At 35.0% G+C, this 72,089-nt stretch overlaps 5 protein-coding genes across 5 annotated transcripts; 3 read left to right on the top strand and 2 right to left on the bottom strand.

Annotated features, from left to right (window-relative positions):
- Positions 1–12,823: 12,823 nt before the first annotated feature.
- Positions 12,824–14,772, top strand: LOC114194875. Its single transcript, XM_028085280.1, has 2 exons — positions 12,824–13,112; positions 13,296–14,772. Exon 2 carries the CDS (start codon positions 13,306–13,308, stop codon positions 14,770–14,772), a length of 1,467 nt encoding a protein of 488 aa, XP_027941081.1. The 5' UTR covers positions 12,824–13,112; positions 13,296–13,305.
- Positions 14,773–15,481: 709 nt separating this feature from the next.
- On the top strand, positions 15,482–18,997 carry LOC114194874. The gene is made up of 8 exons (XM_028085279.1): positions 15,482–15,749; positions 16,891–17,016; positions 17,232–17,324; positions 17,410–17,637; positions 17,746–17,987; positions 18,073–18,279; positions 18,515–18,616; positions 18,697–18,997. The coding sequence occupies exons 1-8, from the start codon at positions 15,482–15,484 to the stop codon at positions 18,946–18,948; spliced, it is 1,518 nt and encodes a 505-aa protein (XP_027941080.1). The 3' UTR covers positions 18,949–18,997.
- Positions 18,998–22,713: 3,716 nt separating this feature from the next.
- Positions 22,714–23,604, bottom strand: LOC114195422 (E3 ubiquitin ligase BIG BROTHER-related-like). Its single transcript, XM_028085895.1, has one exon. It carries the CDS (start codon positions 23,510–23,512, stop codon positions 22,892–22,894), a length of 621 nt encoding a protein of 206 aa, XP_027941696.1. The 5' UTR covers positions 23,513–23,604; the 3' UTR covers positions 22,714–22,891.
- Positions 23,605–34,710: 11,106 nt separating this feature from the next.
- Positions 34,711–39,829, bottom strand: LOC114193151 (proteasome subunit beta type-3-A-like). The gene is made up of 6 exons (XM_028082857.1): positions 39,525–39,829; positions 39,312–39,419; positions 37,434–37,523; positions 36,870–36,954; positions 35,780–35,874; positions 34,711–35,024 (listed from the first exon to the last, which is right to left on the bottom strand). The coding sequence occupies exons 1-6, from the start codon at positions 39,710–39,712 to the stop codon at positions 34,976–34,978; spliced, it is 615 nt and encodes a 204-aa protein (XP_027938658.1). The 5' UTR covers positions 39,713–39,829; the 3' UTR covers positions 34,711–34,975.
- Positions 39,830–65,021: 25,192 nt separating this feature from the next.
- On the top strand, positions 65,022–70,709 carry LOC114194176 (SWI/SNF complex subunit SWI3C-like). The gene is made up of 9 exons (XM_028084267.1): positions 65,022–65,292; positions 65,456–65,932; positions 66,441–66,976; positions 68,267–68,630; positions 68,710–68,783; positions 69,127–69,254; positions 69,459–69,532; positions 69,653–69,837; positions 70,064–70,709. Exons 1-9 carry the CDS (start codon positions 65,265–65,267, stop codon positions 70,529–70,531), a joined length of 2,334 nt encoding a protein of 777 aa, XP_027940068.1. The 5' UTR covers positions 65,022–65,264; the 3' UTR covers positions 70,532–70,709.
- Positions 70,710–72,089: the final 1,380 nt, after the last annotated feature.

Below are 72,089 nucleotides of genomic sequence, written 5' to 3'. Positions count from 1 at the left end.
AAAAATGTTCAAGAAGTCAAGCAAGAGCAATTCTCAGCATAAAGACACACAAGAACATAAGAACGAATGTGTGGCTAAGTTTGGAAAACGCAATAACCAAAGGCTATTGTTAACTCTGATGGAGAAAAGGAATGGAAATTTGCTAAGGAGTGCTGGAAGGGTGAGAGTGCAAAGAAAAACCCAAGAACCAAGCTCATTTGGCACAAGAAAACACATTTGATTCTGAAGTAGTGATGTTGATGGCAAGAACGAGTGAAGATGAGTCAGAGGATGTATCGTAGTATCTAGACTCTAGATGTTCGACCATATGACTGGGAAGAAAGAGTGGTTCGTAAAGATGGAGGATGTGGTTAATGGGAAGATCAAGTTTGTTGATGATAGGAGTTTAGTGGTAGAAGGGTATGGTAGAGTTGTTCTTCGAGACACAGATAGTAGAGAAGTTGTAACGTCCCATTTAATTATTAAACGAAATTAAAGGAAGCGTCACGCAAAAATAGTATAACAACGCAGTCCTGGAGTTCATAACACCACCCCTACAAAACTAGGCACACCATGATGCCAACCAAAAACAGAAAATAACGGTTCGACTAAAAGTTTACAAATCCAAGAACAACGAAATACAGGGGCCATAGCCCTAAGAAAAGTCCAAAGGAATCTATAGTCCAATCCACGCGGACTAAGCAGCAGAATCTCCATTTCCTTGCTGACCATGAGAACCTCGCCCATCTGCTCCCATCAATTACATTGATGATCATCGCAAGAAAGAAGAGCCACATACAAGACAACCATACAATAAGCAGGGTAAGCTAGAGCCAACAACATTTTCATCATACAGTTAAACATTGTTTCACCATCCAATGTCCATATAACAACCAAGCATGTTATGACTCTTCAACCAATATACTACGACTCGACTCGACTCATCCGGATACGTATAACTTAGTCGGATTCAGCGGATGCTTGCACTTGTGGTGGATACCTCTGCTCACCCCCGAGCTGCTCGACACTAAGCTATGTGTTACAAGTGTTACGATAAATCAAATCTCCCTCAACACAAGGTTAGCCCTTAATGAATTTCAGGCCTCCTGCTACTCTCACCATAGGAGTCAGTCTGCTCTAAGTGAGACTGACGAACTCCTTAGAGTGTCAGGATGCAACCTTAACTTGAATCCTTACCTAGTTATACAGATGGGGCACCACCATGGACACCCACTAACAGGGGCCATGGAATTACGTCCCGACCACTGAAGCGCGACCCCCAAGGTCTCACCTAGAGGCCCCAAGGAATTTACACGCTGACGTAGACCAACATTCATAAATCCGCAAAAGAGAGCATTAAATCATATTTAAATTTCCATACCAACCCCTGAGATTAATTCCTCATACGCATCACATTCCGGATCCATACCTCGGATCATCATCACCCCGTGAGTCTAGGGCCTCATCTCATATCAATATCATGTTCCTTTAGTTCCAAACCACTCATTCATCTCACATGCCAAGTTCATACCAAACCCGTGACACGCAATTCACGAATCATGCCAAGCATACCTAACATTCCATTATATACATGGTTCTCATCATACCATTCATTTCCAAACCAGTATTAACCATCCAAGAACAACCAAGCATCCAAACAGCACATGGTCTCGCCCAGCCCCTCGCTCAGGGCTGAAGGGTCTCGATCAGGCGAGACGTGCTCACTCAGGCGAGTCCCTCTTCGCCTAGGCGAGAGCTCAAGAAAGGGGCAGGAGCACACGCGGGATCTCGCTTAGGCGAGACCCCTCTCGCTTGGACGAGGTACTCACTCGCTCAAAAGTTGAGCTGGTCGCCTGGGCGACCTTTCGCGCAAAAATGTTCCAGGTGAGTCTCTGTTCATCTCGCCTAGGCGAGACTGACTCGCTTGGGCGAGAGTAACAGGCTTCGCCACTGTTCTCCTGCAACAGTCGTACTCACCACACCAAAACAACATACCCAACGCATTTTAAGCACACTTAGCCTCAAAATAGTCAAAGATCCTCAGTACTGCAGTGAAACAGCAGTAAAAAAAATGAAATACACGAGTGGGTTCTAGCTTCCCTACCTGGAACGAGCTAGTTTAAAGTGTCCCGACACCGAATAGCGGAGTACCACCGCTCTAGGAGGAGATCACAAAGGTGGGTCAAGAACGGAGTCAAGCGGAATGTGAACGGAAGGTGCGCTCTGGAACCATAGCAGAGCTTTAGTGCGGAAGGGGGGAAAAGTGACGACTGTTGAGTTTCTGCAAGAGTGAAAGTGAGTGTGGAATTAGGGCAACATGAAGGCTTTTATCCTATGGGCTGGCCTTTAGGCCCATTACTGTAGGACAGCCCTTAAAAGGAAGCAGAAATAAAAAGGGGGCCTTACAGAAGTAGTGATTGAAGAAGTGTTATACGTGCCAGGACTAAAAACCAATTTACTAAGCTTGGGTCAGCTTTTGCAAAAGGGTTTGTGATGAAGATGGAAGACAATAGCCTTAGCATATTTGACCAAAGTAAAGGATTGGTTATTGATAACGTTGTCGTTGAGGCGTTCAAATTAATACTACTAAACTATAACAACTTCAGTATTGTTAAGAAAGTAGTCAACAAAATAGAAAGGGTAAAGTAACCCAAAGTCGTCTCCCAACAAACACGGAATTGATTTTTAACAAATTAGTTCTTATAAAAACTATACAAAACGGTTAGTCAAATAAAATAATAAAAATATGGGAGGATTAAGATAAACAAGAATGAAATAGAAAAGATAAAAAGAGATAAAAACAATAGTAAAGAAAATAGATTGATTCCATTGCTTTTTCAAAATAGATTTATCATCGGTTATCTGAAGATTATTGTTCAATTAATTATTGTTGTAGATTTACAAATTAATCAATGTAAAGTCTCAATTAATTTGTTGGCGTTTTCACTTTTAACCAAAGTACAGTCTCAATTAAAAATGAGAACTTTTAGATTATCTACAGTAAATTCAACCAAAGTACAGTCTCAATCAAATTTACTATGCCTAATCATGTCTATTCTTTTATCTCCTCACCAAATAAAAAGCTTAATTAATTAAAGTAAAGTCTCAATTAATTTTAGTTAGAGTAAATACCTTTAGTCAAAGTAAAGTCTCAATTATTAGTAAAAACTCATTCAATCACATGAAAGTTTCTAAATAAAATCAAAGTAAAGTCTCAATTAAATTTAAAAACCTTTGAACTCATATGATCAACATGCATATAGATTTAAAATCTTTACTTTTTACATGATTCAAAGATAAAAGACATAGATAAATGAAAACCTCAACAATAATAAAAAGAACAAAGAAATTATTTAATTCTAAACTCAGAATCCATAATGAAATTACAATGGAATCAACCTTAGACATTTAGAACTCCATGAATTAGAACTCCATGAATGCAAAATAAAAACAGAAGAATGGAGAGAAAGAGAAAGGAAACGAAATTAGGCCCCCCTAAGGGTACCAAAACTCCGAAGTCCCGAACTTGTTCCTTTCTGCTTCTCCCTTGGTCTCTTTATATAGCAATTGGACTGGGCTTTTGGCTTTATGTGTCGGTTGCTAAAATCTTTTATTTTTATTTAATTAATTAGCAACTTAATTTCTGTCAAATTTCTAATTCTGCCACTATTGTTTAACCATTTTTACAATATTGACCAGAATTTGATCAGAGTTTGACCAGTTGACCAGCTTTGACCCGTTGACTACCTATTAGATGTTGACACGTGGCAATGCATTTTCTCTCTCTAGAATTAGGGTTTTCGCAATGGAGGAATGAGTGAGGCTGTCTCTTTGACGGCTCTTGCTGCCGTTTTCCGGTGAGATTGGCAGTGGCGCGCTTGCTGGCTCACAGCGCAAATGCAGTGTTGTGTGGAGGGTTGAAGGCGCGAAGCCAGAGGTTCAAACTGCTTCTACATGTTGCTGCAATGGAGGTGTTGCGGTGAACGAACTATTGTTGTGGAGCTGCCATGGTTTGTGCTCGCGTTAATGGTGGTGGCAGTGTGAAGATGCGTGAAGGAGGTGGTCCGTAGGTGCAGGCGTTGTCGTTGATGAACATGGTGGCCACGCCGCTTCTGGGTCACGTTGTAGAGAAGATGAAGAGTGTTGTTGGTGTAGTTCGCGTTTTAGGTTACTGCCATCGAGGGGTGCTGACGGAACTATGGTATGGACGACGAACGGTGCGCGTCATTGGTGCGGTCTTCTTCTTCTTCCATCTGGTGCACGTGCTTTCTGCATCTAGTTCGTTCTCGCTCGCGGAGAAGATGATGGTGGCGCTACTGCGTTTCTGTTGGCAATGGTGGCACTACTGCGTTTCTGTTGGTGATGGTGGCGCTACTGCGTTTGCATCGTGCTCGCGACGTGAACGAAGGTTGAAGATGGTGTAGGTTCTGGGTTGTTTCGCTGCTGAATGCGTGGAGATGCACTGGTTTCGTTGCAGGTGGTGATGGCGGAACTGTGCTTCCATGGTGGTGCAAGTGCGAACTGATGGAGGTGTTGGTCCATGGTCATGCTACTGCTGTCAGTGCTGTTGGTTCACGTTTTCCGACGACTGCCATGGTGATGCCATGGTGATGGAAGGAGAGGAGAAAATTAGGGTTAGGGTTTCATGTGAGAGATGGAGGAGATGATGATGTGGCAATGTCTAATTGGTGCATATGTGTTTGTAAGGATTAATGCCACATGTCAACATATAGTTGGCCTGATTTGAAAGGTGGGGATTGCCACATGGCAGCATCTGGTTGAATGGAGTTTAAGTGGTAGGAAGGGGTGAAAATAGACAAAGGCAGGGGTGTAGAAGTAGATTTTCTGTAGCCTATTTTGGAAAAGGGGAGTGTATAAGTAATGTATGGAGTACAAAAGTGATTTTTCCAGAACTTGCTGATTTTAGCCTTATTTAAAGGTGTTTTGTAATTTCAATCAATTTATTTTTCCACCTTTAAATAAGCTTAATCTTAATTTCAGCTGCATCAACAAACGTTAAAATATTCAAGAAATAATTTATGCAACTAAAAATCACTTTTTAAGATATTTTTATCACACAAGCTCAAACAGCCTAATTATTATAATTATCAATTAAATTACTCTTTAAGCACATAAATTCAATTAAATACTCATAATTAAACACTGAATGAGGGTAAAAATATGCACTCATCATTTACAAGGCCAAAGTAAATCCATAAGGTGAGATTGTTATATATAAGGCCAGGCTTGTTGCAAAAGACTGGAGTGGATTATGGTGAGGTATATGCACTCATGGCCAGGATGGAACTGTGAGACTTGTAGTGGCTTTAGTAACTCAGCTTGGTTGGACACTACATCAATTAGATGTAAAGTCAACTTTTCTCAACATAAGGCTAGAAAAAGATGTTTATATGGTGTTTCCCCCAGGTTTTGAAGTCAGAATGCAACACGGTATGGTATACAGGTTGAGGAAAGCCCTATATGGGTTAAAATAGGCCCCGACAATCTAGAACCAAAGAATTGATCAATTCATGAGTAGCATTAGCTTTGAGAAGTTTGCTTCAAAGCATGGTGTCTATGTTCAGTGTAGTCAAAGAAGAGGAAGACCTGGGAAGTTGATAGTATGTTTGTATATAGATGACTTGTTGGTCACAAGAAGTAGTGAAGCCTTGATACGTAAATTCAAGGTGCACATGCTTAGTGAGTTTGAGATGAGCGACTTAGGCAAGTTGGGTTACTTTCTTGGCATAGAATTTACTGAAACTGAGGGAGGAATTGTAATGCATTAGTCACGATATGCAAAAGAGATATGCAAATACAGAGGAAAAAGTCGTTGATGCTATAGCCTATCGTAGTATGGTAGGGAGTTTGAGATATTTGTGTAACACAGCCAGATGAGAGTTACATGTTGGTGTTGTGAGTAGGTATATGCAGAATCCAAGAGTTTCCCATATGAATACAGCAAAACACATTCTTAGGTATGTGCAAGGAACACACAATTGTAGTATTCTGTTTCCAAGAAGAAAGGGAGGAATAAAGTTGAGAATCACTGCATACTCTAATGCAGATTGGTGTTGAGACAAGTGTGATAGGAAGAGTGCAATAAGGTATTTGTTTTTCCTTAGAGACTCGGAACGAAGGAATAAATTGTTGCTTTGAATTCTTGTGAAGCTGAGTATATAGCGGCGTGTGAAGCAACCTATCAGGCTACATGGTTGAGTTTTGTGATTGAAGGTTTAAAGGTGGTACTAGCAGGGAAGATCTAGCTCCTTGTGGACAACAAGTTTATGATTGATCTTGCTAAACATTTGGCTTCTCATGGGAGAAGTAAGCACATTGAGACAAAATTCCACTACATTCGTGACCAAGTGAAGAACGAAAAGTTAGAGTTTTGCCACTGTAAGGCGTGTTAGAGTTACTAATGTAAAAGAAATTTTGGCTTAGGGAGGTGGTTGGTATATTTTGTAGTTATGCCATAAGCAGAAACTGCTATGTGACAGATATTGGCTCTGTTTCGTTTCTTTTTTTATTAGCATGATTACTCTTTTTAGCCCTTATATAAAGGGTTGTATTGCCTTTATAATAATACAGTCAACACAACGTTGCTTGTGCATTCATTCTCTCTCAAAACCCTTTACTAAAAAAGCAACAACCAATGTCAACATCAAGATTTTTAAAAATGATCCAGCACCACCATTTTGATCATAATATCAACATCTAGATTTTTAAAAAGCAATCCTGGGATTATACTAGTATGAGGTTGACGCAGCACACACTGGGATAAAATGACATGTTTTGGTGTCCTGAAACTCGTACCAACAGATCGCACATTGAAACGGAATTTAAGGTTGAAACGAAATAGGATTTACGGTTTATCAAAATAGAACAAAACTTTTGTGCAAAAATGGAGTCAAGGATTGCGGATAATACCTTGTAATTTCAGTGCCCTCAACGATGATAGGCTAGAGGCAAACAGTGCATACGACACTGATGATGACGCAGACAATGTTGATGACACAGATGACAATATATACGTCGGTGATGACGCGAACAAGATGTGAGTAGGAGTAAAGCTTGGAGTGAAATTTGGAACTATTCGTCAAAGTGAATTTCAAATAGGGGTGAGAGTTGAGAAAGATATTTTATGGAGGAAAAGGCAACGTGGGCCCAAAATTTTTCTGCGAAAATTTTGAACATAAAATAGACAGCGTAGTGTGACATAGTTATCACTGATACCAACCTTTATATGATCAATCAAGTCATAGCTTATCTCAATAATTAATTTTCACATCAAGGGCCTCAGTGAACTAAAGTATTTTTTGGTATTTGAAGTTGCTAGATCCTAGCATGGTTTGGTTCTAAATCAACAAAATTTTTCCTCAAATTCTTTCTGAATTTGAACTTATTCATGTTCCTTCTAAACATCAACTTACTTATGTGTTTACTAAGTCTTTGTATCCGATACCCTTTCAAGAAAATGTGTCTAAGTTGGAATTAAGTGATATTCACAATCTATCTTGACAGGGGTATTAAAGATAGTTTTATTAGTTCAGATTGTATCTTTTTCTGTTGAAGGTTCTAGTTTTGTTAGAGGTAGTTATCCTCTGGTTCTTTATTACTTTGCTCTAAATTACTTTGCTCTAAATATAGCTAATTCTGAGTTGATTAATTGAAACAATTAAAATGTTTTCTATATCTTTGTTTCTTTATCTTTGAAATTGTTAGTGGAAAATGACAAGTAAGTTGGTCACACATAATTAGTAATAAATATCATTATCTCTACAAAGACTTCACTACAAAAATATTTAATTTTAGAAGAGGTTAATTAGTTGAGGTTATAATAACCTCCAGTAAAATACAATATACCAGAGCTTTTAAATACTCCAGTAAAGTACCAGAGGTTTTTTTAAGAACCCTGTAAAGTTTAAATTTTAATTAATTTTTTCATTTTCATTTTTTTTGTAAGTTTTAATGTTTTAGAAACACTGTCTCAGGAGGTGTCTGTCGTGTGGTCGTGTTCTTCAACGAAGAAGATATGTCGCGTGGTCGTGTTCTTCAATAGAGAAGATCGTTTAAAGGTCTCAGGAACCGTTTCTTTTTGCATCCTTCTCCACCGTTCTTTCATGAAACTTCTACAGGTAACGAAGATTGCTCTCCCTCGCTTCCAATTTCGTTTTCATACTTCATCTCCCTATTTCGTCTTTCGATTTTTCTTTTTCGATCTCCCGATTTCATCTTCCAGCATCTCAATCTTTGTTTCGTTTTCATTTCATTTGCTATTGCGTTCGATTTTTTCTTTCGATTTTGCCCTAATTTTGTTTCTCTTTTCGATTTTGTCACTGGCGTGCGATTTTGCCACCACCAAGTAATCGTACCATAGCCATTGCAATTGGAGTGTGTTCGATTTTGCCACTGCCAAGTAATTGCGCCATTGCTACTTTCGTGCTCGTCTTTTCATGTCAAGTTTTCTGCTCTTTCAGTATTTTCTGTTTCTGCTATTTGCATATTTCATTGTGCGTGGTAATGTTAATGAGAAAAACAAATATCTCTTATCAGCTTAAATAATTGGTGTATTTGATGTGGGGTGAAATGGTCATTGGGGGTGATTGATGAGAAAAACAAATAGGTGTATCTTAGTTAAGGATCTAAAGAACTAGGCAGTTGTTGAATATATGATTTTATTACATTAAATAGAGGAGTATGACTTGATTACTGCAAATAAGGAAACATCTTAGCAAATATTTCCTAGTATTAGTTATTATTTTGTTTATTTTTACCATACCTCCTTTTCATTATAAATAAGAGTACTCATTTGTGTACCAGATACACAGTTACAAGTAAATTTCTCAATAGCAATCAGGGTTAAAACTATGGATTGGAGACTTCTGATAGGTCATGAAAACTACAGCTGATAGAAGACCCTTATTTGGCCTGGAACAAGTATAATAAAGTAATACGTGGAAATACTATATTAGTGTGTTTGAACAATCTTATAGGAGTGATTGCACAATGGTTTATTGTTTCTTTGGTTGACTTATTCTTCTATAATATTGGATATGTGATTTTCTTTTCTTGAAATACATGAATATAATCTACCTAGTTAACTCCAATAAAAAGGATATTATAGATTTTAGGAATTTTCATTATTTTTTTTTCTTGTAAGAGTTCAATGTTCATTTCACACAATACACATGGCGGTAATAGGACTTAGGTATTGGCCACACATGCTACTGAGACAAGGTTGTATGTTTAGTGTTAAAGTTAATAGTGTCTTTGTCAAACTCGGAAGGAAAGGAAATAAGCTGAAGTTTGTTGGGATTATTGCATCCCCATGACTTGGAAATTGTATAATTCATCAGTAAGTGTAATAAAATACTGAAACCTTATGATGTTGGACATGACCTGAACCCTGTACATTAGAATGAGTAACAAAAATTTATATGACTCAGTTTCACTCTTGTCCTATCTAAGGAAGCCTGAATGTGCTCTCTAGTTGACATGATTCATACCTTAAGCACTGTAAATTGCATTGCCCAAAACTTATGTCTTCTATGACAATACTTCGTCACTTCTAATAATTAAGGGTGATAATATCAGAGCATCAGTTACTCTTGATGGTCCTATTCTTAGTTACATCCATCTAGAATGCTTTCTAAATTATCCTGAGTAATTGTTGTTATTTATTTATTTTTTAGTGAGGAAATATATCATCATGAACCATTCTGAAATGTTGTTCTTGGTCATAGCTTGAACTTGGAATTGGCCAGTTTTATGATGTGTCCAGTTGAAGTCAAATTAAAACATTTATTTCTGTTTGATGTATAATATATTGATGGATACATTGGCGTACAATCTTAGATAAAATTTAGAAAGCAACAACTAAGGCATATGAGAGTTTGATTTTGTGAGAGGCTTTTTCAAAGTTCATCTTTGGGAGATGAGAAAGATCCTATTGGATTATCAGAGGAATTTTTGATTGGGTATGAAGGCATCATGGCTATGCCACGAAGTCCCTCCTTTTTAGATATGTTCCTTTGCGTACTGATGTAACCATGCTAGAATGATAACAATAAGAAGGGTGAAGATGATTGGGAAGAGCAATTTCAATGCTACGCTTAACTTCACTAGTATGAGAATTGGTTTGGAGGGAGCTAAAGCACAATGCAAAATCTGGTGGGTTGTTACTGATCAGTGAATGTCTTGGAAAATAACAATAATCCGATGAGTGTAACTTGAAGTCAGGATCTTGTGAAAAGTTAAAAGAATTGTATGAAAGTTTTATATTTGATAGATGGGCAAGTTCCCTGGGAGGTTTACCAATGAGATAATTATAACTAAGATCCAACTTATCTAGTATTGATCTCACTCCCAATAGAGATGGAATCTCACCAACAAAAAAGTTATGACTAAGATCAAGGTCATTGACACAAGCAATTTGAGAAGTTAGGTTTCCATTTAATCTATTGTGGCTTAAACCAATTACTGAAATGGAGGGACATTTCACAGTCTCCCATGGAATTTGATGAGATATACAAAGTGAGCATTTTGTCCATTTGAAAAAGTTTTGGAGGTATTAAACCAAAGAGTTTATTTTGAGAAAGACGTAGAGCAACCAAACTGGATAAATTCTATAGCTGAACAGGTATGTGACCTTGCAATTGGTTAGAATCTAAATAGAGATCTTTCAAACTCTTGAGTAGACCTAATGTAGGAGGGATTGAACCAGAGAGAAAATTGTTTGAGGTGTAATTGGGTTAGATTTGTCAAATTGCCTACATCTAATGGAATAATGTCCGTAAAAAGGTTTGAATCAAGGTTGAGATAAACCAAGTTCTTCAATTCACCCAATGACAAGGGGAATGAAACCACTAAGAGAATTTCTAGAAAAATCAAGACGAAGAAGTTGAGTGAGATTTGAAAGGGCTTTAAGTGGTAGCTTACCTTGGAGGCTATTGTGAGACAAATCAAGATGGGTAAGCTTTGTAAGTGTGCCAATTTTTGCAGGGATGCTTCCCCTCAGACCCATTCCATTTAAATCAAGAAACTGCAAATTGGGAAAGACAGTCACATTCAAGTTTTGCAGTTCTTGCATTGGAGGAATTGTGAAAGGGAGAATATTAGATAAGCCAATGTAAGTAACACTTTCGGCTTCATCACAACGAACACTATCCCAATCACAATGGTTTGAAATATTTCTGTAATCATTCCACCAACCACTCTTGACCAAGGCCTGTCTTTCTTCATCGAAGGATGAGGAGTTAGAAAGTGGGAACAAGGCAAAATAGGAACTAACAAAGATTAAAGTGCAGTCAGATCTTCTTCTCATAGTTATTTGGTGGGGAGGAATTGAGTTTGGGTGAGATTGACGACTTGGAGAGGCTTCTGGGTGTATGTGGTGATGAAGACGGTCTTTGGTGTGATGCTACCTTGTCCTCTTTCGTTACTTGGGAACCACCCGTGAAGGAATTGGAATACTCGATGTCGTTGAGTGAAAACGATGCCCATTTATTACCCATCACTTCTGCTTCTTCTACCGTGCATTCAATGAGTGACACTTGCTGGAGCACTTGGAGTTCCTTAGATCTTTCAGCCATGGAAGTGTTCTCATCAACTCCTTGATCAATTCAATCTGATGATTTTACATGAACTTCATAAGATCTGATCTTCTTCTTATTATTTGAAAAGAAGAGAAGAAGCAGAGAGAGTTAATTAACTACGCTACGTACCTCACATGTGTTCCTATATTATAAAAAGGTAGAATCTTATAGAAATTGTTTGTGTTTAGTGGATGTAGAATAAAGTTGTATTTGCGGTCATGGAAATGCAGTTGAGAAAGCTATGTATACCCTCAGATCTAAAACTCGGTTCACGCAGCCCATTTGTACCTTTTGGAATATATACATACTAATCATATAGATACTATAAACTTGAATTTTCTATGCAATCTCTTCACTCTTCATATCTTACATTAATTCTTGTAGCCGTTGATTTCAGTCAAAGTTTTATAGTTACATCTCAAATCTAATATGTATTCAACACGAAAATATATTAATTCGTATTACAAATATAAAAAAAAAGTATATTTATCATATTTAAGAATTGTATATTATTGACGAACGACGACAGTTTTAGTCGTTTCTAGATGGATGGCATTTGTTGTAGTCGTTTTAGATAACAAAGGTTTATGCATGTTGTGGGATTCAGAGTGATGGTTTTTTTTTTCAGATCCATGTACTAATAATTTCCCATGACTCATCAATTCCAAATTTTTCACACGCCTGGTCCAAATGGAACCCTAGTCATTTTTGGGGTAAGGTTTCCTTCACCTTCTTCATACCCACGAGTGGTGCATGCAATTGATATTAGGATTGAGTATATTTCATAGATTGACTCCACCCAATGACGAGAAAGACCCCTATAATAGTTGCGTATGAGTGTTTCATAAGTGGACTTTACCCCAATGATGAGGAAGAACTCTAACACTAGCGTAGGACACACACACACAAACACTATTACCTTATAACAAACTATATCTTTCAGAACCTTCATCCTCCTTTCAAGCGACTGTTCTCAGTCTTAGTGTCCCTTTTGTCAGTCAGATGAGCGTATGGTATGTTGATGGGAAAGTGTAGTGATTGTTTAATAACTAGTTAGATCGAGTCATACGAAGCACTTTCCTACAAGTAATAGCTCAATATTCCTAAGAAAGAATTTGTGCTCTGTATACCACTGAATGTTTCAAACACAATCCCAAATGTGTCTCCTTTTTTACATGATTCATTTCTTTATTCGTTTGAAACACACCATACACACTAAGAATGAATCAAGGTCATATACAAATTCAAAAAACATAGGTTATATTATGTTTATCTTCATCAAAAACTTAAATGAAAGCATAGCCGTAACATTATATTGATGGTTATGTCTGCACAATCTATTAGCTTTCCATTAAATTTGTAAGCTAGTAAGTAACCTAACAGATACACTACACCCTATTTATTTCTTAAAATAATAGATATATGGGTAAATTCTGTTTTACAGGTACATGAACTATAAAATTCTCGTACATATCTAGAGCGTTGTAAGAGTTCAGCATCTAAGAAGCCATAGAGCATATTGTATCTTCTAAAGAGGTATTAAAACCTTGTGCTTTAAGTCTTCCTGGTAGTGAATAATGAAAATTTGAGATTTTTTTGTGGTTACTACATAGAATAGGAATATATGATTGTGGGTGGGAAAATCAATATTTTTTTCTATTCTTATATCATTTGTTACATTTTTTTCTTTACTAAATATATTTTTGTTCTCATAAACAGACTATTCTTAATGGATTTGGATAAGTCTTGGATTGATTTGCCTCGAAATACACAACAATACATGGATGGATTGAATAAATTTCTGGACTTTGCATTTGCTAATAAGAGCGTTGAGGGTAAGATAATTTGTCCATGTCCGAAATGCAATCTTAACAAATGGCAAAATCGAGGAGCAACATATGAACACTTAATTCTTCATCCTTTTCCAAAAGGGTATACATTTTGGCTTCTACATGGTGAGACAAATTATGTACAACATACAATTTCAACACCTCCAATTTTCCAATCGAATGAGGATAGAGGATTTGCTAATGATCCCATATGTGGCATGGTTAATGATGCATTCGGGAATTTTGTAAACACTCAAAATATGGACAATCATAAGAATATGCGACCTGAATCAAGCCAAATGATGCCTGATGAAATTGCTCAGTATATGAAGTTTATGCATGATGGACAACAAAGTTTGTATGAAGGATGTGACAAATATTCTAAACTTTCTTTCTTGCTCAAATTGTACCACATCAAATGTCTATGCAGAATAACTGACAAGGCAATGTCAATGATATTGGAGTTGTTAGCAGATGCCTTTGATTATGCTAAAATTCCATCTTCATTCTATGAACCTAAGAAAATCATTAATAAGTTTGGCCTTCATTACACCAAAATTGATGCTTGCCCAAATGATTGCATGTTATACTATGGAGAAGATAAAGTTAGGGAATTTTGTACGAAATGCAATGAATCTAGATGGAAGAAAACAAAGAAGAGCAATAATATTGTTGGTGCTACTAAAAAACAAAAGAAAGTTCTAGATAAAGTTTTAAGGTATTTTCCATTGAAGCCACGCTTACAACGAATGTTTATGTCTTCTAAAATAGTTGAGCATATGCAATGGCATGCATCAAGAAGTACACATGAAGGCATATTAAGGCATCCAAGTGATTTTGAAGCATGGAAAAACTTTGATCTAATGAATCCTCAATTTGCTTCAGACCCTCGAAATGTCAGACTTGGTTTGGCTACTGATGTGTTCAATCCATTTGGTGATTTGAGTACATGTCATAGTACTTGGCCTATTGTACTTATACCTTACAATCTTCCTCATTGGATGTGTATGAAGCAAAGTTCATTCATTCTTTCCATGATCATTCCTGGTAAAAAAGCACCAGGAAAGGATATTGATGTATATTTAAGGTCATTAATAGAAGAATTAAAAGAGTTATGGAACATTGGGGTTGAAACTTTTGATTCACATAAGAAAGAAGTGTTTCATATGCATGCAGCTATATTATGGACTATCAGTGATTTTCCTGGTCTTGGAACCTTATCTGGGTGGAACACACATACTGGGTTGGCTTGCCCTAGATGCAATTTTGACACAACTCCTAAGAAGATTCAGGGTAAATTTTGTTTCATGAATCATCGACGTTGGTTAAATGCAGGGCACAAATTTAGATTATGCCGTAGTCGTTAAGTGTGGAAAGTAGAAATTCTCCTTTGAGAATATCAGGAACAAATGTCTTACAACAAGTTCAAAATGTTAATATTGTATTTGGGAAAGACAACGGAAAGGTCACCACCCTACTGATGGCCCTCTACAATGGAGAAAAAAGAGTATATTTTTTGAACTTTCTTATTGGGTGAACAATTTATTGCACCATAATCTAGATGTTATGCATATTGGAAAAAAAAATATATGTGATAATGTGGTCTATACATTATTAAACCAATGTAAAAAGTCAAAGGACAACCTAAAGGCACGGAATGACTTAAAAGATTGGGGAGTTAGACCTGATCTTTGGCCTGATGCAAATAACAAATATCTTCCGGCTATATATACATTGACAAAAGAAAATAAACATATATTTTTGAAAACATTGAAGAACATCACTGTTCCAGATGGCTACTCAAGTAACATGAGTAGATGTGTTGATGTTAAACAATCTAAGCTTGGAGGATTGAAAAGTCATGATTCCCATGTTTTGATGCAACAACTTCTACCTTTAGCAATGAGGAAGACGCTTCCTAAAGAAGTGTGCTCTATTTTGATTGATCTTTGTTCCTTTTTTAAGAACTTGTGCAATAAAGTTTTAAAAGTGGAAGAACTTAACCAATTGCAAAATAGAGTTGTTCTCACATTATGTCACATGGAGATGTTGTTTCCTCCTTCATTTTTTACAGTCATGGTTCATTTGATTGTGCATTTGGTGGAAGATGCGAAGATTGGAGCACCTGTCCAATATAGGTGGATGTATCCCATTAAGAGATATTTGGGAAAATTGAAGTCTTATGTGCGTAACAAGGCTCAACAAGAAGGCTCAATAGCTGAAGGCTGTCTAGCTAAAGAGTCCTTAACCTTTTGTTCTAGATATTTAGATGGAATTGAGACTATATTTAATCGAATAAGGCGTGTTGATGACGAACTCGACACCATGGCATCTAGTGTAAGTGGTTTGTTTCCACCAGTTGGAAAACCAGTTAGGGGTTTTACTTACTTCTCTTTATCAACAAAGGAAAAGTTATAAGCACATCGTCATGTATTGACTAATTGTGCCCAAGTTAACCCTTTTCTTCAGTAAGTACTTTATCTTTACAACTTTTTATTATTCATCTACATTGAAGACTAACCATGTAATTATTTCATTTATTAAAATTAGAGAATTTAGAGAAATTGTACGAAGACAGTTAAAAAGTCGTACACGACCATCCTCTATGATAGATAAGAGGGTTCATAGAGAATTTGTGGAATGGTTTTCTCGTCGGGTATGTCTAATTTACATTCTTAAATTTGATAATATTAAAGATATCCCATTATGTTGATCATATTTTCCTTTTTTTTTAGATAAAGAATGACTTAAATGGACCTTACTCAGATGATTTAAAGTTCTTAGCTATGGGTCCAATTGATTGTGCAAAGCGCTACAATGCTTACAATGTTAATGGCTTCTAGTTTCATACGTTAGAGAGAGATGATGGACTTAAAACACAAAATAGTGGAATATTTGGTACTTTTGGGACAACGAGCTATGCAAGTAGCATTGACAATCAAATACAATTTGGGGGTGTGCCTTATTATGGAAAATTGGTAGACATAATTGAGATCAACTATAATGCTTGATTGTCTATTACTTTGTTCAAATGTATGTGAGTTAATACAACTACTTCTAGAGGGATTATAACATATGACTTCGGATTTAGATTAGTAAACTTTCCACGTTTAATACACATTGGTGATAATGATGATGACGAACCATACATTCAGGCTGCAGAAGCTCAAATGGTTTATTATGTAATTGATGAATTAGATAAAAATTGGAGCATTCTTGTGCATCAAAAGCCATGAGACTTATATGACATTGGTGGAGATAATTATGTCACTTTCCATGAATGTGAACCATTTGATCAACAAAATTTGGAAACTTTATTTCCAGATGGAGAAGGGAATATACCATTAACAAGGTCATACTGAAATTGAACATTTCTATACTAGTTTTTGTTTAAATTATCATCCATATTACTTATACATGCATTATATTAGATAATCATAATTTAATGAATGTGAATTGACTTGTATTAATGTTATTGTTTATAGAATTCCTAATGATGAAGAAAATATACATGAAGAAGACTAATGACAAAGTTTCAGCCCCTACCCAAAATAGAAGTGGCCAACCATCGTCTATAATGTGTCCACCTGCGCCTCATCCATCTTGCCCAAGTAAGTTGACTAAGTTTCACCACGGGTTTCACCTATAGTAAGAATTGAAAAGTTTCACCTACTCATACTCCAGGGCCTAGTAATCCACCTTAACTTCCGTTTCCGCCACAGTCCAGCATAACACCTCAATTTGCATCTCAATTTGGTATGATGATTATATTTCCATGTTAAAAAGTATCTTACTTTTTTCGTGTATTAATCTAATTATTATGCAGCACGTCACATGAATTCCCATCCTATAGAGAATAATAATGAGCAACCTCCACCCCCACCTCACATGAATTCAATGCTTTCAACATCTAAATCTAGTAAGATGTCTCATTTGCATATCATTTTGGTACTTTTAAATTTCATGTATTATCTATTTATTTAGTGACTTGAGTTAATTTGTAGAATGTTTGAAGAAGAGGTTGTTCTCCACTACCAAGACCAATTCCGCGCATGAATTTGAATTTGAATTTAATAATCAACCTAGAAATGAGTTTGTGCATGATTCTACATCTGAATCAACACCAAGGTTACACTCTGATAGTGAAGGGGCAGAAAATGTGGATATTGAGATGCAAAGTAATCAATCAAAGCATGTATCACGTAAAAGGTCACGGCTTGTTGATGTCATTGGTAAGATTGTTAATTTATTGATTTTTATGTGTAATTGTCCAAGCCGTATAGTATTTGTGTTTTATGTTTGTCTTAAACTAACGATATATTTCACATGTATTTTGATAGATGATGAAGGCACACAAGTTAGAAAACAATTAACATTGAATGATGTTTGGTTTTTATCTCCCAATGAAAGGATTCTTGTGAAATGGAATAGTGACAACCAACTAATTGATGATAGTGGACCATTGTTGAATAGGTTTTTAAGTCGTGTTGCAAGAAATGTTAATGCCTTTCCAATCAACTATCAAAGTTGGAGGAAGATTCCCAATGATTACAAAGAAGATATACTTAAGAAAATCATTCAAGTAATTGACCTATAATTCTTTTTATATGTTTTGATTCTTGTTATATTGCAATAGTTGTTAAACTAGTTGTGTAATAATTTTGAAGGCTAAGTTTCTAGTGGAATCTAATGCTCATGTGACATATATCTTGAAATCACTTAACATAAAATGGAGTGAGTATAGACAACAACTATGGCAACAAAGAGATGATGGAACACGTAATACAGATGAAATCATTACAATGTGTCCAGAAGGAATGAATAGAGACCAATGGGCTTCTTTTGTTGACTACCGTTTAAATTCAAGGACAAAGGTAATAACAACTATCTTTTTTATTCTTTTAAGTGTTACTTTACTTATTTTTAGTAATTTTCTACATATATGCTTAGGAAATTTCCCAAAAAAATAAAGATAATAGAAAGAAGCAAACAGTTCCTCACATAGGTGGATTGAAGAGCATTGCACAGAAGAAGGATGAGATGGTAACTTTATTCTTCAATCATTTTTGTTATATCATATATGATTCGTGATTTTCTTAAGTTTTATAGGAGCAAGAGCTTAGTCGCAAAGTTAGTAGGGGAGAAGTTTGGATAGCAACACACAAACATGCTAATGAGCAATTTGTGAATGATGGAGCAAGAGAGATTGGAGTAAGCATAAGTTTTCTAAAGAAAAATAATGAATCAAATTGAATGTTACCTTCATTGATAACATTTTGTATTATTTGTAGGAAAAAATTAAAGCATATGAGACAAATACATCTTCCCTTTCACAAGATATATCAATTGAAGATTCACTAGCTCATGTTTTGGGAAGTAAAGAACATTGTGGTCGTGTCCGAGGAATGGGATTGGGACCTTGCCCTTCTCGTGTGTTTGGATATACTACGAATTTTCATTTTGGGACATCCTTATCTTGTCCTTCTTATTCAGAATTGCAAAATCAAGTTATTGAACATTCATTTTCATGTGTAGCAATATGATGTTGTTTGCTTTGGATTGTCATGCCAAGGTTGTAAATGTTGTTGTGTTGAATATTATCGGACACTATTAATGTTGTTGTTGTGTTGCTTTGGATGGTTTTCATAAGTAGGAGTAAGAAATGTTGTATAACTTTTGTTGATAGATTGAGTGTTTTATAATGTTTGTGTTTTTTACGATTTTAATAATAGATTGTGTTCTAATATAGGTCACTGCATTAAAGTCACAATTGGATGAATAAAATAAACAAAATGAAGAACGTGACAAAAGACTTGATGTAATCATGAACTTCTTTTCTCCAAATTATCAAGGTCAATTGCCACCTGAGTTGACTATGTTCAATCCTGCACCGGTAATGTTTAAGGCTGCATAACTTCTTTTATTTTTGGAGTTTACATTTCTAATTATGATTCACATTTATATTGTAGGTTTCTGATCAAGGAAGTGTGCCAACTAATACAACAAGTTCTGGACATGAGGAAAATCATATGCGATAGTTGAAGAATATAATATAATGTGGAAGTTAATCGAATCATTTTATGTTTTGAGAACCATTGCAATACTTTATGATAGTTTTTGCTGACTAATATTGTACTTGAATTTGAATTTGAATTCGTATATTTGTTATAATTTGATATACATTTAGTCATCTATAAATAATTTGTCAATTTGATGAGTTTATATCTATTTATGTATAACTTCATTAAATATAGATTAAAAAATATAATAAATGTAAATAATTGTGATTGAAAAAATATATATGAATACATAAATGATAAATGAGTAAAAAAATAATATTAATAATTTAAAAATCTATGGTACTTTATGGAGGTTTTGAAACCTATAGTATTTTACGGAGGTTCTAAAGCCCATGGTATTTTATGGGGATTTTGAAACCCATGGTATTTTATGGGAGTTCTGAAACCTTTGGTATTTTATGGAGGTTCTAAAACCCATACTAATTTACAGAGGTTTCAAAACCCACGATATTTTACAGAGGTTTTAAAATTCAAGGTAATTAACTAGGGTTTTAAACCCACAAAACTTAACTGAGGTTTTAAAACCTCTATTAAATACAAGAGGATAAAAAACCTCTATTATTGATTGGTGCTTCTCGGGGTTCGCAAAAACCCCGGCTAATACATTCTCCAGGGATGGTTTAGCGGGGGAAATATAAACCCCGGGTAAAGAACTTAGCAAAGGTTTTAACCCTGGGTGATGTAAAAATAAACCTTCGTTAAAACCATTTTTTCTTTCAGTGCTTGTGCAACACATGCTAACTCTTACAATTCACAACTCAATTAGACACAGACCACAAAACACAAAGAAACTCTTTTGGCTTTTTATCATACAATTAGTGCGCACAAATTTTTTAACATAGAGTATTTATAATTGTCAATATTAGATCTCATCTACTTCATTCTCATGCATTCACAATTATCACAATTCTAAATTCATGTCAAAATTAACTCATAAAAATACTCAAATGACTTTGAGCCTATGGTAACTCATCAAGTTCCAATCCTTTGAATCCTCAACAAAACCCATGCATTAAGTTCAAGATTTTTAGGATTACTAATGAATCATATTTTATCCCTAGATACAAGCTCCATTAGATACTTAATTTCAGTTCTAGGTTCAAAAGACATTTTCTAACACCTTAAGAACCATAAATTAAGCCACAATAAGCATGAAGCATGGAAATAAAATACTACCATAAAAATGGAAAAACATATGTATTAACATCACAAAATACACAAGATTCATTTTATTACACCTAATGTCAACAAATAGATCTAGCTCTCCATGGTAGAGAACCTAAGTCATACAAATTGAAGAGGTAAGGAAGAAATTGAAACCAAAGAGAGATGCATGCCTTTCCCAAGATTCTTTGCCTTTACTCCATGCCCCAATCGCGTTTCCACTTCACATTTCCATCTCCAATTCGTGACTCGTCTTTCCCCTCAACCTAAAAGGGTAAAAATTACAATTGATAAAGATTGAAGCCCAAGGAAGAGAAGGGAGAGCTTCCCAACACCCCAAACAGCCTCTAAGAGCCTCTCTTAGTCGCTATATGTGAAGAATGAAGTGTGGGAGGAGAGAATGATCAAAAACCTCATGGAAAACATGAATAAATACCCAATTTTGACATGTTAATGATGCCACCGCTTGGTGCCATCTCGGCACCATTGAGCACCATCAGTTGAAATGCAAAAAGGGCTTTTTGTCAAACAACTACTCAACCCCATTTTCCACAATTGAGCGCCAATTCTTTCGCATTAACTAGTGCTCAACTCCACTTTTCCACCACTCAACACTACCTCTACAGTGGTTGGTGGTGCCCAACTCTACAAATGTGGCGCTCAACCCAGATAGCTTGACAACACTCTATAATTGAAGCATTAGGCATGATCCCAATGGCGCCCAATGCGGTTATTTGTTTCAAATTGATTTTTTCTTTTCCAAAACATGCTCCTTTGAGTTCTTGCTTATTTTCCTCCACTAAAATTGTTCCCTACTTATTTATTTCATGCACTTGAACAAAGAGTTTAGAGGTAAAACAAACATAAAACAACTAAAATACAAAACAATGCAAAACACATTAAACCTAATGATAAAACAAGATAAAAGGTAGAAAATAATTTATTTATTCATGACAATAGACACATAAAAATAGGTAAAAATAGATGTTATCAGAAACACTAATATAACATACTAAATCATTGATGATTAGTTCAAAAGAAAAACACAAAGTCTCGACCATGAAGAATGAAGTCAAACCATATAGAACGAAGTCAAACCATATGTACTACTCCATATGTGGTCACTACCTGATGATCATTTCAAACAAAAATACTCACTTTTAAAGCAATGCTAATATAGCTTTTATCTTCATGCTAGAAGATTTTGACCAACCATGGCACCAGCTAGTTCCAAACAAAAGAGCATATCAAAACGCAACAAAAAAAACAACAATTCACTTTTATGAGAATACACTACAATCAATTATAATTGACTTGTGAATTAGATTTTAAATTGATCCGTTAATATTAGCTATCAAAGAATTAAAGAATTAATGTCTAAATTGATCTCATCTATTACTCCAAAAAGAAGAATTTTCTAGAAAGATCTGAATTTGCATATCACGAGGGGTAGTGGTTGGTTCTTTGTGATTTTAATGCTGATTTGGTTCTTGGTTGATTCTTCAGCTGTCTTGTTTGAAATTTCGATAATGGATTTACTTTGGTCCATTGGTTGGTGTACTCCAAACTATATAGAGTTGAAGCTTGACAATACTTTATGCAATTCCTGTTGCAACCTTCTAACATGAGTTTTCTTTACTACGTTGCCAGGACTCAACCCATGCTTCAGGAATAATTAATAATAGGGTTGGGGTTTTGCATAAAGCTACGACAATGCCTTTTTAACAAATATCCCCTTAGACGGTGACTCATAATTAATAACGTTTGATTGGGAATGGACGCTGCATAAATTTCACTTTACGATCAAAAGATCATTTCTATTGGGAGAACTCTTGGCACATATATCTTATTCTTTGCCTTCAAGTTTATGAATAGGTGTTTTTGTTTGATTTGGTTTCATGAATAAGATTTGGTTTACTAATGATTTGTACTCTTTTTCTTTTTTCTTTTTATTTTGACTTTGTATAAAAGAATTAAATCTAAACAAATTAATGAAACAACCAAATTAATGTCTTCATATACATCACGAAATTAACGGAATGGAACAAGCATTTGATGACCAAGTATAATTTGATTTGAAACCATTTGTATCTATGAAACATCAAACTTGTGTTATTTACAATGTTACAAAGCTTATGGGTGCAGCTTTTATTTCCTCAACTATATTTTCATTCAAATTTAGATTGAACAAATTAAGGAAGCATAAATATGACACTATCTAAAATCCAAGTATTATTCTTAATTAACTAACTATCTTGGGAGCAGAAATTTCAGTGTTACATATAGGGCAAACCTTCTTAATCTGAAGCCACTTGGTTATGCAATCTGTATGATAAGGGTGCTCACACTGAATTGCTACCAAGGCTTCACCTTCTTCATATTCAACCTGGCAAATCACACAAAGATCAACTCCACTTTTGCTTTCTGCAGAATGAAAAGTGTATGAATGCAAGCATGAACAAATTTCACTTCCTGATAATCCTCTCTTCTCTCGCCCTATAAAATCTCCCAACTCAATCAACTCCTCGTAGGTCAACTCATCCACATCGATCTCATCTTCCTCCATTTCCTCATCATCATCATCATCATCATCATCATCATTGCTCCCTTCACTCTCAAGAAACTGAAGTTCAGATTCAAACTCCTGGCTCAGAAAAAACTCAGAATCCTCATCATGTTCATCGAAAGAGGAATCACTCTCACTTCCACTTTCTAATGATGCAAACGTTGTGAATGTGCCACTTTGCTCCTGCAAAACATTTTCTGGAGCAACATTGTCAGAACTTTCAACTGGGTCAAGCTGATTATTGTGTGATGGTGTTTTCTGGGATGGTTGCTGTTTGCCTTCTTCACGTTGATCCATTGAAGTACAGAATGATTTGGCAAAGGAATTTGTTATGAGTTGGGGTTTGGGAAGAGAAGAATGTGAGAGAGGTATTTGAGGAGATGAATGAAAGCATAAGATATTTGGAAAATTGTTTGAAGATGGAGAAAACTTGCATGTCAAGTAATAGGAAACCGTTTTCATGTATGCTTATCGATATTCCAGATTCTTGACTGTTCCTAGTGATATCTCCATTAACTTTTCTCTTTCTGGATAAGGCAGCTTACGTGCAAAGCAATAGCAAAACATTATCCGTAAGTTGCAATATACCTTGTTCCAAAATGAAAGGTATCATCTACCAATTATAGTTAATTACCTTGTGATTGTATGTATAGTAAGTTAAATTAATGAAGTAATCTGGTTCTAGTTTATATTCATATTTAAATTTAATTAAAATACATACCATGATAATATTTTTATGATGTTATTGAATTATAGATTATTATATTAAAATGATGGATATATATAATAGTTATATATATATATATATATATATATATATATATATATATATATATATATATATATATAGGCGGAACTTGGATTAAAAATTCAGGAGTGCCAATTTATATTTGTTATATAATTTATTAATTAAAAAATTCTTTATTTTTTTTACTTAAATCATTCTCATACCGCAATTTTCACTTCTCAATTTGTAATTTTTCTAATGGATTAAATTCATGCAAAATAGTTATTCTAATTTCTATTCCAATTCAAAATTATTCAACTAATTCGTTATATAAAGTGGAAAACATAAAATTCTAACATTTTATAATGTAGGGTAATACTAATTTGGGAAGATATAATTAGAGTTCATGTCAATTTCATAAAAAAATCCCTAAAATAAAATTAGTTTTCATACTAATTTAGAAAAAACTTAATTTAAAAGAAATATAGTAATAAGATAATCATAAATCTAACATACATAAATCATACTAAGATACTGATTCAGGAAATCTTGTGAGTATGAATTATTCAATCTCTCTACTCTCCAATCACAGTTTCTCAATCTTCTTTCTTTTTACTTTTACACTTTATTAATGATTTGCTCTGAAAAAAACTTTACGATCAGATACAAAATCTTAATCGATTTATTAATTAAGATCCATAAAATTAATTTTTATTTTATTTTTTAAAAGTATGTACATAACTTAATACATAAATAATATATATATATATATATATATATATATATATATAACTTAATAAAAATAATATAATAAATATAAATTAAAAAATATATAAATTTAAGTTTTGACCAGGAAACATTTTCAAATTTAAGTCAAACTTATGTGTGTGAAAAAATATGTTTTTATGATGTTATTGAATTATAGATTATTATATCATATATATATATATATATATATATATATATATATATATATATATATATATATATATATATATATATATATATATATATATGTTTTTGTCACTCAAGTTTGACTTAAATTTGAAAATGTTTCCTGATCAAAACTTGATCATTGTTTGGTTCTGCACTTTCAAAATCATTGTTTTTAATCCATATTTTTGGATGATGTTAAAAATAACAAATGGCATATCACTTATTATTTAACTTTTTTTAACAAAAAAAAAATTAGTGTCGGCTAGGCCGACGCATTCCACAAAAACTGAAAAAAAATATGTTTTTGTTCCTAAAGTTTGAACTTAATTTGGATATGGTCTATGCTTGAAACTTGATCACTCTTTGGTCCTACATATACAAAATCATTGTTAAAATATAATAATAATATTACTATTAATAATAATAACATTATATAATAATAATATTATTATATAATTATTAATAATAATATTATCATATATTAATAATAATTAATAATATTAATAATATTTAGTAATATAATTATATTATTAATAATATAAATATTATTATTATTATTATTATTATTATTATATAATCTTATTAATTACTAACATTAATAACATTAAAAAACTATTAATAAGAAATAATAATAATATTAATATTAATATTAATAAAAATATATAATTATTATTATTATATATTATTAATAATAATAATAATATTACTAATAAATAATATTATTATTAATTATTATTAATATTACTACTTATATATTAATACTATTAATTATTATTTATATTATTACTAATATGTTATTATTATTATATAATTATTACTAATATTAATATTAACAATATTTCAAATATTATTATTTATTTTAATATTATTAATAATTATATATAATTATTATTATTATTATTGTTATTATTATATAATAATAATACTATTATTGTTATATATAATTGTTATTATTGTTATTATTATATATCATTATTGTTATTATTATATAATAATAATAATACTATTATATAATTATTATTATTATTATATAAGATTAATATTATTATTGTTATTATTATATAATAATACTATTTTATATAATTATTATTATTATATAACAATAATACTATTATTGTTATTATTATATATAATAATAATTATTATTATTATTATTATATAATATTATTATTGTTATTATTATTATATAATTATTATTCAATGTGCAGGGACTAATAAGTAGGGATGGCAACGGGGTGGGGTACGGACGGGTTTCGCTATCCCATACCCATCCCCGTAAAAAAATATCATCCCTCATCCCTATACAACAGATATCAACTTTTGTCTCATTCTCATCCCATCGGGTAATGAATATCACCTCGTACCCACACTCATACCCGTTTTTTTACTACTTCAATATTAATTTTAATTAATTTTTATAAAATAATAAAAAGTTATGGTAAAAGAAACATAATATTATCAAATATTCAATATTAGAGATGGTTGTTTGTTTCTTCGATATCAAATACTTTAAAATAAATTATAATTGTTTACATTTTAGATTATAATTCCAAATAAAATTTCATGGAACCAAAACATTTATTAAAATTTAAAAATATTTTTTTAAAAATATAAAAGGAAAACAAATATTCAAATTAAAATATATTTTAGTTTACTTCAAATTTTTACATTCTAATGAATCTCTTTTTTATACACTAATAAAAGTTATAATATATCATTTGATCAAAATGATACAAAGAACAAATAATAATCATAATAAAAGTTTAAAATAAATTATAATTATTTACATTTTAGATTATAATACCAAATAAAATTTCATGAGAACCAAAATATTTATTAAATTTGCAAACATTAATGAAACCTAGTTGATAAAATTTAAAAATAATTTTTAAAAAATATAAAAGGAAAACAAATATTCAAATTAAAATATATTTTAAATGTTTGTTTATTTCAATATTTTAAATTCTAATGAATCTCTTTTCTATACACTAATAAAAGTTATACTACATCACTTGATCAAAATGATACAAAGAATAAATAATAATCATAATAATAAAATTTTAGCATAGATCTTGTATCTTTTAAATTTCAATTATGTTGGATGGTGATAAAAAAATATTCATGACAATTACATTAAATTTTTATATTGCATAAATAAAAGTTATTTATACAATTATAGTGAAAAAATTACAGTATGATTGATAATGAGTTAGAAAATAAAAAATAATTAGATAAAATATATTGAAATAGTATTTTACATAATGAAAATAAACAACAAATAAAAATATTAAAAAATTAACAAATATTTAGAAACAATTTGAGAGACTATTGAAAGAAATCTTAGAAAGGAAAACAAATGTATAATTAAGGATATGATAAGATGAAAAATATCTTAGAGATCTAAGAAAACTTTTCAAATATCAACATATATATACTCAATGGTTGAGAAATAACAAAAATTGTTTTAGCAAAACAAAAGAGTTCTTCAAGTGAAACAAAAACTAATAATAATAAGTAAAGAATTTTTTTTATATTACATAGTAAACGAAAGGTTTGTGTTATTAAATACTTAAATTGAAAGTAATAAATTTTCTCATATGAAAGGAAAATATACAATAAATAAAAATATTAAAAATTAATATAAATATTCAAATGTGAGACATAAAATTTTTTTAATTAACATATATCTTTTTAACATAATTACATAAAATTTATGATAAGATAAAAAATATAATGGAGATGCGAATGAGTTTCATGATAAACCAAATAATTAGAAGAAATAAATAATAGTAAGTCTATATATATATGATTACTTAATTAATTGTGAATATTTTAATAATTTAAATGGAGACGGATATTATGGGGGGATATGTACATCCTTATACCCATCCTCATATCCAATTGAAAAAGTCAGGGATTTCTCATACTCATACCCATACCCAATCAATGCGGGGATTCCCATCAAAACGGGGATGAGTTCGGGCAATACCCACGGGAACGGGTTTATTTGCCATCTCTACCAACAAGTGACCCAGTTTTGACCAAGGACCATCAAGGATCAAAAACATATTTTTTTCCAATGTTTGTGAAAAGCGTCGATCTAGCCGACTCTAGTTTTTTGTTTTATAAAAAAAAATAAATACACGTGGCACGTTGTTGGTTATTTTTAACGTCGTACTTCAGGGACTAAAAAAAGACACACACACATACGCGCGCACGCACGCACGCACGCGCACACACACACACATTTAAGTGCATTAATTTAATTAAAATGCAAAGACCGTGACTTAGCATTATTATTGAGTCATGGATCGACTTTATGATAAAGTTATTAGTTTTAAAATAACAATTTTAAGAACATATTTATAGTATTCTTTTAAAAGTTGAAAAACAATTTTAAATGATTCATATTTCAATATTTTTTTCTAAAAAAAATAAGTTTTATTTGATTTTTAATATTCATAAATCCTAATCTTCATCAAGTAATAAATATCATTTTATTAATATGTACTCTATGAGGTCGGCTAGTCCTCAACTTTCGGCATGATACCTATCCATCCCGTTAAATAAGGACAAATATAAGCCCTCAAATAGAACGACCTTTCAAGAAGCCAAAAATTTGGTATGTTCTTAAGACCAAGTAGTTATCAACCCTCTATAGGAGCCTAAGTCGACCACCTATCAGCCCTACCAGTAAAACATGGAGCCTAATCAATTATACCAAGTACGTGACTTGTAACTAAATAATTATCGGTAAACCAGTAAATATACGACCATTCATCATTAGTAGAACTTAGTCGAAAAAGCTTAGCTAGGCCTTCCAGGAATTAGGCTCGTCCAACATCAGATCCACTTAAGCCCATGATCTTGGCTAAAATCCCATATCCAAGTTAGATCCACATGAGTTGCCAAGTAATGACCCTTAGAAAATTAGTATAAATACACGTGGTTAACCAGGTAATTAGGGATAGGTTACTCATTATTTGCTAATTCTAAAGATTTGGCCATTGGAGAAAAAGCTCTCTAATGACTTGAGCCATTGGAGAAAAAGCTTTCTAATTACTCATTATTACGACATATGTTTTAATCTACATTACACATATTTCATGAAGATTGATGTGAAATGTTGCCAAAATTTTGTGAAATGTAAGAAATGTTAATTAAAATTTACATATTAATCAACTATAAAACATGAATCTTTTTGAATGGGATAGGATCACACGCTTAATTTAAAAGTGAGTTTTACATGTATTTAGACAACACATTATGATAATGACTATTACAACGCATAAGTAATTAGTACGAGAGAGGAGTATAACTATTTATACAATTTGCAAAATGGTGATGTTAATTGTAGTGCTAATGGAGTAAATTTTATGTTTTATTGGTGTGATGTGACTCCAGAAAGGGTGAAAGGGGAGTGGGTGGTGGGTTAATAGAGCTTGTATACAAATTCAAACAATTTTCGTGCACACAAAATAATCAAAGCAAAAGAGTATGGATAGAAAAACACACAAAAGGATTTATTTTTGCTCATCTCACAACTGAGGCTACGTCTAGTCTCTTAAGTAACATGCTTAAGATATTTTAGTAATCAATTCCCTTGACTAAAATATGGCTTCCAAGACGGAGACACACACTTGATAAGGTATGAAAAGTTACATTTGATATTCAACATGCTAATATTTCCAAAATCACAAACGAAGATCAATCACAACAAATATTCAGTATCAATCATAATTACAAGTACATTTTTATGTGTGCAATGCATGAATTTACAAAAAATGCTAATTAAAATTGTATATGGTTCAAGTCCATCTTTTCATCAAAATGAGTCTAATGTTGTGCACATTGTATTACTCATTCTTTATACTTCTATCTTCCTTTCTCATACACACCTCCTTTGTATTTCTTTTGGGAGAAAAACAAAAATCTAAGAGAAGTAGGCAAAATAAGAAAAAAGGACAAAAGGTAGTTAAAAGGTAACGAATGCAAGAGTGAGATTGACAGAGAAGAAGAATTGAAAAGTTTAGAAGGTATGTCCCTATCAATATTTTTCTTTTGATTATGCATTCCCAATTTTTTATTATATTTTATTTAATATTGTACACATTTTTTTACACTTAATTTTGGCATTCTCTTTATGGGCATTAGTTATACTATTCATAAATATCTTATTCTAAAAATTAGGGGTGGCAATACGGGTCGGTCCGGGCCGTTTAGGCCCAGCCCGCATAAGGCCTGCATAACGCGGGTTGGCCCGCCCCGCCTCGCATACTTTATGCGGGCCGAAAACACTGGCCTGCCCCGCATACCATTTGGCCTACGGGCTGGCCCGCTCTTTTTTTTTTACTTTTTTTAATTTTTTTTCTTAAATTTTTTTTAATTTTTATGATAAAACTTTCAATGTTTAAAAATTGGGAAACTTTAAGAAGTTCACAAAATTAAGTAAAGACTTTGGGGAATTAGATGATAAATTGATAATTCAACATTTTGATCATATTCATACTATGACATACACAATGTATTCTTTAAATTTTAGCACATTAAAAATTACATAATACTTGTCTTTTCCAGTTATACAAGAATTTGAAACGTTAATGCAAGAGTCCATAACATAAGTAATTAATATACACATGTGTAAGTTTTTTTTTTAACGTCATACTTCAGGGCCTATGCGGGCCTGCGGGCTCACTACCTTGGCCCGCCCCACGTTTTATCTGCGGGCCTGCGAGCCGGCCCGACATGCCAGGTCCTAATTGCCACCCCTACTAAAATTCATAAAAAAAAGGTCGTTTCTTTAGTGTTTGTTCGACCGTTTGCGTGACACCAATTTTTAAATTTATTTTTCCAGTAAATATAAAAAATATAAAGAACTAAATATAAAAAATAATTTTCTTCATTTATAGTGTTTATCCAACCGCTCGCGTCATGTGACACTCATTTTCAAATAATTAAAAATATCCAATAAAAACATAAAAAGGGGTTTTCAAATTATAAAAAAAATCAAATCAATACATTTTTTAAAAGGTTAATTAAGAACTATGTGATCCCTGATTTTTCATTACGAACGAAAATACGTAGGAATAGGGTCAATCCTTGTTGGGTTCACAAAATAAAATTAATTTTTTTCTCAAATAGGTTTTTCATTTAGAACTACATGGTCCTTGATTTTTCATTTTGAATGAAAATACGTTGGAATGAGTTACATCCTTGTCGGGTCCAAGAATAATATCTTTTTTTGTTTCTTTTTTATCTATGTTTTCTTATTTCTGGGGAAAATTAAATATTTTGAAAACCACATAATTTTTGCACATTTAATTAAAGGTACCGTCTTAGGACGGACGTTGTAGTTAACACCTTCACTATGCATAATTGATTTCTGACCCAAAAATATGGTTTTTTGTAGACATTGTCTTATTTTTTGGTTTTTCCGTAGTTTTCCAGAATAAACTATGGTGACGACTCCAAACTCTATTTTTTTCAAATTTTATTTTAGGTTCGTCGTTCCTTCGCAATTTTGGTTGCAACAAAGCTCAACCCAACTTGTCCAATTGAGTTAACCCAACTCAACTTGGGTTTGGCCAACCTGACATTATCTAATGTATATTTGAAGTTGGTCAGCCTTGTCTCAGTCTAAATTAGCATTGCACAATTTGAACTTGGCTTGACATCGACCTAATATGAGTCTGATTATACTAGGCCTGGTGTCGACCACACCTAACTCGATCCAACATGGCCAAATTGTACTCGACCTAACATGGAAACAACTCTACTTGATTCGATGTGGGCCTAAATCAACTAGGCCTAACTCAAGTCAGCCCAAGGTAAGCATGACACAGCCATAGATGGGTCCAACTTGACTTGGCATGAGTTGGATCTAACTCTGCTTGACTTGAGGAGGGTGCAATTTTGATGTGATCCCAACAAGGCTCATAGCTTGGGCCATTGGCTAAGCCCATTTCTTTTAATTTCTTTTATTTTCTTTATTTTTAATTAAATAAATGTTGTTCTAATTGGGCTTGTTTTGTTAATTGCAGCCCATTTTCCAAGTTGCCCAATTCTTCACCACACCAATGCTTCCAATATGCGTACATACATAGTGGGCCAAGAAACCCAATTTAGCAGCTACTGCCAACGTTTTTTTCATCACGTGTTGGATTTCCGTAAGATTCTGCCAACTGCCAATCCACATCACGCACATGCGCTTCAACCTCATGATTTAGTGTCATTGGGCTTAAACCCAATCTGCAGCAACCTACACGCTTCTAGCACACAACCCATTGAAGCCAACATTTCAACTAGGGTTCATTCACGCGTTTTCCACCTCTTTTCTTGTCACGGCAGCCGCTAGGGTTCAATGAAGGAGCTATCTTCGTTGTGCTTAAACGCTCCTTTCTCCATTATGTTTTCCCTCCTTCATGAGTTGCTCCTTAACTGTTAGGGTCAATTAGCAAAATCATTTCCCTCTCTCATTGTTAGGTTGTTGTTAGACGGTGTTTACCACTTCCATTTTTTCTTGGCTACCTTCTTCATCTATAAAGGTAGGCCAACCTCATGTATCAATCAGTTTTGATGAATAATATTAAGGTTTAATCCCTTTATTTGTCAGCTCACATTCCTAGTAGAGGATTTATCCTCCTAGGGTTACCGAAACAGTGAGAGCTCGCGAGTTCCCCACTGGAACTTCGTTCGAGAGTGAATCGATCTCTCATCATGAGATCAATCGAGTCTTCTGCTGCATTCTTCAGTCCATTTCACCGAACAATCGACACTTGGAGGTCGTTCCCGTCAAATAGAGCAAGTTTCCTTTGATTAACGGCTCCACCGACTTCATCAACTTTACTCGACTTGGCCCAAGGTAGGTCAGCTAGTGGTGGGCCTCAGTCAACTCGGTTTGAGGTGAACCTGACTCGACTCTAGTTAGATGGTACTAGTATGACTCAATCTGAGATGGACTCAACTCGACTTGGCCAGAGATGGCTAGACTCGACTTGGCCAATAGTGGGCTTGAATCGACTCAGTTCAAGGTGGGCCCAAACTGACTTGGTCTAAGGTGTGATTGAATCTACTCGACCTAAGATGTGCCCGCATTGACTTGCCCCAAGTTTATCCTGACTTGACTCGGCCTCATGTGGATCTAACTTAACTCGACCTAAGCTGAACTATACTCAACTCAACTCGATGTGGAGAAGACCCTACATTAACCAATGTGGATCTGTCATGACTCAAGAAGACGCGGGTCTTACTCACCTCGACTTGGCTTAATGTCCACCTAAGGTAGGCTTGCTAGACTCATCTTAAGGTGTGCTTAACTCAATTGAGCCAATGATGGGCACAAATTGACTAGGCTATAGGTAGTCCTAACTTAACTCAACCTAAGGTGAGCTCAACTTTGACTTAACTTAATGTGGGCCCATTATGGGTTTAACTTGCCTCGATTCAATGTAGGTCTAACTCTACTTGGTGCGCTATGAACCCAACTTGATTGGACACGATTTGAGTCCAATTTGACTTGACTCAACTTGATTGGTCTCAAGTTGTCCAACGAAACTCAAACTTTTTGTCAATTTGACTCAACTTAGTCAAACATGGGTTTAACTCAACTCCATCCAACGTGGACTTGATTCAACTCGGCAAGGTGTGGACCTTATTAACATTACCTTAACCTGGATGTAGCATAACCTTGATCTAACCCGAAGAACCTACTTGAGTTTACCTAAATGCAACCTTATTTATCTTGACCAAGTACCAACTGACATAAAGTGACCCATTGACCCATAAAACTTTTTAGTCTTGTAGACTTTTTCTTATGTGAATTTCTTAACCGTAAATTAGAACAAATTGATATATCTAGTTATGAGTGAATTTTTACCAACATAAATTGAAATTTGCATTCTTTTTCTATTTAAATATTATTGGTACACAACCGAATATGTAACTATAATGTTTAATATTCTTATTTAATTTTGAGAAGAAAATGAGAAGTATCCTTTAAGCCCTCTAAACATATATTTCTTAAATAATATTTTGAAAAGTATTTTTAAATTTGAAAATATGATCCAAAACATCATTATGGATGGTTTGGAACATATTTTTATTTTCCTAAATGAGTGTTGTGAATCAAATTCGAAAACATTTTGAGGTGCAGGATAAATTAATCTGGAATTCATCGATATCTGCACCCATCTTAATCTTGTTATCTTTCTTCAACTCATCTTTTCCACTCTTTTTATCTCAACTCATCTTGAAAGCGGTGTGACCACCAAGCTTGGTGAGGAATAGCTTATGAAGGAGCTTTGCAGCAGGGGTTTGGTGGCAAGAAAGCGGGTGGAAGCTGCACTTTTGGAAAAAGGAAAAATGAGTTTGTTGGACATTGGAGAGTGGAGGAGAAAGCTGCACTTTTGGGTCTGCACCTCTGTGAAGGAAGCAGCAGGAACAGAAGTGCAAAGAGGCAAAATGGAGGTGCACCGCCACCACTAGGTACAGGGTTTGGGGCACAAGGATAAAATGGTCATTTTATCAAGCATTCGGGGTGCAGGAAAAAAAGGAGGTACAGGAAATAAAGAGCCTGAGTTAATGCTTGCAAGAAAACATTATTAAGCATGTTATCACAACAAATTTGACGAGCAGTGAATTTTTCACTTTTATTGTTGAGATATTAGACGACAGTTTAAGCAGCTTATTATAAGTAATTAACTTCTTGAGAGAATTTCTTAAAAATAAGTCTATTTTAAGAAAAATAATCACTTTATTCAACCAGCTTTACTAAGTAAAATTTTGAAAAAAGAAATATCAATTTCTCGAAATTAATAGTAGGACAATGGCAAAATAAAACACAAACGGGAGAAAAATAGATGAGGTAAGTCTTGTATCATTCAACCCTGTCTGCCCTGAAACACAGAATTCACAACATAGCCGACTTAAGAATCTCCTTTCACTGATAATCTAAATATAGAACAAGTGAGACCGTCTATAAAAAAATTTCAGGGTACATTTTAACTAAAAGCCAAAATGACAAGGTACCACTCTACAACAATGGTAAATGCCATGCCATTCAGCTCCAAACCAAGCAGAAACCCAGTTGTCTTACAAAGTTAATCCATCCTTCCCTTCAAAATCCTTTCCTTTACTTCAGTCGGTGTACTGCATAAGTCAAATCAAACATACCAATAAGACCTTGGAATAAATTAACAGCCATAAAATCAAACCCAAATGTCCTAATCTCAAGAAGGAAAAAATATAGAAGTTAAATAAACAGAGGATGTTAGGCATATTTTGGGAAACAAATAATGTATTGCACGTTTGTCTTAAAAAGTGATTATAGCAATCTGAAAGGAGGAAAGGTAGAAAAGAAGGGGAAATGTGAAGATTGGATCAGTGGAGCAAACGCTGAGTATATATGAGAAAGATAGACAGGTGGTAAAAGATGTGGAGGAAAGAGAAATGGGAAAGAACTAAATAAATGGCATATGGTAATAGGGTGGTGGATGGGGAGATTTGACAAAAGGAAACAGATGTATTGCCTTTAGTTAGTATCAATTTGCTCTTCAATTTTGCAAGGAGATTCTTAGAAGAAATCTCCCAGACTAAATATATAACCAAATTATATTACTAATCAGTTTTATAAGATTGGGTTATGCCTACACCCACATTCTAAGAATTTTCTCAAGTCATTGCAGCCAATTTAGTATTACAATCCATAAAAATGAACCGTAATGCATGTTTTATCTTGGCTTCTTGTCAAAATTATTTCATGCACTGCAAAAGTCACAACTTTGTGCCCGTGGCTTGTTAGAATGAAAAGCGCATATAAAATAAATGCTCTAGTAATGGCACGGAAATTGACAATGACAGCATATACACCAAATTACTAAGAGAATCAGAATTTGTAAACTTACACAACATAGACATGTCCTCCCCAACCACTTAAACAATCACGATCTACGGACGATAGCAGTGCTTGGGAGATGGTCTCAAACAACTCCTCTGGTTCCTGTGTCAAGATCAGAAACCAAGCAGAAAAATCTTAAGCCGGGGCTCTTTAACAAACATCGAAAAAATATGATTAAAACCTTTGTAGTTAAGTCACTAGTATGACAGTGGAAAACTCTGATACTGAAACCATACGCAAAATTAAGGCAATATCAAAGCATTAATTGTCTCTTGTATTTGAATCCTAGACTAACACAACATAAAACTTCTCGTGTCCATCCAACAACCCCATAGTTATTAGACATTTCACTAAAGTTTAAGTTTGGTAACCCAATTTATGTCTCTGCAATTACTTCCTCCCATACCCAACAAGATATCTCATGAAATTGCACAATAATTAGTCAAACTTTTTACGCTTTAAATAAAATCCATGATGATTTGATTAATTATGTATAGATGAATGAAGCTCATATGTTTGGATCATCCTCATAATCCAAACCAAACCAATCAAATTGAGTAGGACTACAAAATATGGATTTAACCCAGACCAATCAAATTCAATGGTGATTAGTTTAGGGTGTTGAAATAAGATTTACAAAATCCAATGAACCCAACCAAACTAAGTACAAACTTTTGGGAAAAATTAATGATAAAATTATGTACAAACTTTTGGATAAAATTATGTTCTTTTTCTTTTTCTAAAAATAGAATTTGGTATATTTGTACATAATTAGATCCAATTGATCCAAATACAACCAACCAGTTCTTGATTGGGTTGGTTTTGTTCGGATTTTTATCTTTTTCTTCTGTTGAAAACCCAAACCAATGAAATTTATTGGTTTGAATTTTATTTTCTCTCCAACTCCATTCAAACTCACCCAGGAACAACCCTAACAAGAATAATGTCTACAAGAGTAGGCATAAATAGATTGTAATTTGGGTAAAATAAAATAAATTATCCATGTTAAAGTAAGGTAAAAACATGACTATATTGATTTGCGTAATCACATTAAAGAGTTGTCTGAAAGACAAAACAAGTTAATCATAGTGACCAACCATGTCAGGCTTAAACATCGACTCACAAGCACCATACAGGGACTCGGATGCAGTGCCAGAAACAACAAAATCTTTTGCAAGCTCCCTGCATACAAGAAAATTGTAAGATAAACAATTACATACATGCAGCGCCGATATGCATACTAAAAAGGTTATTTGATTTAAGTGAAAAAATGCATAAAAGGCAACATCACTTCTGTTTGATGAGTATACAAAATTTTAGCTTTCTCACAAATTCCATCCATCTCTATCACTTCTTTTTTGAACCATGCTGTTTGTCAACTACAACTTGCTTTTATCTTTTATTAGAGCATGTTTACTTCAAGTTTCATTTCTTGTTTTCCTTTTTCAATTACAAAGCTATCACCTTGTCTTCAATTCAGTTTCTGTCTTCCAATAGGAAACACTAAATATAACTTTTCATTGGTTTTATCTGTACCTATACTAATCTTTGAAAACGGATTGAAAAGCAAATGATACTAACATTTGCAAGTTCTTACACATACCAGCAAGATCCCTATACAAGATTTAATATGGACAATAGTGTAGAAAAATTTAACTTACTTTGCTCCAAGACAATCCATTGTGCAAATGAATGGTTGGTCATCATCCCCTAATCCAGCAATTACAGGCTGGCAAAAATATGGACCAAACCTGAAAAGCAAAAGATGAAAACTTGTTTTCACTACTATAAATTAGAGCTTATTAACAATTTAAGATAACAAGAAACTTATGAATCTTATAGTTTATTGTGCTTTCTTGTAACCCCGTCTACAAACATGCAGAGGAAGCCAAAAGTAAATACAGAAATTAAGCATGGTTCAACTTCAAATAATGAATTGCTGAGTTAATTTTTGAATTGTGAATTGGACACCAAATATATCACATCAAGTCTTAAGATACATACAAACATAAATATACACACAAATACATATGTAAACATGCATACTGATACACTCATCTATAACTACATATGTATGCATGTACACACACTTTTGTGTTGTGTGTGTGTGTGAATGTATATACATACATATGCTCAGTGTAATATTTTTAAATAAGGAATTGAGAAAACAATTTAATCATAAGTCTCAACCAAATCCCAAGTCTCCTGATTACGTTAGCCCTCCACTATTAGAATGGTCAGTATCAACAAATTTCCAAAAGATAACCGTGCATGAAAACCCTTCACCACCAGAATTGTGGGTAACAGTTAACAATACAGTTCCCATCTGAGAGTTCCAAACCATAATGCAACCAAATGACTCCCCCCACACCATATGCCGAGTCAAAAAGGAGACTTAATCAAACCATCTTTAAACTAAACCTTCTCATAACACTGATAACTCAGTCTCATTTCAAAACTCTACACATTAAATTTCAGTTGCCAAAACAATTTAATAAGGATTTTACATCTGTCAGCAATAATAAAGCTTATCTATTGTAGACTAATTATCAAAACCCTGATGTTTTTTGACAATTGGCACAACTTTTTTGACAAGTATTCTGCTTTAAAAGCAAAACCAAAAGTTGTTTGAGAGATTTAACTTACAAGACTAAGTTTGGAAATTTTAGCTTAAAAGCTCCCCCAACCCGCTTTCTTTTAGAAGAAATATGATCCTGAAGTGTTTCTCTCCAAATTTGTTGCCCGGCTTTTTTTCAAAAGAAAAGCCAAAACAACTGGGCCAATCATTGACTTAGTATGCTCGTGTATGTAAAATATGCTCAAGTACACAAGTAATAAACTAGATTCCACCCCTGTTAAATCCTGGTTTGTTTTTTAGTTATTCATTTAAGACCAAAATCCAGCTCATAATCAAATCAAGTCACGATTAATAAATAAACTGCTTGAGTGATAAAAATGGGAAGGATGACGGAAAAATGGAAAACTATCTTGTTTTTTAAGGGAACGCAAAAAATAGAAAGGAGTGTGCAACAGGTATTTTTCAAACGAAACTTCAGTCTCAGCTAAGTCCTGAAAGGAATATTTATCAGAAAAATACTAGCAATACGCCCTCACCACATTCTTTGAAGTATGTTCTATTATTAGTTAAATTAATTTCAGAAACAAAATTGTATGCGTTCCACTTCCTATTTGACAAAAGCCAATTACCAGGAGTGTTAGAATGTGTCTTGTTGGGATTCAGGAAACAGACATACAAACACAGTCACTACTTAATATACCTCAACGTAAAAAAAAACAAAAAAAAAAAAATCTAAAACCACCGTGCCAACTTGAAGGCAAACCGTGAATCATAAACAAAGAAAACTACTTTACACACAAGGGTATCAATCAACTCATCCAAAACTCACCCATGTCAACCCACAATACTTCGCTAGGAAAACCCCATTTGTAACAGCACCAAAACATAAAAACTTACAACAAATATTCCTTCAAAAGGAATCCAGAACCGTTTGTTTCCCCTTAGATCTAAGTGGCATTACCTTTTCTCATAGAGCAAGGCAGAGACCAAGCTGGCAAAGGTCTCCGGTTTCATGTCTCTCTCTTCACGAAGCTGATACAGTTTGTGCCGGAAAACGAGACGCTGATACCTTACAGTAAATAATCGAAAACAAATACATTAAAAAAAATATTTTTTTTTTTTGGCGAGAGAAAAATAAAGAATTGGGAAATCGAGAAGGGAGAGTAAAGGGTACAGAGTCTGAGCATCGGTGGCGAGGCCGGAGAGAGCGATGAAGAGTTTATCGTGAATCCTGGAAATGCGTTGGAAATCGGTGGCTATGGTTTGGAGCTGAACGCCGAGCCTTCGATCGCTGGCAATGGCGAAGCAGTTCTTGCCGACCATGGCCACGACGGCGCTTCCGTTGTACTCGAAGATCGACATGCTTTGAATTTGATTCCGGCGAGGATGATGCAGATTCTTGTTTTGGGTTTGGGGTTAAGTCGTGAAGTAATGTTGGTATTAGAAGAAGAAGAGCATCCCAGTTTTCTTTGGGGTTAAGCCACCAAATAAAAATAAATAAATAACAAATAGAAATAGTTTTTGTTTAATTGGGCGAGTTATTTACGAATTTTACCACCCATACTTTCACTTCGTGTACTTAGTTAAAAGTTAATTGTTGGTAGTTGATTAATAACGTGACATTTTCATTTATAACATCACAACATAAATAGGTAATTTAAAACTAATGTTTGACTATTATGCAAAATTTTGAATAAAGATAGTAAAATTGTGAAAATAATTAATAATAAAAATAAAATGTGTTAAAATTAGGATATGTCGAGAATAATCTAAATGTAAGTTTAAGTTTTATATTAAATAGAAATCACAAAATTAAACATCATATAAATAAAAGGATTCGCAAATTCAATGTTTTGAGATAGAAGAGATGATAATTCTTCGTGGATTGAAGTTATGTCACAGCTGATAAACCTTATTGAAGAAATGAAAGCCATGAATGTATTATACATAAACATGTAATAATAAAAATGACAATGTTCATACTATGTTGATTGAGATATAACAACTATTATATTTGGTTCAAAAATAAAGTATTATAAATCTCACTAATTAACTTTTCAAACTTGTCTTGAAAGGAGAAAGTTAGCATGAATTATTCTTTTGGTTTAATTAATCGTAAGGTACCCAGTTTGGTACTAGAGTGTCAAATTGGTACCCGCTTTTAAAAAAGTGTCAATTGCATCCCAACTTTTGAAAATTGCTTCAATTAGGTCCCTTTCAGACAGAGTTGACTAACGCCGTTAGTCAACGTGCCACGTGTCAATCTGTGGTTTTTTTGATTTTTTTTTTTTAAAAATTTATTTATTTTTTTTAATTTTTTAATTTTTTTTTAAATTTTTTTAAAAAAAAATTAAAAATGCCACGTGTCAAGTCCCTGTGTGTGCCACGTGGCATTGTTAGTGCCACGTGGTATTGTAATGCCACGTGTCAGTGTCACTATTAGATGTCATTGTTTTGATTTCGATTTGGTCCCCACATATGTCTTTTTGTTTCAATTTAGTACCTAAGTATGTGTATCTGATTCAATTTTGTCCCAATTTTTTTTTTAATAATTAAAATATTTTTGTAATCCATTTTTTATAAGATTAAAAATAATTAAGTATAAATATTTTTACAAAATTAAGTACTAATATTTATAATGTTTCTCTCAATTTCAGACCAAATTTATTATTTGTATGAATGTTATGCTATTTATAAGTACTAAAATGACTTTTACCACTAAATTTTAATATAAATATCAAATACTTAATTTTTTTTAAACTTTTATACTTAATTACTTTTAATTTTATTAAAAAATATTTTAATTATTAAAAATTATTAGGTCAAAATTGAATCAAATACACAAAAGTAGGTACTAAATTGAAACGAAAAAACATAAATGTGGACCAAATCGAAATCAAAACAATGACATCTAATAGTGACACTGACACGTGGCATTACAATGCCACGTGGCACTGACAATGCCACGTGGCACACACAGGGACTTGACACGTGGCATTTTTAATTTTTTTAAAAAAAATTTAAAAAAAATTTAAAAATTAAAAAAAAATAAATTTTTTTTAAAAAAAAATCAAAAAAACCACAGATTGACACGTGGCACGTTGACTAACGGCGTTAGTCAACTTTGTCTGAAAGGGACCTAATTGAAGCAACTTTCAAAAGTTGGATGCAATTGACACTTTTTTAAAAGCGGGTACCAATTTGACACTCTAGTACCAAACTGGGTACCTTACGATTAATTAAACCTATTCTTTTTATGCCAATAGAAATATATACATGGATGGTTGAGAGAGAATTTTGTTTCGAGGATGCTAAGCTTAAGCTTATTGAAGATTATGTTTTGGATTTGTATAAAGATCTCTTTGCTATCGAGAATCTTTCCTCATCTTACGTAGTAATAAAATAACATATTAACTTCTTTTATTCTTTCTTTAGTCACTAATAATTAAAATAGATGGCTTTCAAATTATCCTTCCAATGAGAAGATTTGAAAAATCGTTTTATATCTTAATGGTAATAGTGTTTTTGGACCTAACGATTTTGATAATTGTTTTTTTGGAGATTGTTGGTCTTGATGTTTGTAGTACCATTCCAAGATCCCTTGAGTTGAATCTATGAAATACTTTTGACCTATTGTCGTTGCTAATTTTAATTTTAAATCCTTTCTAGAATTTTAGTTGATAGACTTATTATAATAGCTAATACGATCATGATTATTAATCAAAATTCTTTTGTCAAAGGTAGACATATAAGGATTGTATTTATATCATGTTGGTTATGGTCGGGTACGTCCCGACCTGGTAAGGAGCAAATGGTTGGGTTCATTCTAGCCCAAGTATGGGGCGCGGTACTCTAGCCTAGTTGTTGGGGTACTTCTCCAGCACAACACAGAAGGTGTAAGATCTGAGAAAATTAAATAGTTATTTAAATAATTATTTAATTATGGCGGGTAATAGAAACATTTAAAGCAATTAATGTGTGGATCTATGATGTGGAAAAGTACTAGCTCAAGTGGTTAAGAGTACTTTGATTATGTGTGAGGACTTGGGTTCAAATCCTATGTGTGCCACTTGAATGTTAATTAAATTATTTTTTGGTTTAGTGATATATTGAAGGCTTAACATGATGATAGATTTCTGAATTTGTAGAAGTTATCACAAATATGATTTGGTTGTGAAATTGACTTGGTGATTGATGGGTTGTAGGTTCAAACCTGGTTGAGAACTAACTTACTTTCTTTTTTTTGCCAAATTTTTCTTTGGCAAGAACATGAAAGGGTTTAGGAACCCTAGCAGCCAAGAGTGGCAATCCAGAGGGCTGAACATATTCTTTGAGGGAGTATTGAATAACTATTAAACCAAACTTATAATTAAATTTCGTTTTAGGGAATTAAGTGGTAATTAAGGGTGAGTTAACCTTGAGAGAGAAGGGAGCACTGCCATTTTCGTGTGAGATTTGGGCATAGTTTTTCCAGAGAAATTTGGATTGTGTGGAGCCAAGAAGTTGAGTGTAAACCATTGTGGGAGAGAGAACAAAGGCACGAAAGGGATTGAATTAGACAAAAGCACACAAATTCGAATTTGGAGCAAAGAATCCAGGTAAAGGGAGTTGTTTTCGTTGGTTTTGATCGTATTCATCAGGTTATGTGTTGTATGATCATAAGTGTAGGAATCTTTCATCTGTTACGTGCTGTTTTCGCGTTTTCTGGGATTCTGCCCAGAAATCGCCTGGCGGGTATGCATGTGCCGTCAGGCGGTTCATTGATTGTGCTTGATTCTGGGTTCTGGCTAATTGAACTGCCGGACAGGGATTAATATCTGCCAGGCGGCGCGATTGTGCTCGCGTTTTCTGATTGAGTCGCGTCGGATGCAGTGGTATTCAGACTTCTGATGTTGATTTTATGAATTGGAAATGTAATCTTGTAGAAGTGTGGTCTGGTGGTGCATGGGAATACTCTTCAAATTTGACTCGAATAAGAATTGAATTGTTGGAATGGGTAGAATCAGAAGTTAATTGTTAGGGTTCATGGTATGTGCAAATTGAGGTTAAAACGCCAAAGGAAATAGGGCAGTGAATTGTGTGTTATACATCGTATGATATTAACTGTGGAGCATAAGTTAAATTCTGGACAACTGGGCATATCACGGGTTCAGGAACCTGAAGGTTTTCTGATTTCTGATACACCGCCCGGTGGTGTCTAGCCTACCGCCAAGCGGCAACGGGAACAGTGGCATCACAGGTGTGGATTTGGGCTGGTTATATGGAAGAAGTTATGTGTGCTGTTAGAAATGGGAGAAGGGCATAGTGCTGAATCATATAGTAAGTAAGTAAGTATAAGGTTGGGAAGGGGGTTGATGGTATGACTACGCGATGGGTTGTTGATAGATGTGTTAAGGAGAAGGATAGAATAAGGTAACATTAGTTATTGGTTCAGATTTTGAAAGTTTAGTATTGTGTCTCTTTGCTTTTATATGTTTGTGATTATGAATTATGGGACTGAAGTGTCTTTAGTGACTTGGAAACTTAAATGTAAGATATGTGATTGTGCAATATTGTGTGTGTGAGACAAGATTTATGGCAGTGTAGTGTGACGTGAGTATGATGAGAGGAGGAGTGATCTGAACTGTGGTATTGTGATGGGAAACGGAGTGCTGGTAATGGTGTGATGATTAACATTGTTAGAGGAAGGAAAGAGAGTACCTAGATATGTCTAGCTTAGGTACCAGAGTGATACCTGGGAAGGTGTAGGGCTGGAAACTAACAAACTCTGATAAAATAAGAGTGCAGTATATTCTAGAGCATTCTAGAATTGCAGAACCAACCATTTTGAGTGCCAAAACTAGTAGCAGGGAGTTACTGGTATGGTGTCTGGCGGTCTGCTGATACCGCCAGGCGATAGGAATCACTGGAAAGACTCCTGCACCGCGTGGCGCCTGGCGGCAAGGGAGTGCCTCGCCAGGCGGTGTTGGGAAAATAGTGGCGCTGGGAGGGCGTTGGCGCCTGGCGGCGGGCAGGTACCGCCAGGCGGTCTAAACCTGTTTCGCTAGGCGGTGCTGGCTGATGCGCCAGGCGATTGCGCAGCAGGGTATGAGTTGTGTGTGTTGTTTTTAACTGACAATGATGTTTTGCTTGGATCGGGAGATGTTGTGCCATGAGCGGGTAGGTTCATGGATGGTGGTTAACATGTGATGGTATGAGCGGGGAGGTTCATATCCAGTTACTCTCACGTGGGGATACGAGCGAGGTAGGTTCGTATGTTCCGTGCTCACGTCTGAGAGATGCCACGTGCGGGGAGGTACGGGGCTGGTGGATCACATGTGTTGGACTACGGGCGGGCAGGTCCGTAGAGCAGGACTACGAGCGGGGAGGTTCGTAGAGACAGGACCACAAGCGGGCAGGTTCGTGTGAGCATCATAGTCTCAAGTCCAAGGCTAACCATTTGTGTGATTTGAAGGCTGACAAGTCTTGGGGTTAAGGTCTTGGCCAAGAACTACGTAGTAGGAATAAGATGGATGTATGATATATCTTGTGTATTATATATCTGTTATTTTATTTTTCTCAGCTCGCCCTTTCTATTTGTGTATGGCGATGATCGTGTGATTTGTTACACGGGAGCAGATGTTGATACAGGTGGTGTTGAGGATGTCCAGGCGACGGAGTGAGGGCTAACCTTGGGATTAGAGCTAGGGTTTTTCTTACTTGTATTTTATTATGCTTTTATTGATGAAAACAAATTTTGAGAACTTGTAACACTTTATTGTTTCAGTTATGAGTTTTGGCACGTGCTTTAATAAATATAAATTTTCTTGCGTTGGGATTATTATCGAGACGACTTTTGATATAATTTATTTCTTTTATTATTTACTTTTAAGTAATATTCCTTAGGGATGTTACAGAGGGCCCAATAAGTGTGATGGTCGAGTACATTCCGACCCTTTTGGCCGTATACATCCCGACCCAATGGAGTGATAGACGGAAAATGGGATTATGACGCAGGGGTGCGGCCACCAAAAAAGGAAGAGTTGATATTTAGAGAAGTACAGACGGGCAAACTCCAAAAAGAAAAGAGTTGATATTTGGAGAAGTACAGACGGGCAAATCCCAAAAAGGAAAGAGTTGATCTTTGACAAAGCAGCAACATGCAATCTCAGTCAAAAAGGAAAGAATCGACGCGTATAAACTTAATCAGAAAGAAAAGATTGGATCCTCGAATACAAATGGCCCGCAAATAACAATAGCAGTTTCGTCAAGAGACTAGAATAAATTAAGACTTAGTGAACACCTAAAGGTATGCTTTTCTCACTTCACCAATTACACCTCATATCGAATCACTATTTGACTTGAGTGTCGGAGTGTCTGTAGGTACCCCCGCCCTCGGAGTGCAGACGGTAGGGAGATCCAAGAGGAGTCCAGAGAGGAACAGAAGGAGGTTCGACATAGAAGGTTCTTGAGATCGTCTAGTTCCACACTAAAATAGTATCGATCAAGTACAATTGGCGCCCACCGTAGGGCCAGGCTATTCTCAAGAAGGATGGTGTTGACAAGAGCAACAGTCGATCAAAATATAGTAGTAGCGGAGATGCAACGAGAGATGAACCGCTAGTTGGAGGAATTGAGACGCAAGAACGAAGAATAAATAAATGCCTTGAGAGAGGAGAACCAGTGGATGTGAAGGCAAATTGAGAAAATTCACAATAAAGGGAAGAATCTCACAGTAATGGAGAAGGAGAGGGCGACACAAGGCGAGAAGAATCCAAGGTACAGACCACCACCAACCAAACAGGCGCGAGACCTAGAACAGCCAGACGTCACCCCTTCGTGGACGAGATCATGGAGGTAGAACTTCCCGCACGCTGGAAAGGATTGACTCTGAGCCAGTACGATGGCACTACTGATCTAGAGGAGCACGTGGATGTATTCACCACCCAAGCAGGGTTGGACACTTCAGATGACATAATTCTCTGTCGTGTTTTCCCAACATCCCTGAAGGGGCCTGCACTCTATCGATTGTTTCGATACGTTGGTCACCCGTTTTGGCATTCAGTTCGCCTCTAGTAAACCATATCATCTCACCTTTCTGGCGCTAGTGAATATATGACAGGAGAAGAGGGAATCTCTGCGGGAATTTATGGAGCGGTTTGGGAAGATAACATTGAATATCTCTAATTTGAATCTTGAGGTCGCCATGCACCACCTTATAACAACATTGAAGCTTGGCCAATTTGTTGACAGTCTATGCAAGAAGTCTGTGAACAATCTGGATGAGCTTCAAACCAGGGCAACCAAATTCATGCAGATGGAAGAATTAAAGGAGTTTCGCAGTATAACCCGATCGGACACTCAGAAAAAGAAATACATCGACAAGGAAAGGGTGCTAGCGCCACGACCTGACAGTAGGTTCAAGGACTCTAGACAACCAAAGTACAGCAGGTACACACACCTCATGTCTAATAGAGCGAGAATTTTGGAGGAGACCTTGAATGCCGACCTAATAGCAATCCCTCAAAGGGTCCCGACTCCCCCAAACACGGACACCACTAAGCATTGTTGATATCATCAAAATTATGGGCACACGACGGAAGATTGTTTTGTCCTGAAGGATAAAATCGAAGAGCTTATACCGGCAAGACAATTGAGAAGATTTGTCAAATGGGAGGAAGAGGGATTCTCTTCTAAAAAAGAGCGAGAAGGGAGATACGAGGAGCGACCACGAAGAACGTCAAGGTACCAGGAGAGGCGAGAAGAAGGCACCAGAAGGAAGCTGGAGCCCCAAAAGGAAGCTGGAGCCCCAAAAAGATGAAGAACAGGATGTGAGGGAGAAGCCACTAAGATGAGTGATCAACTATATATCAGGAGGCTTCACAGGAGGCGGAGCCACTATGTCCGCGAGAAAAAAGTACGTACGAGCAATCCAAAGTGCCAATGTCGTATCTACATGTCCTCGGCGGCACATGCCACCTCTCACTTTCCGTGATGATGAATTCCAAGCCATTGACCCCCAACACGATGACCCAATGGTGATCTTAGAGATTGAAGACTTTGTAGTAAGGAAAACCTTGGTGGACTAGGGTAGTTCAGTGGATATCATGTACTGGGGCACTTTAAAATAGTTAAGAATTTTGGAGGCAGAAATCCAGCAATACTCGGAGCCGATCATGGGCTTCTCAAGGGAGCGAATGAATACGAAGGGCTACATTGATTTGTTCACCAAATTCGGGGCATGGAGAATGGCGCGAATGGTAAAAATTCGATACCTTATTGTTGACACTCATACCTCTTATAATATTTTACTAGGGATACCTTCGTTGAACATACTTGGTGCGATGGTATCCACATATCACTTAGTTATGAAATTTCCGTCAACTTCGGGAGATATAATCACTGTGCATGTAGACCAACAAACTGCACGCAAATGCTACGCAGATAGCCTGAGAGAAAGACCCAAACACCAAGCTGAGAGCCCAACGCTGCTACAATAGCAACCTGGAACGCCTCTCATCTCAAGTTCTATTGCAGTTAGTTTGTTAAATACTTATTTTTAATTTTCAGACTTCTTATGAATGATTTGTGGATTGATTGCGTAATTAATGATGTACTCTTTCCTACCTTGATCTTTTTTTCCTAAGGAAGGTTTTTGGTCAAGAAGGTTTTAACGAGGCATCATAGCAATAAATAAAGCATAATTATTTCATTATTATTATTATCCTATGATTACATTATCTATTGCCAAAGCGCGCATACATTTCAATCAAGCACAACAATCAATTAGTATTCCGCACTCTTCTATGGGAAAGGAAGCTTCATTAAACTAGATGATCCCCCTATATCCATATTAATGGGAAAGGAAGCTTCATCGCCCTAAATGATCCCCTTATACCAACAAAAATTAAAATAACACACAACAATACATAAGGACAAGTCCAAAAAACCAGAAGGCAAAAAGTTGACACCATCTCGACCAAGAGTGGCCGAGTATATCCCGGACAAGCATGGCTAACCACATCACGACCAAGAGTGGCCGGGTACACCTCGTTCCCACCTTCACCTACAAACAAAATTAGCCAGCTAGCGACATACAGAGAGGCACAAGTAGCATTTACAAACACAAAAGTCTAAGGAAACAAGCAAGTTCAAAATATAAGGTTAAAGCATACAATGTGCGTTAATACATGTCCAAAGGGTGAATACCAAAACTCAAAAGACAATTCATGAAACCAGAAAATACAAATCACAAGTCAATCCTCTAGAGAAGCAGCAGGTTTCTATTGCTTGGTAACAGGGATGTCCTCAACAGCCATGAAGGAGCCTTCGTACACATCTTTGTCAGTGTCAAAAATGCTCATCCTCCACATTGAAGTTAAGCAAATGTGAAGCCTGGCGCAGGGCCTTGTAGAAACCCTCCTCATGTTGAGACATCACATACCCTTCCAGTTGGTAAATTCGGCCAGCTTTCTCAACGTTCTCCTTCTTTGTTGTTGCCAGCTCCTCCTCTAAACGTTCCAAGGCCGCCTGGGACTCCTTATCTTTTTTCTCGAAGTCCCTACAACGTACTTTCAAGGTGTTACGTTTCGTCAACAATTGTGATCATTCATTTTTCACATTTCCCAACTGAAGGGAAACCTCCTGCCTCCTATTGTTGGCATCAGCTAAATCCCTTTGCAAATTCTCTATCTCAGCAGTCAGCTTGCTTGTCTTTGGCAGTTGGCTTAACACTGTATCCAGATAGCGACCCATCACCATTACTCTAGCATGGAATTCATTCAGCGCATACAACACAGTCTCAAGATGCATGGTTGGAACATTCTCAGCCTTCTTTAACGATAGGGAAACCTCAATGCCTTGGTTAATTTTAAGTTGTGAATCAAACAATGCTGCCAAAGAATCAACTGAACCATCAACAAATAAAGTGCCTCGAGACTTCTTTGGAGAAGATAGTCGAGGAGTACTCGACCTTGCAGCGCGATCCTTACGCTTGCTTTTCTTCTTCTCCGCAGTAGGAGGCATCAGGTCGATCTTCTGAGAGGACATCTTTGTGGGAGCACGACGGGAACTCTCACCTTCTTTCCTTTTCTCCTCCTCCAGCTTTTTCCTCCTCAGTTCCAGAAACACTTCCTTACCAGAGGGACCAGCAACAGCCATGATATCTGCAAGTAAAAATAAGCTTTAGTCAAAACATAATAGACGGATATCTACGAGTAGTCAGACGAATGTACATACCGAAAAGATCATCACGCGGATGAGAGGACCTAAACACACCAATAATTTTCCTGGAGGAGAGTTTCTTGGGCAATTGGTCCAAATAAGACAACACATATAGGTACTCCCGGGTGAGGGATGTTCTCGGCCAAATTCGATACGGGGTGGGATTTTTAGTCCAGAAGAAAAGGAATTTGGGTTTGCCATCATCAAAATAAAAATATTCAGCCCCAACGGACCGAATGACTACCTTAAAAAATCCAGTCTTAAACCTTTTAAAAGACTAAGTATAGGACGCAAGCAGACACTGATGGTTTTGACCCACTAGGGACAACTAGCTGACCAACTCCCTAGGACGCGTACAGTAGTATTGCAAGAACACTTGCGAGGTGGGTTTCAAATGAAACACTCGACAGATCAATCGGAACTCCTGAAGGGACGTCCAACTGCTAGGATGCAGTTGACTGGGTGCTACATTCAACACCCTTAACACTCCCATTATAAAGTCATCAAAAGGGAGACAAACATGCAAATCAGAAATTAAGGCCGAGTACGTATAGAAAAAATCATGTGAATGACCTTCTCGACCGTGACAAACATTGTCCCCACTTTTGGCTCGCTCTATACTAACGATACGCTCGTCTACTATATCAGCTACAATGTCATATCTCTTACGAAAAGCAACTATGGTCGCAGACTTACTAAACCTTGACAAAGGGAGTTTCACCTGGGGATCTACCCATTCATACCCCGGGTGACGCAGGGCCGAGAACTCCTCAGCACCTACAGAGTCGTCATCATCCCTCTGAGAACTATCACTACACGGTGAGTTGGACACGGTCCACTCCTCCTCTGAATCACTATGCCTACTAGAAAGATAATAAGCAGAAGAGGATGACATACATGGAGTAGTGCAGACGCGATACACGCGGTTGAAGGTTGACTCACTTCCTAAGTGGATCCTTTGCTCCAACACCAAGACCCCACCCCTATTTATAGTGGACCACCTCCATAAGAACAACCCTCTTATAACCATAAGATCTAGCTCCATCCAACGATTTTCGACGCATTTCCTTTAACTCCCCACCTATTACATCTCATCATTATGAGAAGACAACCTCGAACAATGAGTCGAGTTAATACTTTCTCTTTCCCTACACCACAATTAAAGCAAGTCTCATAAATGCAAGTGGTTGGGAAGACCTCGGCCATATTTCCAAGACAACGCATCATAGCCTCTTGTGAACTTTATTCACTACGAGCCTATGGGGGCAAGTGTTGGTGTATGGCCGGGTACGTCCCGGCCTGTTAAGGAGCAAAATGGTCGGGTTCATCCCGGCTCGAGTATGGGGCACCCTCGCGCTCTGGCCTAGTTGTTGGGGTACTTCTCCAGCACAACACAGAGGGTCAAATAAGTGTGATGGCTGGGTACATCCTGACCCTTTTGACCGTATACATCCTGGCCCAATGGAGTGACAGACGGAAAATGGGATTATGGCGCAGGGGTGTAGAGGAGTTGTGCTCAATCTCCGCTAAAAAGGGAAGAGTTGATATTTGGAGAAGTACAGACGGACAAACCCTAAAAAGGAGAGAGTTGATATTTGGAGAAGTACAGACGGGCATATCCCAAAAAGGAAAAAGTTGATCTTTGACAAAGTAGCAACATGCAGTCTCCGTCAAAAAGAAAAGAACCGACGCGTATAAACTTAGTCAAAAAGGAAGGATTGGATCCTCGAATACAAACGGCTCGCAAACAACAATAGCAGGTTTGTCAAGAGACTAGTATAAATTAAGACCTAGTGAACACGTAAAGGTATGCTTTTCTCACTTCACCAATTACACCTCATATCGAATAACTATTTGACTTGAGCGTTGGAGTGCCTACAGGTACCCCCGCCCTCAGAATGCAGACGATAGGGAGATCCAAGAGGAGTCTAGAGAGGAACAAATGGAGGTTCGACACAGGAGTTCTTGAGATCGTCTGGTTCCGCACAAAAATAGTATCGATCAGGTACATATCATTTCTAAAGTTATTGGCTATTTTATAAAATGTGGTTGTTTTGAACGCATATTTAGAAAATAAGGTTAGTTAATTTTTCTTTCAGAAAAGGGTGAAGTCGTCAGGATTCACAACGACATTCAAAGTGAAGTCGTCAGGATTCATGACGACATTCAAAGTGAGTCGTCATTAGTGTGGTCGATTTCATTTTTTTTAAGGAAGGAAAGTTGTTATGATACATAATGGTTTCTATGTAATCCTAATTGAACTGTTATGGAAAGTTGTCATGTATGTGAACAACTTTAGTTCTGTATATTTCTTTATTAATTTAATTTTTTAAGTGTGGAGATTGAATTTTTTTTAATTTTAGTTGATTTTATTCTTAATAGTAAAAAACAATAATATTGTAATAAAAAGTAAACATTAATATATTATAACATTGATTACAAATTTAAAAACAAAAATAAAATGTGTGAAAATTAATAACACATTCATTTGTGGCCTCCAATGTCACATAGAGGTCGTCTTCGAGGTCTTCTAGGTCATGTGGTTGGTTGTTGTTGGTGTGATTCATCATCATCAACTTCATCTTGAGGAGTTTGAGGAAATTGGAGATGGTGAACATTTGTTTGGGGTATTTGAAAAGGCATTAGCGGAGGATAGAATGACATTGATGATGAAGATCTAAGATGATGGACAAACGATTGTGTCATAGCTGAGGTGTCAAACATGTGTGTGGACCTGCACTATAACTTGACTAAGACAGCCAGTGCACAATATCACTTTGAGTTTGGCTGTGTTGGTTGCGGGTTGGGTTTTGTTGGAGGTTACTTTGACTTAGGCATGGGGAATTAATTAAGATGATCAGATTATGGTTGTTGAGGGTTAATGCATGAAATATGATTGTGTGAATATGCTAAACTTAATTTAGTAGGAAATAAGGAAATAAAGGAACTATGTAAGGTGAGGTTGAGGTAAGTTTATGTCTTGGAATGAGTTAAATGCATTCTTGGGGTTTTGAGTTTGGGTTCTCTATAGGCTTGATGGATCCCTTATCAAATTCAAGTGTTGGCATGGTTTCAATTTGTGAATGCATTGTGTGTGTGTATGTGTCTATATATATATATATATATATATATATATATATATATATATATATATATATATATATATATATATATATATATATATATATATAATTGATGTATGTGATGGTTGATTGTGCAATTGAGTCATATTGAGTTACATGAACATGCATTGAGGTATCTTGAATGTTGCTGTTTGTGAATTCTATTATGAGCATGAAGGATCCCTTAATATTTGCGTGTTAATATAAGTCAAAGTTGTGAATGCATGTGTGGAATTAATATTAAGGCGTATGATATGTAATAGTGTGATTTTGAGTCATGTGTAAATGTATGAACTTGTATTTTGGATTCTAGATGTGTGTCAGTTAGATGATTGGACATTAGGAACTATTTTGGAGTGCCTAAACTAGTAGTTTCACGTTACTAATGTAGCGCCTGGCAATGCGGATTGGATCGTTAGGCGATAGCTGGAAATAGGGAGGCCTTGTGAGGCGTGGTGTCGAACGGTGTTATGGAATCGCTAGGCGGTATGCAACGCAACATCGCTCGACGACGCTTAGGTTCCACTAGGTGATGGGCTAGTGGCAGGTTGCCGCGTTTATGTGTTTTTGCATGCATATTTGTGATGGCCTTGGTCCTATGATATGCTAAAAGGTATTATGAGCGGTGAGGTTCACAATTGAGTTCAAATGCGTGATTAATACGGATGAAGAGGTTTGTAATTGAGTTTGAACACGTGATTAATGCGGACGTGGAGGTTCATACGAATGGTACTCTTGTTTGAATACGAGCGGGGAGGTTCGTGATTGGATGCACTCACGCATGTTGGACTACAAGCGGAGAGGTTCATAGAGGTTGGACTACGAGAGGGCAGGTTCGTAGAATCATATGATATCCTTAAGGTCATGGTTGAATAAGATCATGTCGCATTTGGATGTGCTAATCTCATATAGGTTATGAGACTGTGGTTGCATGTTTACCTTGTGATATAAGGTCTTTAAGAATGACCATCTAGTTAAGTTAAATTTTTTTCGTGAGGTGTTCACATTACTTATGTACGATTTATTTTGTTTAAGCTCACCCTTTATGTTTGTGTTTGGCGATGATAATGTGGCTTATCATACGAGAGCAAATGTGATTCTAGGTGATGCTAGTGATTCTTAGATGCGGGGTTGCGGGACAACTTGGGATTTTTACTAAAGAAATATGTTTTGAAATACTTTGTATTTTCTTTTAAGTTGGTTTTGGATTTTGGATTGTAATAAATTAATTATGAAGTATCGTTACTTTATACGCTGTTAACGAATTTGAATTTTCCCACGCTTAGGAATGGTATTAGATGTTGAACTTTATTTTAATTATATAATTTTGCTTTCCCAAGTAATATCCGCCTAGAGTGTTACACATGACGAGTCCAAAAGGTACATCTTTTCTTTATTGTGTTTTATATGCAAATGATGTTTTTGTTTTTTATAAGTCCAATAAAACTACTCTCACCAATCTCATGTAGCTCCTCCGCGTCTATGGCATGGCCTTAGGGCAATGGTTGACTCTTATTTAAAGTCACTATTATATTATTAATAATTTTCTTGCTTTCAATAAAAGAATACAAGGATGTTTGGTTGCAATAGAGACTCCATTCATTTTAATTACTTAAGTGTTCATACTTTTTGGGGTGCTCTAAGAATTCATTATCTATAATTGCTTGCTAATAACATTTGTATTAAAACTTCTAAGCACGATGGGAAGAATTCAACATTGAGATCCTAGACAATCTTATCCACATCTAGAGGAAGTACCTTTAGTAAAGACCTCCAAGAGAGTTTTGATGATAACAAATTATATATAATCGTACATATACATGCTCTATTTTTACAAATGAGCTACTATATTCTTTACGCTAGTTTCAACTTATCAAATCATTTAGTGGACACTTGAAACATTAGAAAATTTATCAATAGTTTTATTCTTGTTTGAGCATGTTTGTTCAAAATCAAAGAGTGTAAACAAAGTCGGAATCATAAATCATTTTAAAAGATTAAATCAAAACTATCTTTAGAAATGATAAATTCTCATATATTTGGAAATGGACATAAATGGAAAAAGGTTTCATATAGAAAAATGTATCTTTTCAAAGGTTTATTAGAATATTAAAGAAGAAACTATTTGTATTTATAACTAGCATTCCAAACAATTCAACTTTTCTCGCCAGAAATAATGATTAGACGAAACGCCGCAACGAAATGCGAAACGTCATAACACTTCAAACGACAGCGCGAAACCCCCGGATTAGAGCTCTGACATCTGCCACCCCTTCACCTACTTCTACCTTATACAACTTTAGCCTTAACACTGTTCATCACTCTTAAAGGTTGGGGAACTAGTGTACTGCACCTAGGCAGACAAAGAAAACTGCCCATCCTTTGCCGCTATACCTCCACCGAAAAAGGTTGGGGGATTTGTGCACTGCACCTAGGCAGACTAGTAAAATCACACGGTCAAGCCCGCCTACACATAACCCTACAAATGGAAAATCATCAAGTAATTGGACAGGCAAAAGCACATAGCGGCCTAGGCCGCCTACTTCACAAAAAGATGACATCTATTGACCACTCCAGACTTAGAATATTACAGACAAAGTCCCTAGTACTACCAAACATACTAAGGGCATGGGCTAGGCCCAGGCATCCAAGACCTAATTAATGGCCCAGCCCACAGGAAGGTCAGACATAATTAATGACCCTATAAATGCACGTGGACCCCAGTAATGAGAGGTACACATTCATTAATCCCTTAATCAAGAGATTTGACTTTTTGAGAATCTTTTGGCCGACTTGATCGTCTGAGCCCTCTCCGCAGATAACCCTTCATAGGTCCAAACCGTGCACACCAACAGATGGCATACGCATACCAATGAGGAGTTGACTCGAGAGATTGAGGGTTGAGGTAAGGTGATATTTGTGTCTAACTTATCTTATTTGTTTCCGTAGGAACAAAACTCAATACGCAATTAACTAATATTTAAACATTGTTATTGTATATTTGTTATATGGCTGAATGGTTTCTCTTTCAAGAGACAACCAAAGCTTGGCAATATAAAAAGTTTTCCATATCAAGTTGCTAATTAGTGAGTTTCAAGGAATGCATTGACAAAGGTATCAGATCATATCCTTTTTGTTGATTTGATAACGCTGTCGTTGACGCGATCAAATTAATACTACTTATCTATAACAACTTCAGTATTGTTAAGAAAGTAGTCAACAAAATAGTAAGGGTAAAGTAACCCAAAGTCGTCTCCCAACGGACACGGAATTGATTTTTAACAAATTAGTTCTTATAAAACTATACAAGAGTTAGTCAAATAAAATTATAAAAATATGAGGGATAAAGATAAAAAGATAAAATAAGATATAAATAATAGTAAAGAAAATAGATTGATTTCATTGCTTTTTCAAAATAGATTCATCATCGGTTATCTAAAGATTATTGCTCAATTAATTATTGTTGTAGATTTACAAATTAATCAATGTAAAGTCTCAATTAATTTGTTGGCATTCTCACTTTTAACCAAAGTACAGTCTCAATTAAAAGTGAGAACTTTTAGATTATCCACAGTAAATTCAACCAAAGTACAGTCTCAATCAAATTTTACTATGTCTAATCATGTCTATTCTTTTATCTCCTCACCAAATAAAAAGCTTAATTAATCAAAGTGAAGTCTCAATTAATTTTCGTTAGAGTAAATACCTTTAACAAAAGTAAAGTCTCAATTATTGGTAAAAACTCATTCAATCACATGAAAGTTTCTAAATAAAATCAAAGTAAAGTCTTAATTAAATTTAAAATCCCTTGAACTCATATGATCAACATGCATATAGATTTAAAATCATTACTTTCTACGTGGTTCAAAGATAAAAGACATAGATGAATTAAAACCTCAACAATAATAAAGAAAACAAAGAAATTAATTGATCTAACCTCAGAATCCAATTAAGAAATTACAATGGAATCAACCCAAGAATTGTAGAACTCCATGAATGAAAAATAAAGAGACAAGAATAGAGAGAATAAAAGAGAGAGAAAGGAAACGAAATTAGGCCCCCCTAAGGGTTCCAAAACTCTGAAGTCCCGAGCTTTTTTTTTCTGCTTCTCCCTTGGTCTCTTTATATAGGCTTTGGGTTGGGCTTTTCAGTTGCTAAAAACTCTCAAATATCTTTTAAAATAAAGATAAAGATAAATATTCATAGATATTTGGAGAGATATAAACTATTTAACAAATATAGTTGGTTAATAATTTATGATATAATTAAATAAATAAATTATTTAAAGATATCTGATAAATTATCACCAAATAATATTTGTATTAATTTTCTAAATACCCATTTTCAATCCTGTAGTCCAATTTTGCAGAGACATCCAAAAATATCAATATTTACAAATAAACCCCTCTTCTTTGACCAGATTTGACCACTTTAACCAGCTTTGACCATTTCAGTGTCCATTGAGAGACTGACACGTGGCAGATCTTCTCTCTCCAGAATTAGGGTTTCACTCTCACGCTTTTCTCCAACGAAGCTGGTGCTCTTTCTGCGTCACACTGTTGCTGCTGATTTGGTTGCTTCCATGGAGGGTTGCGTTTTCCAGGTGCTGCTACAAGCTTTGATGAACTCGCAGGTGCAGATCTATGGACTTCTCTGGCACGATGATCGAGTTCAAAGGTTTGAACTGCTGCTCCAGGCGCGGTGGTGATGGTTGAACGAACTGCTGTTGCGGTGCTGCCATAGTTGCTGCTTCGAGGTGCAGGTGCAAATATGTCTCGCTGCTCCGATCTGGTTTGTGTGCTTGCGTGCACTGCGTGAAGCTGGTGGAGAACGATGCCATGGTTGTTGGTGTCGCGACTGGTTCGTGTTTTTCGGCGAAATGCTGCAATGGAGGTGCAGGTGTAGTAATGGGATTCGCGTTCGCTAATGTAGAAGATAAAGAGTGTTGCTACCATGGACGCGATTTGTGTTGTTCTGGTTCGTGGGAAGAATATGGTTGTTGGATGCGTTGCAGGTGCTAGTGTGGAGGAAGATGGTGGTGCGGTGGCTCTTCCGCTGTTCGGAGGGTGATGGCGTTGGTCTGGTGCGGTGGCTCGCTGTATTTGCGCGATGGTGCCGAAGGTTGAAGATGGTGGAGTTGCGGTGCCCGCGATTGACGGCGAGAGTGGCGGCTGCCGTGGTGATGTTGATTACTCCGATGACTAGGGTTTGAGGAGAAATTATGGTTTCTCATGGGAGAGATGAAGATGATAACGTGGCACCATTTGGTTGGTTGAATTTTGAGTGCTTGGATGTCACCACGTGTCATTCTCTAATTGGTTAGTTTAATAAGTGGAGGATTATGACACGTGTCATCATGTTTTATAAGTGGAAAGAGGGGTGAAAATAGACAAAGGTAGGGGTGTAAAAGTAGATTTTCTGTAGCCCATTTGGAAAAGGGGAGTGTATATGTAATTTAGGGGGTGTAGAAGTGATTTTTCCAGAACTTGCTAATTTCAGCATTATTTAAAGGTGGTTTGTAACTTCAATCAATTTATTTTCCCACCTTGATGAGCTTAATCTTAATTTCAGCTGCATCAACAAACGTTAAAATATCCAAGAAATAATTTATGCAACTAAAAATCACTTTTTAAGACATTTTTATCACACAAGCTCAAACAACCTAATTATCAGAATTATCAATTAAATCACTCTTTAAGCACATAAATTCAATTAAATACCCAGAATTAAACACTAAATGAGGGCAAAAATACGCACTCATCAAGCAACAATAAACTTTAAAGACCTATATAAAGGCATCAAGATTAGGATGAAGAACACATAAGACTTTACAAGAAATACAAGTGTCACTAGTGTAGAGAAGGCTTTTTGTATCAGTTCTCCACCTCTTATAGATCAAGATGACATAGAGAGTTTCCACTTTCTATGCCAATTTTGGACCCGCCATAGAAATTTCCACTTTCTATGCTAGTTATGACCACAACCAACATAAAAAGTGCCACTGAATCATAACTTAGTTATAGGCTCCCATATGTTTGGCCATTTGGGTCTCAAATCCTCTGATCTACAAAAGCAAGGGATGAACAGTGATGATGATATCTAGCTTGTACTCCATCAACCTTGCCTCCACCTCCCTGAGAAAAAGAGAGTGTAGTAGCAATTATAAATAAGAACACAACCAATATAAAAAAAAAATCTTTTACAACAACAAAAATGAATAGTTTTTTTATCAGTAAAAGGGAACGACCCTTATTGCACATCTTCCCTTTTCACCATCAAAATTAGTTGTCAAAATTACTTATCAAAGCTAACCATAGAAGAGACATATAGGGATAGGAATGTACCTGACATAATATGGAGCAATGACGGCCAAATAAAATCTATCTAGGAGAAGTACTATGAAACCCATGATTCCATAATATCAAATCCTTAACCATGAATTTATATTGTCCCTCCATGTCATTCAATAGCCACCCAATCTGTTCCTTCTAAACATCCTTAACAAAAATCTAAAAATTGAAAAGTTTGTTTAAACCAACAATAAAACATAAAGGAAACAGAAACTTCTTATTTCCACGAAGTTTTATTATTCTAAAAAAAAAAATTGCATATAGCTCCAAGAAAAAAAGTGAAACATAGCGACAAAGTCCATGTGTGACCAAAGTGCATGACATGACAAAAAGTAAGGGTACAAATACCAAAATTAATCCAAAAATAATTGGATATTTGATAATTCATTTGTTTATTTTTTTTTTTACCTTCTATATGTTTCCCCAAAACTCCAAATTAGAGAAAATCACCACAATGAGTTGAGCTAAACCAATACACTAATGAGCGAATTACAAAGCATGAGAGCGAGAGCCATCAGAATAAGAGTAAGTGTAGTGCAAAAGCAAAGACGAGGAGACGAGAGAAGAAACAATGAGGAGAGCGAGAATAAGAGTGCAACGAGAACGAGAGCATATAATACGATACAGGTGAAATGCAACGATAGAGAATAGAAGAAAATTAATGATATTATGTCGATTATGGTGATGAATTGCCATAGTATCTATATTTTAAATTAAAAATAATACAATAAACTTGTATTTTATTACAAAATTGCCACCACTCTCACTTACTATAACGGTTCTAGTGATAATCGACATAGAAAGTTTCGTCATATCTACAATTCCATCACTATTTCACTTATTATTATGGGTGGATTATAACTGCCATAATAAGTCATCATTAAATCCAACTTTTGCATGAGTGTGGTTTAATGTTATTTTGTTTAATTGTTATTTGTTTTGTATGAGATTTGGATTTCCTTGAATAAATTGTAGTTTTTTTGAAAACATGTTAATTTAGTAGTTTTAGCTAGATTTTTAGTAAGAATTTTAGTTTTATTGACTTTCTTATTTTTTAGAAAATTAAAAGGTAAAATTGTAGCTAGGATGAATTTTTGAAGTAAAGAATGAAAGTGGTAATTTTAGTTTTTATGTTAAAGTTGTGTAGTTTTGGAGGCAATGATTGGAGGAAGCTTGGCCAACTTGTTGGACTAGTTTGGCAACCTATGGTAACCTGTTTGAAAGTCATTTAGGTAGCTAAAGCAAGCTTGAGTAACTTGTGCTAGCATGTGTAAGAAAGTTGAGACAATAAGAGCTTGAGGATTCAAATCACATGTTTACATCCAACCTGAGTGGTTGGTAATTAATCTATTACTATTTTAGTGATCATTGTGCAACCTATTGGACCAATGCCACCTAACTTGCTACTTCTAGTTGAAGAAAAAGAAATAAGAAGAGCTTTCTTGAAGTGACTAACACTGACCTATTAGAATAAGCTTGATTAGTTGAAGCTTGGAAAGACAATTTACCATAAACTTGTACTTGATTCATTTGTAGGATTAGATAAAGTTAGTTTAGGATGGTTTTAGATTCAATTTTTATTTTCAATTCAAGTGCAATGTTCTTAATTCAATTTCCTATGTGTGTTTTGTAATCACAATAGGGAGTTTTTAGACCAAGAAGGAGGGTGGTGAGGTGGGGTGGGGGTGGCAGTGTTGAATTGGCTATTTTTCAAAAACTGTGTTATTTTTGAAGTTTGTAATTGTCAAAATCAAATTGACCATAGGATTTAACAATGTATCAGTTCTAGATCATACATTTTAACTGATTGAATGTTAAAATTTTGACAGTTAATTTTTCAATAATTACACCAAACATTGCAAATTTGATTGATATGATTACCGAGATCAGTCACAATATTCGCAGATAATTATTATTGAAGATAAATTAAATTTGATTTCTTCATTTGCAAAAACTTAAATTTATGCACACAAATTTATATTGGTTTACTCTAATGGAGCTATATCTAGTTGATCAAGACAACATAAGCTTGTTCTTTCATTAACACAAGAAATTACAATATCCTTACAATTAAATTATTGTAAACACAAATGAGAAAACCTAATTTATTGAATCACATAAGAAACACCAAATGCACAACAAGAAACCCTCTTGTAGACCTGGACTCACACCAAGAACAACACACAAAACACAAGAAATATCCAACCTCAAAATTGGCTCCCCCTAGCCAACCAAGACCCTTTCTTCAACATGCCACAAATGATCACAAAATACATTCGAATCAATATATATATATATATATATATATATATATATATATATGTATATATATATATGTATATATGTATATATATACATATATATACATATATACATATATATATATACATATATATATATATACATATATATATATATACATATATATATATATATATGTATATATGTATATATATGTATATATATGTATATATATATATAAGAACAACCTTGAATAGAACCTTGAACCTTTTAGAAATCATGTACCTATTAAGTGGTCATAGAATTAATCTCTTATTGTCCAATAAAGATTTCTACACTTGGAACAAAAGCATAAGATTTCATTCCTTTGAGCTCTTCCACTAGAATCTGCATATCACATATTAACATTCAAGAACATCTCAACATCACATCTCACATACATTCACTTTGAAAGATCACCAAGAATGCCCTTGCATAGAGAACAACCGAAAACTAGATTGTAGAGGTGATGACACTTAACATTAACCATAACACTTAAAACATATGAGCAACTAGAAAAGCAAGTTAGAGAAATATTAATAATGGGGTTATCCTTGTCTTGTAATGAATCTGTCATCAATAATGTCCTAGGGATTTGCTAAAAAATATGTAGGATATGATAAAAAAAAGTTACAAAATCAAAAGGTTAGTGGGTACACATACAAAAGGCTGACACAACCAATAACAACTTTCCCTTGCTTTTTATCAATTATACTTTCTCCAAACCTAATGTAACCGACATGAACCACTTTGAGGGGCTCTCAAGTTTGTTAGCACAAGTGACCTTAGTTCATGAATTTGATGAAGCTAATGCATGGAACCATGTGTGATTGATGTAGTCTTGATGAAGAATTGAAGTGATTTGTTGTTGATCAAGCTTGAGGTCTATTGAATTTGGAATTGACATGAAGATCACAAAGCTTGAAGATTAGACTCAATTTGTAGATTGTATGACATAGTATAGATGTCTTTTGTCTTGTGTTTTTCCTTTTCAATATGTTAAAAAAGGTTTTAATAGGTTAAAAGGCTTACTACATGTAGTATGGTATGAAGGTATTCAATTGGTTGAATTGTTATTCAATCGGCTGATTCCACTGAAGTCATGTGTGATATCAACAGATTGTACGGACAAATCAACCTATTGAATTCACTTATAATTAGGCTATATTAGATGGTTTTGAAGCATTGAAGAATGTGTTTTGGTTGGCTAGGTAGAACCACCACCAAGGTTTGGTTGTTTTTGTGTTTTTGGGTGTTTTCTTGTGTGATTCCAGGTCTACAAGTGGGATCTTGCTATGCAAGGGTTGAGATTCTTATGAGATTAAAAAATCTTGGAGTTTTTGATTAATTCAAAAGTGTAATCTTTAAGGGATTTTGTAATTCTTTTTGATATAGTGCATGATCAGGCTCAAGTTGTCCTAATAAGCTAGATGTAGCTCAAATATTGAGTGAACCAGTATAAAAATCATTGTGTTATCCTTTCTCTCTCTCTCCCTCTCTCTCGCTCTCTCTTATCTTGTTCTTTATTTAAATCTCAAGAAAACTCATTTTATCAATCTATGTAAGATTTGTGTGTGTTTTAATGTAATATGGAGGTATGACTAAGTCTGATATAGCAATTGGAATCAATCTTATATGATAAAGCATGTTGTTTGAGTGAGTTTGGTGATTTTCGTGTTTCAGCAGAATTTCCTAGAATGTCAGTTGGTTGATTTTATATTTCAGTATGTTGAATCATACTAAATGAACAAATTAATTTGTTGTTTCTATTTTTCAATAAATTGAAATGTATGGTCATGTAACAATAAACATCTGATTTGTTGATGACTTGCATCCCCAGAGTCTACATCAAGAGCCAAGGATTAGGCCAACTTTTATTTGTTTGTTTTAAAATACATAAATAATTGTTTTTCTGGGCCTTATACTTTTTTGGGCCATTATTGTCTTTTTTGTTGTCTTTATGTCAACCTAATGTTTGGGCCTTTCTAATTTGCAACCCACTTCAACAAATATTGAGCTTTGAATTGAATAGAGAGAGTTTTCCTCCCCTTTTCAAAGTTCACTAACCCTAGCATTAGGGTTCCTCCCTTTTGGGGAGGACCGAGAGTGAGTGTGAGTGAGGGCTACTGGCTTCCTCCATTGAAGGACCTTGAGGAAGCTCGTTGAGCCACTCCATCGCCTAATTCGCTCGTTCCGTGCTATTCCACTGTGAGCTTCATCCATCCATCATGTTTCCACCAAAGAGAACCGTGTCGCTTCCATCGAACGTTTTTCGTCTTCCGTTGCAATCCAAAGTCTTCCACCGTGCGTTTACTTGATTTGCCATCGGTAGATCATTAATTGGAAGCTTCACGAGGGTTTACCACCGATCAGAACACCAACCCGATATTGAATCGTGAGACCGCCATCATCATTTGTTGGTCAATTGAATTCAAACAAAAAGTGTTTTTACAAGTTTTAATTAAACATATTTTAAGTACTCAACCAATTCAACCCACCTTCTTGGCTATAATGATCATTTTAAACCTACAAAGTTATTTAATTTCAAAGACGCTAAAATTTCAAAGACAAATATAATGATTTACTCTATTGAAAACCAAAATGGTCACTAGTTTTACATTTCTTTACTAGAGTACAAGAAAGCTACAAAGTTATTAAATAAAGAAAATCAATCTTTGAAAAAGTAAGAATGTAAATTAAACACAATGGTATTGCATATTGCATATTACAGACCCATGAACTCAAGTTCCATTTAATATTTTTATGAAATGACAAATTTAATGTAAATAATAAATTTGACTATATTTTTATTTTTCTCTTAAATTATAACCTTCCAGTTTTAATTATTAAGATTAAAAATATATTTCTCTTAGGGATTATCTTTCTTCTTTTCTGTAAAACTTTGCATATAAATACAACTTCTAAATTTTCTTTGTAATTTCTTACAATAACAGAAAGAAAGGCCTAAAACATTTTCAACATGTGTTACCCTACAGGACATGTGAAAAGTATAACCTACACATATAACATAAAATACTAAATTAAAATGGTTAATTTGTTTAGTAACTAGATTGAAAAGTATTTATTAGAAATTCAAAGAAAAATTGCATTATATCTTTTCAATAAAAACTTATTCGAGTCAAATTTTTAAAATATAAAAAAACAAGCGAAAATAAATAGACAAAAAATAATTGTTGCAGCATAAATTCAAATATATCTTAAATTTGAGCTATGCTCATGTTTTTATTCCATGTCATTTAAGTGTATCAGATCCTTTAGTTAAAATAAAAAAAAAAAAACTCTCATTCCAGTTAACTATATATTCTTTCAATTACAGTTTTTATTAGTATTTTAATTCAATTGTACATTTTCTATACGGTATCCAACTCACACGCATTTGCACACAAAGGAACAACTAATTGCATATGGATTAACTTATTTTTCTTCTGTGTTTCTAAAGTACATTAACATACACTAATTTTAATATTTTGAAAGATGTTAAAAATAAATGTATTAACCACTAAAAGAATATCAGGACACAGAAAAGAGACCCTACAAATTAAAGGATTTTAACTGGGTGACCTAGATGGAAGACAGCCAATAACATTAAAGAAGACACTGATCCAGAAAGATCGCGTGTGAACCACTCCTCGGAAAACGGCGTTAAAATGACGTGTCGATGAACCGAGCCAGAAGCAAAACCACATCAACACACACAATTTTGGAATATTTTCCTCAATGCCCCATCCAAACGCAACACCCTGAATCATAGCATAGCCCCTCTCTCACTTCCTCTCTTCACTCACTCTCTCTCTACATACCACACAGACCTGACACAAACCAACACAACACAACCCCATTCTCCAAATCCAAATTCCGCACAACCCTTTGCGCGAATCAGCGACCCCACACTAATTTTCACCCCACACCCACATCCACTCACTCTCTCCTTAACTTCCCATGCCACCTTCCCCTTCCTTCCCTTCGGGTATCCACAATAACCTAAAAATTCTCCTTAATTCCTTACTATTTTTTTTCTCCCTTTCTCCTTCGCAACTCAAGTCAAACTCATTTCAATTTCAATTTTCATTTTTTTTCTCACTTTATAAATATCTTCTGTTGTATTATTCCTATTATTTTATCTTTGACAGAGAACCGAACCAAATGGCGGAAGAAGCGGAAGCGGGAATCCCACAAACGCCACTCCAAGCGTCACGACGAAGATGATGAAGACAATGATTCCGATGATGACCGTGACGACAACGACTCCGACGACCAGTTCCGCAGCCCTAACGCGCCTCCCAACACCGACTCCCGTGTCGAGATCGAGGTCGTCTCACGTGATGGAGTCCAGATTTCGCGCTTCCCGCCGGCGATCAGGCGGACTGTTACCCGTCCTCATGCGGCGGTCACGGCAATTGCGGCTCTGGAGTCCGGCAGGGGACACTCGCAGCATGGCATACCGGTTCTCGAGAATGTGTCTCACGGCCAGCTTCAGGCTTCCTCGACTGTTTCTGCTGATTGTCTAGGGGGTTTGAGCTTTGTCGCTGCCCTGCCTCCTGTTATGAAAGGCTCCGGCGTTGTTAAACGGTTTGGCACTAGGGTTCTAGTGGTCCCCATGCATTCAGGTTCTTCCTTGGATTTGAATTTTTTTTTTCTGGTTTCTGAGAAATGTTTTTATTTGGATATTGCGGATGCGCATGATGATGTAAGATATGATTGTTCCATGTTTGTCTGCCATGTTCAAGTTCTTATGTTTTTGTGCAGGATGTGGTAACTTCTTATATTTGAATGGGAACTTTTTATTTTGTTTTTATTCTAAATTGATATATAAATCAAAAAAATTGTTGACTTATGTAATAGTTTGTAAAAGTCATATGTGGGATATGGTAGAGTAAAGGTCTTTACAATGCCTATTTATTAAGATTAAACTTTTCGTTCAAAAGTTCAAAACTGTGTGGCATATTTTTGTTTTGATGAGTTTTAAATATCCTTTATATGTTGTTTTTTTTCCTTTGATGGAATTATATATAATTTTTAAGATCCAAATATGCTTTGGTTGTGGGTGATTAGAATGAATTTTAGCCAATTGAACATGTTGAATTAGATGATAAATTTTGGGATATATATGGACAGATTGGTTTTCTCCAGCCTCAGTGCATCGACTTGAGAGACAAGCAGTTCCACATTTCTTCTCTGGAAAGTCACCAGATCATACGCCAGAGAAGTACATGGAATGTAGGAATTACATTGTTGCAAGATACATGGAGGACCCAGGGAAGAGGATTACAGTCCCTAGTTGCCAGGTTTTGTCTGTTGGTGTTGGTAATGAAGATTTAACTCGAATTGTGAGGTTCCTTGATCAATGGGGAATCATCAATTACTGTGCTGAGAACCCAAGGCGTGAGTATTTGGACAATGATACTTGCCTGACTGAGGACACTAGTGGTGCACTATGTGTGCCATCAGTGGCTTTAAGATCCATAGATAGTTTGATTGAGTTTGACAAGCCCAAGTGTAAATTCAAAGCAGATGAAGTTTATTCATGTCGAACAATGCACAATACAGATATTTCTGATTTGGATGACACAATAAGAGAGTATCTATCTGAAAACTATTGCCACTATTGTTCTCGATCTCTTCCTGTTGTATACTACCAATCACAGAAAGAGGTATACCGGCACTTTGTTTTAAACTCAACTCATCCTATCATGAATAAATCTGTAATTTACTTTTGTCCAATCTACCTTTCTGATTAATATGCTGGAATGGTAGTTATTAACACATGGCAATGCATACGTATGGAGATGAGATTGAATTTCTTGTGCATATGATTGCTGGAGACAAACCTCCTTTAGTTAAGAGATTATACATTATGTTGTTGTTGCATACCATTTATATTATTGGGGATTCATTTCCTTGGTTTTAATATAGATTGAAAAACAAATAAAATTTAAAAATGCTAGGTAACAGACTACCCGATACAAAATAATTTTGGTTTTTTCTATAGGATGGGATGGGAACATCATTATTTTATAAATTGAAGTGGTTGTGAAGTGGCATCAAAATGGGCACATGTTAGTGTCTGTCTTAGGCTTCTACTTTTGATGAGGTTTTGTTATATTGGTATATTGAACTAAAATTCTATTAATATTGCATTGTTTCTGTTACTCAAGTGTCTTAGAGTTCAAGAAAATACTATACATGGGAGAAATAGATATTTGAAGGTCTCAATGAAGAAATATCTGATGATTTGTGTCTTTGATGAGTTTTGTTATTAATTTATTATGGAGCATTCTATAAGCCTTTTTTGTTTCCTTGTGTCATGTGATCATAGTCTACGAGAGCCCTATAGGCAGTGGAACAAACTTAAAGTCAACTTTAGCTTTGTTATCAACTCCCAGAAATCTACTCAAGATACCTTTTGCTAGCCTTCTCTTCATATTAGAGTACCAGTCCACTACTTATTATAGATTAGTGTCTTGAATTCCTGTGTGCTTTTCTCCGCAAAAGTGAACCAATTGGGATAATCTTCATATTTTTTGTTTTCCTTTGTGTTTGTACTCTTTGTGGCTTCAATCCTATTCTTCTAATACAAATGTTAAACATATCTTTCCATGTCAATTATTGTTGAACGTACTAATTTGAAGCTAAAACGGCACTTTGTGCTGCAGCTTGGGTTCATGTCCTGGAAATTCAGATTTGAATGGGCAGTCTTCAATTTAACCATGACAAACTCTGACAGCTGGCAAGTGATTGCCAGTCTGTAAGATAGACAGTGCTTGATTATCTACTATATTATTTTAAAAGTTTCCATTCTGCTACATGGAAGGATTTCTGTCATTGATATTTCTTGAAGTTTACAAATATGGGTACATTATGATGACCCAAGTCTAAAATTAAGCTGTAGAATCCCTTTGGAAACGTTTGTCATTATTTGTGGTTGACCTCCCATGTTGCAGGTTGATATTTTACTCTGCACTGATTGCTTTCATGATGGGAGATTTGTTGCTGGTCATTCTAGTATAGATTTTATTACAGTGGATTCAACTACAGATTATGGGGATCTAGATGGGGATAATTGGACTGATCAAGAGACTTTATTGCTGCTTGAAGCAGTGGAAGTTTACAATGAGAATTGGAATGAAATTGCGGAGCATGTTGGTACCAAGTCGAAAGCACAATGCATTCTTCATTTTCTCCGTCTACCTGTAGAAGATGGAAAGTTAGAAAACATCAATGTATCAAGTCTGTCCTTGTCATCGAATATGAATAATCAAGAGGGTAATGGAAGATTGCATTGTTGCTCAAATGGGGATTCTGCAGGTCTGTCTTACTAAAACAGAAACTTCTGTAACCTCTGCTTTTGTGATATGGTTTTGATTTCATATCTCTGTTCTTGCAGGATCCATACATAACAACCAAGATTCTGATGACAGGCTTCCTTTCGCAAATTCTGGAAATCCAGTTATGGCACTGGTAGGTGCTGGAAATGATATTCTTGAGTTTGTGATTTATTAATGGGTGCACATGAACTATGCTTAATTAGAAGACAATGAGGTGGTTATCGTGCTGCATCTAATATCTTGTCCTTTTAACTTGTTTAGTTACATATCTCCTCTTTGAAGGAGAAAATCTCAGTGTGTTTGATTTAGTTTATTTTGGTGAAATCAGTGTGTGTTTGAATCCTCCAGAAAAGCTTTCCTAAAATGCAATTAGTGATGATAGTGTCAGAATTTCACAACAAATCAGTCTGTATTATATTCTGGAGTTCTTTTGATTGGATTCTTACGTATTTGATTTTGGTGGGTGCATTGTAAAGGTTGCCTTTTTAGCTTCTGCTGTTGGACCAAGAGTAGCTGCAACTTGTGCTCACGCAGCATTAGCTGCATTGTCGGGGAATAATTCAGGGAGTGTGACAGATATAGAAGCTTTGGAAAATGATAACAGGTGAGTGTCAGTGACTGTCATTTCTTGTTTTAAGTGTTTTCTCCTAGTTATTCCTTTTTCATCTATAACTTGTACAATGATATATTGTCATTTGCTATTGTTCTTTTCACTTGCTCTTTGTCTATAATTTTATTTCCTCTGCACCAAGAGCCAGCCTTATTTTATAGTTCATATAATTAGGATTTTTTATTTGCTTCTATGAAGGGTAAATTCAGAAAGCATGAATAATAGAGATGGTGGCCATCATGGAGTGGCTGCAAACTCAAGTCAGAAAAATGGTTAGTTTTATGGTTGTTTCATTTTTCAGTTGCTGATGCGTAAATTATACCCCCATTGTCTGGTGAAGTGGTAATACTCAGTGTGTAATTCTTTTTGAGAAGTAATTTATTTGAATTCAGGGGACAAGTCAAAAGTACCTGGTTCATGTGCTCAAGATGAGGCTGGGTCGACTCTGCTGTCTGCTGAGAAAGTCAAAGATGCTGCCAAAGCAGGCCTCTCTGCTGCAGCAATGAAAGCTAAATTGTTTGCTGATCATGAAGAGCGTGAAATTCAGAGGCTATGCGCTAATATTGTTAATACTAAGGTACAGCTGCTTCATTTTTTATTTCTTAACTTAATTGTTTCAGCCTAACTGGCTACATACTTCATCCATGTGTCTGCCGTTTTCAATCTGGGTGGATATATATGTATGTGTATGCACTAGTTAAATATCTTTCTTGCAGAATAGGTTAAAGAAAACAATTTGGGAAAATTTAAAAGCCGCCTGTTGTAGTGTTTTTGTGTGTATAACGTGTTATGTGTATTGACAGTTGAAAAGATTGGAACTGAAGCTGAAGCAGTTTGCAGAAATTGAAACACAGTTGATGAAAGAATGTGAACAAGTTGAGAAGCTGAGGCTGAGGTTCGCTTCTGAGCGGTCTCATGTTGTTTCAGCACGTCTTGGAAATGGTGGAACCAATCCTCCAATGAATGTATCAGGTGTTGGTCCTTCGATGATTAACAATAATAGCAACAGTAGGCAGCAAATGATTTCTGCTTCTTCCTCTCAGCCTAGCATCTCAGGGTATGGCAACAGCCAACCAGTTCATCCACACATGTCCTTTGTCCCGCGGCCTTCAATGTTTGGATTAGGGCAAAGGTTGCCCCTGTCTATGATACAACAATCACAGGCTGTTTCTTCAAATTTGATGTTCAATGGCCCCAGTAATGTGCAGCAGCCTACTCCTAATCATTCGCTGTCGAGGCCTGTGTCAAGAACTAACTCTGGTTTAGGTTAATTAGAGGTTCGGTGGTAGTTTTAAAATATATAAGATACAACTATTGTATTTGATTATTGTTTTCTGCAGTTCCGAGTAGTGCCATGAAATTTGTTTAGTTTTAGGTCCTGTAATTGGTTTCAGTAAACTGTGAAAGTGTTGCTTAAAAGGGAATAAGTAGGCATTTGATTTTCCTAAAGTTATAGTGTCTTCCCTTTTGTTTTCCGATTTAGGGAACATGAAAAGTTTATTGACATCAAAGTAAAAGCGCCTTAGTTAGTTTACACGAACAATTAACATCGAAATCTGGTCTTTAGTGATTTTTTGTCACACTGTCTTTGCTATTGCACAATCTAATAAATCCATGTTTATTGGATTATATTGTATCTGTCACAGGACAAGGGTGCAGACTGTTTATGGATTCTTGCCCTTGTCTAATGATTGTCTGCAAAGTTCGAGATCATTGAATTTAACGCATATTGTCCTCTAATTAAATTAAAAAACGTCACATGCAGGTTAACTACCAAAAGGACGAAGTTATTTATTTTGTCAACAAGAAGAATTATGTAAGTGAGAGAGAGACTCGGGTATCCCATCCTGTATACAGACAAAACAAAAACATATAAAGAAAGCAGCTATTTTGTATTTGCATTTAAGGAATACAAATACTTGGTAACCACTACATCACACCAAAAAATCCCCATACAAAACAGATATAGTAGTTAACCAAACCTAGAAATAAAAAGTCAGTTGCAGTGACTGATTACACTCAAGGCTCTACTGAATACGTTGAGAACCTACACAGCTTCTGTTAAGACCTGCAGGTAGAGATGACAAATAAACCTGTTTCCGTGAGTATTGTCCGAACCCGTCTCCGTTTTGACGGGAATTCCCGCATTGACTGGGTATGGGTATGGATATGGGGAATCCCCGATTTTTTGATTGGGTATGGGGATGGAGATGGGGATGAATATATCCCCGCCATAATACCCGTCCCCGCCATATCTCCATCCTTTTTTAAATTATTAAAATATTCACAATTAATTAAGTAACCCTATATATATATGTATATATATATATATATATATATATATATATATATATATATATATATATATATATTCTTTCTATTTTTTATTTCTTCTAAATATTTGGTTTGTCATGAAACTCATTCACATCTCCAATATATTTTTTATCTTATCATAATCTTTATGTAATTATGTTAAAATGATGTATGTAAATTAAAAAAAAGTTATGTCTAACATTTGAATATTTCTATTATTTTTTAATATTTTTATTTATTGTATATTTTCCTTTCACATGAAAATGTTTAATACTCTCAATTTAAGTGTTTAATAGGATAAACATTTCATTTACTAGGTAATATAAAAAAAATTCTTTACTTATTATTATTAATTTTTGTTTTATTTGAACTCTTTTATTTCGCTAAAACAATTTTTGTTATTTCTCAACTATTGAGTATATATGTTGATATTTGAAAAGTTTTCTTAGATCTCTAAGATATTTTTCGTCTTATCATACCCTTAATTATATATTTGTTTTTCTTTGTGCAATTCCT

Source organism: Vigna unguiculata, chromosome 8, assembly GCF_004118075.2.
Source record: "Vigna unguiculata cultivar IT97K-499-35 chromosome 8, ASM411807v1, whole genome shotgun sequence".
NCBI classification, from domain to species: Eukaryota; Viridiplantae; Streptophyta; class Magnoliopsida; order Fabales; family Fabaceae; genus Vigna; species Vigna unguiculata.
The sequence above is the reverse complement of the archived record's forward strand: the minus strand, read 5'-3'. Positions and strand labels throughout refer to the sequence as shown.

Bases quoted from the DNA above. Each gene is read 5' to 3' on its own strand.
- LOC114195422 (XM_028085895.1), bottom strand. From the start codon at position 23,512: ATGGATCAACGTGAAGAAGGCAAACAGCAACCATCCCAGAAAACACCA.
- LOC114194875 (XM_028085280.1), top strand. From the start codon at position 13,306: ATGGATTTGGATAAGTCTTGGATTGATTTGCCTCGAAATACACAACAA.
- LOC114194874 (XM_028085279.1), top strand. From the start codon at position 15,482: ATGGTTCATTTGATTGTGCATTTGGTGGAAGATGCGAAGATTGGAGCA. The intron at 17,017-17,231 runs GTAAGTTGACTA...ATTATTATGCAG, and splicing joins GCCTCATCCATCTTGCCCAA to CACGTCACATGAATTCCCAT. The intron at 18,280-18,514 runs GTAATAACAACT...TAAGTTTTATAG, and splicing joins GTTTAAATTCAAGGACAAAG to GAGCAAGAGCTTAGTCGCAA.
- LOC114193151 (XM_028082857.1), bottom strand. From the start codon at position 39,712: ATGTCGATCTTCGAGTACAACGGAAGCGCCGTCGTGGCCATGGTCGGC. The intron at 39,420-39,524 runs GTACCCTTTACT...ATTTACTGTAAG, and splicing joins GCCACCGATGCTCAGACTCT to GTATCAGCGTCTCGTTTTCC. The intron at 36,955-37,433 runs GTAAGTTAAATT...TCTTGTATGCAG, and splicing joins ATGGATTGTCTTGGAGCAAA to GGAGCTTGCAAAAGATTTTG.
- LOC114194176 (XM_028084267.1), top strand. From the start codon at position 65,265: ATGCCACCTTCCCCTTCCTTCCCTTCGG. The intron at 66,977-68,266 runs GTATACCGGCAC...CCCATGTTGCAG, and splicing joins ACTACCAATCACAGAAAGAG to GTTGATATTTTACTCTGCAC. The intron at 69,533-69,652 runs GTTAGTTTTATG...ATTTGAATTCAG, and splicing joins AAACTCAAGTCAGAAAAATG to GGGACAAGTCAAAAGTACCT.